The following is a 72,089-nucleotide window of genomic DNA, read 5'->3' on the forward strand; positions in this document are numbered from 1 at the left end:
AAAAATGTTAATATTATATATTAATACGAGTTTAGAATAATCGACCCAACTAGCTTGAAAATAATTTCTTAATATTCACAACGTTTCGACCATGTGGTTGTAGCCATGGTGAATAGCTCAGATGGTGAGAGCAGTCGCCCGGAAAGCGAAAGGTCTCGGGTTCGATTCCCGATTCAGCGACTTTCGGATCTATATTTTTTCTCGCCTACATTTCTTTAGGGGGGACAGAGGAGATCGTATATGTAAAATTTCAGTATATTCCTTCGAAAAAGGACCACAACCACATGGTCGAAACGTTGTGAATATTAAGAAATTATTTTCAAGCTAGTTGGGTCGATTATTCTAAACTCGTATTATTTATTTACTAGCGATTTGAATAATTAATCAAGATTATATATTAATTATAAATAATTATATTATATTTTATTATATAATTATATGGATGTATAATACATACCTGTCTCTTTGTTCTTATATGTTAATCTCTCTCTTCTATCTCTCTCTCTTCTCATTAACTTCTTTAATATCTCCTTTAATAACTCTCCGTAATTTTGAAGACTGATCTTCAAAATCAAAAATTGCGGTTAATTGTCAAACTGTCAACTATTAACCCTCGCGATGACAGCCGTTCAATGTTACGAATATAACGCACAACGCGAATCGAGACAGCCAATCAGCATCGCGGAAAAGAGGCTTCAAAACTTCGATAAAAACGAAATTCACCCAGGTAACACGCCTTTTTTCAAAAAGGATTGTAAAAGATTAAAATTTGCTTATACTCTACATCAATTATAAATATACACATTAATTAGCTTGTAATACTCAAATTTTTGTGTATAAAAATTATTCAATAAAATTATAATCAATTATTCAACAAATTCAATCTTTTTATATAAATTATTGTAAATTTTTAAATATATTTTTCCATTTTCGAGAGTTTTCCATTAATTTTCATTTATTTCTTCTGTATTTCTATTTTCTGCTTTATTTAACTCTAAACAAAGAAACAAGTTTCGACAAAACAACTGTTTAAATGTAAATGATTTTATATAAAATATATAAATATATGTGAAAACAATTTTATGATTAGCGCAGAATATATATAGAAAAAAGTTATTTCCATTGATATTACATAAAGTTAACATAGAGTATATAGACCGTATTGTGAGATACGACAAATCAGAGAAAAGTATGACTAAAAAAATTTGAATTTTTAAATCTAAATTTTCCAAAGAATTTAAAATGTGTTCTATATAAGACTCGTATCAATGTTCTTTACTTTCTAAAAAATGAAATTAATAGAAAACATAAATTTATTGACTCAAGATTAACATATAATACATTTGTAATACAAGTATATAAAACGCAATATATATAAAAAATTTTTCATAAAAATTTACAACTATTTAAATAGATTGTATATTCTTCTAAATTGCTGCAATTTTTTTATATGTTTATCTTTTCTCGGACAGGTGTCGACAATTTTGCATTTTCCTTATATTTATTTGTTGTTTATATATTTTTGTTTTATATCCACTCTTAACTAAAATATGTATTTACAGATATTTGAAGCAAAAGCTGACATGATGTTCTTAAAATTGTCATTAAATATTTTATTATACATCGTTGTTACGGCAATGGCTTTTTCGCTGCATTGTCTGACACCGCTTCATTATAATTTGAACTTAAATATGATATCAACAAACGTGTTAAGGTGCCAGTGTAATGCCACAGTTTATAATAATTGTGCAACACAAAACATAACTTTACATGTATCAACTCATATAAATGTATGGAATATGTATATGAAGTCGGTTACCAGTACAGAAATCTATACACCAGATCGTTTTAAAACGTTTCCAAATAATGGAACTGTAGTTTTTAATTTCGCCGAGCAACTTGGGGCAAATACTAACTTAGAACATGGATTTTATATTTTATACATAGAATTTGACAACCTTATATCTTTTCGATATGCCCCAAAGACGTTTCGTACTTATTGGTACGAACATAAAGAGGAAGAGTGAGTAAATATAAAAATATATTTAAAATAATCAATAAATAAATAGAAATAATTTAAAAATATATAAGTCATATAATATGTATAAATATATTTTATACATATATTGTTTATATATTTTATAATTATATATTATAAATTATATAATTATATATATAGTTATATATATAGTTATATATTATACATTATATACATATTTATATTATACATATAGTTATACATATTCCATTTTGTAAACATTATTTATTATTATATTTTACAAATTATTTATATTACCATCAAAAATTATAATATACCTTAATTTTTGTTCTAAGATGGTTTATAAAAAATATGTTGTTGACAATGTTGCAAATAAAACTTTATTATATCTGAGTATGATTATACTTTATATAATATATATTAATATATCAAACACTTGATAAATAATTACATTAATCGCATCTTTTTTTTATAAATTATAAATTAAAAGACATCATAGAAAATATATGTAAATATAAATAAATAGCATTAAGGGAAAATATCATTTTTTAAAATATTATTTATATATTGCACTGGTACATTCTATAATGCTTTCTTAAGGCTCTTGGTTTCTCGCCGACCGTGTTGGAATTGTGACGTCAGAGGCTAAAAAGCACACGTTGAAAATTATTACGTGCCATTTTTAGATAAAAAGATATTTCGATGAAACAGCATTTTAGGTGGCTTTAGCACACTCTTAAAATACCTCAAAAACTATCCTTTTTTCTTTATAATCAATCAGTAGCTGTAAAATATGATTGTAATATAAGGCCCAGTCTGGTCTTTGCACATGCGCATCATTCAATCCGCATGACAAAGTCTGATATTACGATCATATTTTACGGTTGTTGATTGACTGTCAAGAAAAAAGAACAGTTTTCGAGGTATTTTAAAAGTGTGCTAAAGACATTTGAAATATCTTTTTATTAAAAATGAACAATAAGAATTTTCAGCATGTGTTTTTTCGCCTCTGACGTCACATCCAACATGGCCGCGGCGAGGATCCAGGAGCCTTAATAATTGTTGTACCAGTAATTGCTAAAAAGTTGTCATTCTTTAAAGCATGTCATTAAAATATGCTAGGTGGATGATCGCGATATTAAACGAGCCGCGAACAGCCCGAGAATTATTTCTATGTTTGGACGAGCCGGAATTAAGTGCTACCTTTAACATTTCTGTACACCATACCTTAACATACAGATCTATATCGAATTCACGGGTACGAGACCAAGAAGAAATATATGAGAAGGGGATGATGATTACACATTTCAACACGACACCTGAAATGTCTCCGAATGACGTAGTAATTATAATATATAAATATAACGCATGGGATCCGATTATCAGTACCGCTGATTACTTACAACCAAGGACGACAATCAAGTCAGTGTTGTACAAACGGCGCATGACACCCCACATGGAAGTCGCGCAATATGTTATTGATAATATAATTACGCATTTATTACTTACCAAATGGAAGTTCTTCAAAATTATTCCAAAACTGGATTATGTCGCCGTTCCGAATTTCAAGAACAAAATTTGGCAGACCTCTGGACTGATTATTTACAAGTAATACATAATATATATTCTAGAAATAATCGTAAACATATGCATAAATTATTAAAATAATATATTATTATTTTAAAATTTTTAAATTCGAAGATATGCACTTTTCCACTTTTATTGTTACATCTGATAGCTTAAATAGAGACTTATAACGCCGTATTTATCCAATTATTTATTTATTTTAACTATATAGAAAGTAGTATTTGATAGAATTCGGAAATGTATGCTTTTATCGATGCTCAAGTAATTTTTATAACTATATAGTTATAATTAATGACGCGATAAAACACATGTATAATAAATATAATACAATTACCGAATAACTTACATTTGTATCATGTAATAGACACTCAATGATTGAGAAATTTCGTTATTATATCAAACTAAGAATTCAAATATTATCAACGATTTGACACAATTTTGAGTTTTTATATTAAAGATATATGTTTCTGTTTTTATTGTTGAACTCACTGAATGAGTATAATTTCTATATTTTTCATGTATTAATCGAAAAATTGCTAAAAGATTTATTATGTCATTTTGAGAATTAAATATGGAGAAAAATATTGGAAAATAAAATTACCATACTTATTTCGATTTTGAGAAAGATAAAAAATTTAGTTCTATAAAATAATTACATATAATTAATACATATAATACATTGAATAAATTGTTACAAGAAATTGAAAATTTCTTTGTTTATCAAAGTTATTTAATTAATCTATTCTTATATATATTTATTAAAATTTTAATTATGTTTAACAATAAACTTGAATTGTGCTTTTCAAATATATGTATGTGAAACATATTTAATTTTTACATAAGCAAAATATGCAAGTTTATAACAAAATGTTTCGATATAATCATAATATTGACGAACAATTTTTAGTGAAACTGAAATTATCTACAACGAAGAATTACAACTTCCTGGGGATAAATTTAAAGTGATGTGCACAATGGCTCATGCTATAATATCTCAATGATATGGTTATCTCTTCGATCCGTCTTGTTGGTTTTACTGGTGGTTAAACGAGGGCTTCATTCTATATCTCGAAACGTATATCATCGGCCAGGTTGTTTTCTAACATTTCTAATGTTAATTATAAGAAAATTTTGGTTGATATATATTCTGACAAGATGTAAAAATTTGAAATTGTCTTCTTATTTGATAAGAATATAGAAAAAATGCCATTATATTATTTTTCTTCATTTTCTTACAATATCATTACTATTTGGAAAAGAAACAGAGCAGATAAAAAATATACTTAAAATTTGTTATTAGATTTTGGGAAGAACTTGCGTTTATATTTTTTAACCTATAATAATAATTTTCATCCAATCGTTAAATAATTATATACACATTTTACTAGAAAATTAAAAAATATTATAATTTAAATTAATATATAAAATAGCAACAGTTTCTTTAGAAATAAGCTAATGATTTTATACATTATTATGTATTATTAATATAATTTTCTTTTACTATTTTATATTTATTCGGATACATTAATTTGTCTGTAGGCTTTACCAGATTCCCAGATAATGGACTTGTTCGTAGTTCAGGCTAATTATGAGTATCGTTATCTAACAATAAACTCTGAATTTGATAGAAATAATTTTACAAAAGATGCAAGCGATACATTTAAAATTAATTCAATTATTCCTTTTTCTCCTATTAAAGGTATGTATGTACATTTGAAATATGAATTAAAATATTTATAAATATGTATATATATATATATATTTACATATACAGATATATATTTATATAAAAATTTGTAAGTAATATAATAATTAAACAATAATTACATTACCAACCATAAACATATATTAATAAGAACAAATTAATTAAATTAATTCAATTCAATTCTACATGTATTTCTTCTTCTTTGCTTTTACTCTTGTTATAAAAAATGTTTTTAATAATTAGTTCTTATTTAGTATTATTAGTTATGTTAACGAATTTATGAATATCATCGGTTAAAATTATTTATATTTTTATAGGAGCCATTATATGGCGGATGTTAGAAAGTGTAATTCCCGATTATATATTTTGGACATCTGTCAATACGTATAAAAAGTAAGTTACTTATATTGTAATATAATAATTATAAAAGTTTCTCTAAATATGGACTACCATAAGGTTTTTTCTAAAATAAATTTGTATTAAATATTTTTTAATCAGTCTCGTTTATTTTAATCAGTCTTATAATTTAAGTAACACACAAAAATATAAAATTTTCTTCACAAGGAAACAAAAACTAAACAAAAACATATTTCTTCTCAAATGTTATATAATACGAAATTTGAAAACAGATATTATAATATGGACTGTTTGGTTTTAATACAAATTAAAGTCTAACTCTGGCAATAATTATAATCTTAATTATAACAATTTTTAATATAAACTAATATAAAATAATACATAAATCATATTATGTATGTGTAAAGTTATTAACAGTAAGTTATTAACAATATTAACAATATTATTATCCATCGATCCATATTTGAGAAATTTTCTATATATGTATATAATCCATAATAAATATATACACAACATACAAAAAAATGTATATATGTATATATGTAAAAGCAAAAATGTATACCAAAAACTTTTCTAAAGAAAGTAGAAAAACATACGCTAAGTTTATAAAAGTGTATCCAATGATTATCCAAATTTGCATATGTAACAAACAGAAATTAAAAAAATAAAAAATTGGTAAATGCTGTTAAAAATTTAAATTTGTCAACAAAATAGTTTAGAAAACAGTTAAGAACTATTATAATAAAAATATATACAGACAAATACTCGGAGATAAAGTATACAATAATATATTTATATATTGCACTTTCTTAAATATAACAAAATTACTAATATATACTAATATATACTAATATATACTAATAAAATAATTAATTGAAAAAATAAAATTATAGTGGATATATTAGCATTATTTTATGCAATTTGCTGATTTAGACCTTATTTTGTAAGAAAATCGATCACTGCTTTAAATAAATTGACCTTGGTAACAGCCAACATTAATATCAAACTGAAAGTTATTCAAGTTGTATCCGTCAAAACGAATAATTATAATTTTATATTTTTCTAATTCGAATCAATTATATTATATAGCATTTATTGCCATAAGCATAATATGTTAAATTTTACAGTCTGGCTAATTTTAATTCGAAAACTCCCGATGATCTATGGAACTTTATGGAGACTGAGACAAAAAAATACGAAGTTTACGATGTATATTACCTTCAGAACTTGAAAGAAATGATGGATATTTGGACTACACAAAAATATTGTCCTGTGCTAAATGTGATACGAGATTATTCTAACGATCAAGTGATAATATCGAAAGAGTTTGACGAGAATTTCGGTGAAACACCATATTTTATACCCGTCTCCTATACTATAAATACAGACATCAATTTTAACATAAGTTGGCCAAATATTAATGATTGCTTAACAAACTCGAGACCGACGTTGGAAATACTCCTTGATAAAAAAGTGAAATGGATCATTGTCAACATACAACACACTGGTAAATATTGAATAAATTATAATATAAATTATAATATATTAATATCATCATTAAATATAATATTTCTTTATTATATATATTTATACTTATATACATTTTTATAAATTTTGGAATTATATTTCACATATTATAAACAATAATAATATTTTTTTTTTATATTTTGCAATATTACCATTAAACACGTTTAGGTAAATATTATTTTTTTAATTATAATTAATTTAAATTTATACAATTTTGCACGCCATTTATTTTTTCAGAGCTTTAATTTTTAATTTTATTATGGCATCTTTTTATTATAATATATGTACATGTACATATATATATGTTCAATTTCTATATAAAGTAGTTTATATGTTTAAAACAACATGCAAAAATAAAATTAATGTAATTTGAAATATTTTTTTATTTTATACATAATTTATAATTCAAAAAAATAATCGATAAAATTTATCTGTTTAATAACAGGATACTATCGCGTCAACTATGATTACGAGAATTGGCAAAGACTTGCACATTATTTAAAATTTGATATCTTCTATACTGATATACACGTTCTCAATCGAGCGCAATTAATCGATGACGCATTCTATTTTGCGATAAATGGAAAACTTGATTTCTCTGTATTCTGGGAACTCGCAAGCTATTTACCGAGAAGAGGGAAAAATTACGTAGCATGGTACCCTATGATCAAAGCTTTTGAATATACATCAATTATATTTGCATACCCAAATAATACAAGAGAATTTCCCAAGACGCTCCAGGTACTGTCAGTAATAATGTATCAATAAAATTGTGTTGGATATTAGATTAATGAATACAAAATTGTGTCATTAACAAAGTTCTATCATATAACAATTTTATATCATAATTCTGACTTTTGGTTAGGAAGTAATAAGATATATTAGCTAATTAACAATATAATAAACTTAATTATAAGATAATTATACGGAAATCTTATAATTATATGCTGTTTTTTTTTCAGAATCGATAAGTAACGCTTTATTATCTTTACAGATTTTATTCGGAAACATAGTAACAAAATTGTAACAAATTTGACATTATAGTAACAAATTCACTAACTTTACATTTTTTTTCAATAACACATTAAAACAAATTTTACAGTTATCTTTATCGTTACTTTTGAGTTTACCTGGCATATTTTCTAACATATTTGCAAACGCACACACTTAAAGCATTTAATTCTTTTAAAAATTTCGATACAATTTAAAAAGACTGTCTTTTAATCACCTTTTAATCACAATTGCAATAAAATTTTGTTTTTTTTTAAAAGCAGTTTATGTAATTTAAATTTGTTTTTATTTTGTTATATTTTTGTTTTTCTTATACAAATTCAGACATTAGAAACAAATTTAAAAATACAATTTAATTTATAATTTATAACATTTTATTAAAATTTTGAATTTGCACAAAGGTTAAAGTGTAAAAACAATAAGCAATTTTTTTCATATTTATATTTTATAATCTGTTAAAATATTAAACTAAAAAATTTATTTTTATGAGTTTACATACTTACTTTTCTAATTATGAAAAGAAATTTCTTTGCAATATTCTTAAAAAAAGAATTTTCTCCGATTAAGAAATATAAAGATTTACAATTCTAGCATTATTATGGACTTTATATATAGATATTGAAATTATATTGCTTTTCTTACATTTTCAAAGAAAAATATAATATTTAAAAAATTTTTGTGTTTTATGCATAGAACTTGACTTTAGTAGCATTAAGAAAAGAAAAACGAAAATTGTAGATATAACGCAAGTTATTTTACAATATTGACAACGAATGACAGTATAACGAGTTATTATTTTACAATCTATAATAAGGAACGATTAATGAATTATTTTTATAAAGTAATTTTCCAAACTTTATCTTTTTTCTTTTTACAGAAAGCCTAATTTTAAAAGACATTTAAATTTCAACGTGCAAGTAAAATACTAAAATTAGTGCGTCAGTTTCAAGAAAAAAATATATAATGCATGGGCATAAATTTTTTTTTATATACATATAACATATAATACATAACAAGAAATTAAATAAATTTCAATTTGAGATTTTATTTTTAAACGTGTCTAAATAAACATATATTAATATTACTTTATTAATTATTATATCACATTTCTCTTAGAAAATTAAATCTCAAATATATATTTTGAGATTGATTTTATAAAAAGATTATATAATTTATATCCAACTTTAGTAAAGAGTACAATAAATTAAGTAAACAATAAACAAATATACAAATTCTTTTATCATAAAATGTTATTAACACATATCAAAAATTGTTTATATATTTTACAAAAACTGAATTTTAGTTTCAAAAAAATATAATATGATACATGATAAGTCTTTTAATTGCATACATTTATTATATGTATATTTATAATATCTTTGTACAAATTAGAAATGTTTTACCTTGTATTTTTTCTGTTATGATCTAATATTAGAAAATTTTGAATCACGTAGAAAATAAACATAATGTATTTAAACAATATAAAAAATTATTCAAGAAATTAATTAATTTGGAGCATATTATTTTAATCACTTACGGAAATAAAGTAGTTTTATTTCTAAAAAAAAATGTATATTTTTTTGCATATACATACATACCTTCTGCTCAAAAAGTATCCGGAATTTGTAATTTAAACGGCGTGCGCTTGAGATACCTCGAAGATGTTTTTTTCTCAGATTGGTAGCACTTTTGACGGCTTGTATGTCAATGTTCAAATCAATCTGTCGATAAGTTTGTTTACTACAGTGTTTGAGTGGATCGATAATTAATACTGTCTGCGAATTTTAAAATGTCGAATTCAGTTGAGCAACGAATTTGCATCAAATTTTGTGTTTCCAACGAATTTTCTTGTTCCAATACGCTTAAAATGCTACAAAAAGCCTACGGGGAATCGTGTATGTCAAAAACACAGGCATATGAGTGGTACAAATCGTTTAAAGAGGGCCGTACCGAAGTTCAAGATTTGCCTCGTTCTGGACGGCCATCCACGTCAACTACCGACGAAAACGTAGAAAAAGTAAAGAAATTAGTGCTCGAAAATCGTCGTGTAAGTGAAAGAGAGATAGCTGCTGATCTTGCAGCGTTTGAGAGAGAATATTCGTCGCAAACGGCCAGATTTGTGGAAAGACAACTCGTGGATTTTGCATCATGATAACGCGCCGTCGCACACATCGCAGCTTGTACGCAATTATTTGACCAAACACTCGGTCCATATCATCGAACAAGCACCGTATTCTCCAGATTTGGCCTCGTGTGATTTTTTTTCTCTTTCCAAAACTCAAATTGCCGCTTCGTGGTAAACGTTTTGAGACGCAGTGAAAAAGAATTCGCAGAGGGAGCTGAAGGCCATCCCAAAATCGGCATATGAAAAGTGTTTTCAAGAATGGATTAACCGCTGGTATATGTGTGTAGCTCAGAATGGAGATTATTTTGAAGGAGACAAAATAAATATAGAAGAATAATTAACCATTTAATGTTTTATTTACAAATTCCGGATACTTTTTGAGCAGAAGGTATATACATATATGTGTATGTAAATAATTTTATGACTGAATAGAATAACTTATTTTTACAAATTGCAGAAGGTATTAGAGAACATAAGAAACCTGTTTGAACCTATAAAAGAGGATTTTTATAATCAAACGGTACCCACCAACAACAATCTTGATGCATCTTTAAAACAAGAAGTTACAAGAATCGTATGTATCATCAATAATCCTTTGTGCAATAGCGTAGCTGAACGTCAATTAGAATTATATATAACTCATATTAGAAAACAAAATACTAAATACGCTGAGTTCACGTAAGTGCCTTTCATTATTACATTGCTGTGTTTTTCTAAATCTTGCGCGCTTATATTTTGATATATTCATTACTGGAGAAAAAAACCACCCAAAATTAAATATAAATATATGTATATATTTATGTATGTATTGATGAATAAAATATGTCTCCATATGTCTACATATACATGTCATAATAGTAATGAAATTAAATATGTAGCGCATAATGTGGAAATACTGAGAAAAATCGAGAAAAAGAAAACGCATACCAACACGCATATATATAATTATATGTTTATATTCGATTAAATATGGACTTCATTTTTGGATATTTATTAATAAAGAGACTGTAAATAAAACATTTTTTTTCTGTTTGCCGCAGATTTCTACCTGGGTGGGAGAAGTGGACTTACTGTAATGGTTTAAAGTATGCGAATTTTACTACATGGTTCTATGCATGGGAGGAGGCGTTCAGAATATTCAAAGAAAGATTTGATTATAAAATGATGGAGGGCCTTATTTGTTCCGAGGATCCCCAAATAATCACTTATTTTCTATCGTTCCATTTAGCAAACTTGAAAAATAAAATGACAATTAATAAAAATAAAAAAATAGCAGAAATAGAGCGTAAAGTTGATCTTTTAACTGCTAATATTTATCTTTCTATTCTTTCGAGACATGCTAAGAACACTGCAACACTTAAACGCCTATTGGAACATTTTAAACTAATACATTTCAGGTGATAAAATTTTGTTAATAAAATTGTATTGTTTATTATTTTAAAGATTTATTATGTATGTATTATAATTATAAATCTATACTTACTATTTGTTCTTATAGTCATGTCAATATATATGCAACAGTAGTTGTGATGATTAATAATGCATATTCATCTGAACAACTTAACGAGGTAAATTTCTATTTATTTATAAAGTTTTCATTATAATATTTATTTTTTTTTAAATGTATTACATATATTATATTGTATATATTATATATTTAGAATATGTTATATTATTATGTATATAATGTACGTATTTTTCTCTTTCATATTGTTATCTTATGCTATCTTATGCAGGGTGTTTCATTTTAATTTTCTCCAGACAAATATCTCTGAAGTTAAACAAAATACGAAAAAAAATGTTTAAATAAAAGTTGTAAGATTTCGAGGGAGAAAGAAATTGACGCTACTGACTGATTTCTAAGAGGGCAATTTTAAAGGTCATTTGAAGATCTTTTTCTTAAAACTACCTTGATTTTTTTACATAAATCGATTTCTCGCAATATTTGGCGTAAAAAGTTATTAAGGTAGAATGACAGAAAGTGAATAGTTTACGAAATATTTTATATATTTTTTAATATATAACATAATTTTACATAAACTATCAAATATTTCGTAAAATATATATTTTTCAATGATGTTATCTCAAAACTTTTATGCACAAAATAATGAGAGAAATCAATTGGTGTAAAAAAACACATAGTTGTTTTGTAAGAAAAAATATGTAGCTGCTAATTGCAAATTGCATATTATACTTTTACAAGCGCCAACTTATTTCCCACTCAAAATCTTACAACTTTTATTTAAACATTTTCTTTTCGTATTTCGCTTAATTTTATATATTTGCCTGGGAAAATTAAAATAAAACACTCTATATGTCGATATAATTATATACTTATGCTGACTATTTAAGAAACTTGCATTTGTTTTTCATTATCATTAATTACGAAATTACTCATTGATATATAAAAAATTAAAATTAAAATAATATTTATTTCAGATACATAAATTCACGAATATATTATGGATATCAGTAACACAAGATAAGTATATTACAAGCACGATCAAACTACGTAGTATTAAGATGATAAAAAAGCTGATATACTTCCGAAATTTGTACGTAATAGGCTTAATTGAATTATTATAGATGCAACTACATCACATATATTATCAATTGCAATTGTAAAATACCCATTATTTATTAAATCTTTAATAATGTAGCATAAATATTTAAAATAATTGCTTACATATTTATAACGTTTTACATACTTATTATTTATTTGTATATATTACTTATGTCAATACTTATATATGTCAATTTGATTTTAATTATATTCTTTATTGTTCTAATTATATTTTATTACATTTTAAAAGTACTTAACGCAAATTAGCTATTATATTATTAGTTTTAATATTTATATAAACATTAATTATATTTACGTACTGTTTATTTTACATATATATATGTGTGTATATGATATTTTATATTATGTACATTGATTATATAACGCTTTATTAAATATTAATACTGATAGTGATGAGATATGTACTTAAATAAAGATAAGATATTAAATTTAATATACACACATATATATATAGGCTATAAACATTAACATTATGATGACTTATTATTAATATTTACTTACAATTAGTACATTTAATGTAATAGTTAATATTAATATATTAGCATTACTATTTTATATTAATTTGTATATTAATTTTTATTTAATGTAATAGTAAATAATTTTTATAAAAATTATAGTATTTGATTATTAATATATTTATAATATTATATATTAATTGTTTTTGATTGTTTGTAAAATAATAAAAATTTTAATAATGATATTTAATGTAATTACAATTCCAAAAAATATATAATTTTATATGTTTATTTCATATATCTTCTAAAATATCCTTCTATAATATCTTAAATATTTGTATAATATTGTGCAATAATATTAACGCAAATTTCTTTTTTACATTACAATTTTTTAACGGATAAGATAAATAAAATGATCAATCAAAATGTGTAAATGAGTTAGATATGTGTATATTAATGATTATTAAGTAATTTTCTCTTTTATCTTTATTATAAAGAAAAATAACACGATAAGATAAAAAAATTGGAACTTTAAACATATTATATTAAACATTTATATTATATTATACATTATTTTAAATTGTACGCATTTCACGCATTCGTCTTCGACGAATTCTTCGTGTATTTCGCGAATATAATTTATATAATTTATTTATTAATCCTTTTATAAGTTTTCAAAAATGATAGCATAATAATAAAAATAATAAAAAAATAAGAAAGAAAAAAAGCGAGAAAATATTGTTAGTCGTATTGCTCTAGATGTATAACCTACATAATTAAATGCAGATCTTGATTCTAGATATATTTGCTAAGTATAGTTATATAATTTGCAGTTTTGTAATAAAATATATAAAAAAATCTTGCAAGATATACAAAAATAAATATAAGATAAAGATAGAAAAAAATTATAATATGTTATACTTGTTTTGTACAAAATTTAGTAAATTATCACAATAAAATAATTTTGCATAAAAATCAGAGGAAAATATCTATAAAGAATATATCTTTTTTTACATTTTTATAATCGTACAATTTTCTGATTGAATTTTTTAAATGCTTTTCAAGAAAAATTATTTTTAATGTAAAAGCTAACGCGTATATTCTGGAGAACAGATTAATTGTATGTATTGATTTCCATCAACCTCGTAATGATCGAATAACACTCTTGTTACATATATCCTTGAGTAGCTATTTACATGACATTACTTCATATATTATCATACCGCAAACGTTAGTCATCAATTTTCGGTGGTCTTTCAAAGTGGTCAGATCGAAAGTGAAAAATACATTGTGGGTTAGTAATTGTAGGAATCGTGATTTAACAAACAAGGTAAGTCAAATACATACAGAACATTAAGATATTTTTTTTGAATATATATAAAAATAATGTGAAAGAAAATTACAGAATTTAAAATTTTTTAAATATATTTTATTCAGTCTTAAAGAAAACATTTACATGTTTTTTTCTAGTTCAATTATTATTATCTGCATATTAAAGTTAAGTATTTAGGTGAATTGTAGCATCACGATTTGATCATTTTAATATTATAACAAATTAAAAATTAAAAACACATTTTATATGCTTTGTTTTAATACATATTTTTCCGTGATAGATATCTTAAAGTTTTCTATGTTAAATTAAATATGTAATAAATGTAAAAAGGGAACAAAAAATGGATTTTTTTCATAGAAAAATGTGTACAAGGGTTGTCTGAAAAGTTTCCGACCTCAACATGAAGATGGCAGCACTCGTAAACAAAAGTTGGGGAATGTGTTTGCGCATGCTTTGAAAGGTACTCACCAAAATTTCAGCCATTTTGGACGCGCAGTTGTTGTTTGACAATCATTTGAGTGAATCGATGTGAGTGTTTTTGTGAAAATGGAAAAAATCGAGTATCGAGCTGTCATTAAATATTTGTTTTTAAAAGGCAATACGCCTACGCAAATCAAAGACGAGTTGGACGCTGTGTACGGGGACTCTGCACCATCATTTACCACCGTGAAATTTTGGGCTGCTGAATTTAAACGTGGCCGTACCAGCTTGGGTGACGATGAACGTTCGGGACGTCCAAAAACTGCAACCACTGACGATAATATCGCTCAAGTTCACCAAATGGTGCTAGACAACCGTCGAATTAAAGTTAGAGAGATAGCAGAGGCTATGAACATGTCCAAAAAACGTGTTTGTCACATATTGAATCAAGATTTAGGCATGAGAAAGCTGTCCGCGCGTTGGGTGCCGCGTTTGCTCACTTTGGACCAAAAACGTGTTCGAATAAACATTTCCAACGCTCTGTTGGCGCAGTTTAGGCGCAATAAATCAGAGTTTTGGCGCCGATTAATTACTGTAGATGAAACTTGGATACACCATTATACTCCAGAAACAAAAACACAGTCAAAACAGTGGATTGCGAAGGGGGAATCGGCTCCAAAAAAAGCAAAGGTTGTTCCTTCGGCTGGGAAAGTGATGGCAACTGTTTTCTGGGATAGTCATGGAGTTATCTTAATCGATTATCTTCAAAAAGGAAAAACCATTACAGGAGCATACTACGCATCAGTACTTGACAAGCTGAAGGCAGAAATTGCGGAAAAACGGCCACATTTGCAGAAAAAAAAATTTTGTTTCACCAAGACAATGCGCCGTCTCACACCTCAGCGGTTGCCATGGCGAAAATCCACGAATTACGGTTTGAACTGCTTGACCACCCTCCTTACTCACCAGATCTAGCCCCAAGCGACTTTTTTTGTTCCCTAAGCTAAAAGTTGCGCTCGGAGGACAGAGATTTTCGTCGAATGAGGAGGCCATCACCTTCGTAAACAACTATTTTGCAGAGAAAGACGCCGAGTACTATTTGGACGGGTTGAAGAGATGGGAGCATCGCTGGGAGAAGTGTATAGACTTACAAGGAGACTATGTAGAAAAATAAAAATTAATTTGAAGAAAAAATGTCTTGTATCTTTGTTAGGTCGGAAACTTTTCAGACAACCCTCGTATATATATATATAAGACAAAATCTTGTTATCGTTCACTTTTATCTATTTTACGCTTTTCTTTTGTTTTACTTTTATATATTTCACACATTTTTTCTGTTCATACTTTTAAATAATGTTGTTAAAATCTTATTGTTCACTTTTATTGCGTCTTTATTATATGAATTATATATAACTATATTTATTTTTGAACTATATATTTATTTATTATATTTATTTATTTATTATATTGAACGTAAAACGGGCACTCTTTATTATGCGAAGTGATTGCGAATTAATGCTTGACGTGCAGCTATGCCTTCAAGAGACTGTACGTGTACAGGTTCGTATAGAACAGGTTCATCCAACGGAAGTTCAATTCCATCATTTTCAGGTATTTCGTCATTTACTCGAAGACCTATATTGTGGAGTATCGCACAAGTAATAATAATATCGGAGACGGTCGTAGGACTATTCCCTAGACCTCTTTTTAAACATGGAAATCGTCTTTTCCAAATTCCAAATGCTCTTTCAACTATATTTCTGGCTCGTTTATGTGCTCTGTTATATCGTTCTTCTGCGTTTTGTAGATTAGTTATAGGTGTAAAAAGAAAACTCGTACAAGCATATGCAGCATCACCCAGTAAAGAACCATGAATTTCTCGATCTACGAGTTTCGTGTATACTCTAGATGCTCTGAATATAGTTGAGTCATGTGTACTTCCCGCATATCTTGCTACAATATCCAGAAATTCCATATTGGGTCCTACTATAGCCTATCAATTCATATTTATAGCTTAGAAAGCAAGTTTATAGTCATTTATAATTTCTATTTAAGAGGGGACACCATAGTAACGATTCAAAAATGCGTACTTGTACATTAATCGAAAAATAAGTTTTTCTATTACGGAAGGTTTCTGGATGTGGTGGTCTCCCGGGTATATTAACAATACGGATATGTGTTCCATCTATCGCGCCGATAATTCCAGGAATACCCTGAATACCGTTTACTGTTCCAAGTTGTTGAAATGCGGTTTTATATGCAAGTACACCAACTGCTGTTGTTGGAAATTTAATAAACTGTCTATGCTGCAAGGCGAACAATCTCGAAACGTATTTTATAATCCGGCTTACTGTTGGTTGTGATATGCGTTGTGATATGAGAGAGACGGAGGGGGGGAAGGAATAAAAAAGGGGGAGAGAGAGGAAAACAAGGGGGAGAGAGAGGGAGAGAGAGAGAGGGAGAAGGATAGAGAGAGAGAGAGAGAGAGAGAGAGAGAGAGAGAGAGAGAGAGAGAGAGAGAGAGAGAGAGAGGGAGAGAGAGGGAGAGAGAGGGAGAGAGAGGGAGAGAGAGGGAGAGAGAGGGAGAGAGAGGGAGAGAGAGGGAGAGAGAGGGAGAGAGAGGGAGAGAGAGGGAGAGAGAGGGAGAGAGAGGGAGAGAGAGGGAGAGAGAGGGAGAGAGAGGGAGAGAGAGGGAGAGAGAGGGAGAGAGAGGGAGAGAGAGGGAGAGAGAGGGAGAGAGAGGGAGAGAGAGGGAGAGAGAGGGAGAGAGAGGGAGAGAGAGGGAGAGAGAGGGAGAGAGAGGGAGAGAGAGGGAGAGAGAGGGAGAGAGAGGGAGAGAGAGGGAGAGAGAGGGAGAGAGAGGGAGAGAGAGGGAGAGAGAGGGAGAGAGAGGGAGAGGGAGGGAGAGAGAGGGAGAGAGAGAGGGAGAGAGGGAGAGAGAGAGAGAGAGAGAGAGAGAGAGAGAGAGAGAGAGAGAGAGAGAGAGAGAGAGAGAGAGAGAGAGGGAGAGAAATAAATTCCACACATTGTGTTTGACATTGACTTCGATAACAGGCTATGAGCCATTGTATGGCGCCTTATTAAATAGCATCAAACCGAATATCTTCTTCACTCGTGCGTCGGACGCGTCCACGTACGGTTGTGTGAACGGGTGATGGATGAATGTGTGAGGAAGAGTGAGCCCCCTTTCGGAAATTCCTCACTACTCTTCATTAGAGTCCACATTTGAGTACCTCATGACATATTATTTCACTTTGTCTATTTAGTGGGGTATCGATCGGGGGCTCACGGCTTTTAGCGCTGCGTGCGTCAGTATGTAGATTCCCCATTATAATTTATTGTACTAAATTTACTGAAGAAGGTCCAAAGAAAGGACCGAAACGTTTAGATTTAATAAATTTGTTATTTCAACAAGTTTGTGTTTAGTATTTGCGTACCTACACGCGTGGCTCCATATAGCCTCCTTCTGAATTTGTAATTTATCAATGCAGGGAGCCTATACTATTGACTTATTAGATTTTTGAATGCTGGAGAGATATCTTCCAAATTATATATCTCTCTGGAAAGTAGATTTCGCAAGTAGTGTGCTTTTTCACTGCCTCTAACGTAAATGTAACGCGTGTGCCTTATAATTTCACGTAAATGCAATGTAAAATCTTTTGGATTAGCCTCGCCGTCGAACCATTCAATCCCATGATAATTTCGTGTGAGCAGTTTTGTCGTCTTACTTTTTCGGGTAATTCAGTGAACGGATGCGGCGGCATCATAATCCAGTGATCGACGATCGACGCGTTAATCGCAACAACCGCGACTTCCTTGGGAAGAAACTTCTCGCTCGCATCGCGGAAGCCTTGTATGTCGATGACTATATCCATATTGCGAAGAAAAACTTATACGCTTTTGTTGGCGAGGTTTAACCTTTTCACGAACCGTCGACGAGAGCGTCTCGAAGGAAACTGATATTTCTTTTCGTTACATTATAAGTTTTTTTTCTCGTGAAACGCATCGGCGAATGAAAGTGGAGGAGGGTGGGGAAAAGAAAAATACGTAAAAATTTTTAATCGAGTATGTTGCAACGAGAGGCATGCAGTGATAAAAAATTTAACCGGAAAAATCGACAATGACTTGACGAGACGAGTCGAGTTCTATTACATTATCAAATTCTGCGTAAACAATACAGTTAATTGTCTCGGTGAGCGCCTTTTCGAAACGTACCTCTAATCGTAAACTACCGTGTCTCACGAGATTCCAATGACTGGCACAATTAGCGGACAAATCAGGTGTGAGATCAAAACCAAAAAGAGTGTATCCCTTAGAATAATCATCTCTACTTACAGAATTTCCCTCGTTCAAGAAATGGATGCCCGTTTCCGAAAAGAGTGTTTGATAAGCATCGACGTAAAGCGGTTCTTCCGGCGAGAAAATCGGCTGTAACGGCCTACTAGGAATTTGTGTACCGTCGACGTACAGAGAGAAGAAATTTATGCAGTAATTTTTAAAATTAAACGGATTTAATTTTTTATGTCCATTAAATGCTTTGTTATTAACGAAACCGACTATTATTCGTTTCGGCAGTTGTCCGAGTATTACGTTATCTAATGATTCCCCCACAACACCGCTGTAAATCGTAAATGATTTAACCTCGACTCTCGTAAGCGGATATTTAGCCGTAACTTTACTCAGCATTCTAGCATGTGCGAGTAACAATCCGGCACTTAGTTTCGCTCTTCTCACTAGCAAACTAGCATCGAGAATATGTATTTTCGACATGCTGTTGCTTTCCATGAGACAAAATGAATCTTTCGAGCGGACGAGTCTTAATCTTACTTCCACGCCGTTAATTAAGAATTTGTCTTGATTGAAAACGTCGCAATGCAGATGTCCTATAAGATCTATCGCTCGCCCGTTGCGAATGTAATGGGCGTGTCTCACGAGAGCGGTATTGCCTTTCGATTCCAGCGATTCGTCCATGCAACCCGGTGTGTCCGCGTCCCATAGACATGACGTTAGATGGAAAGTTTTTGCAGGTGAAGAATAATTTAACAATGCCTCGATGTACGCGCGGTACGCATAAACGTTGTTTGGAGGCGACACGAGCTTTTGATTGAAATACACGTCGACCTGATTGAAAATGAAATGAAGTAAATGATTTACGGTTCCTACGATGATCTCTGCGGCTGCGCCGGTTGTTCCTGAAGCTCGAGCCGTTGAATCGTCGCCCGATTTCGCGCGCACGCGAAGACTCAGCAGGGTATGCGTGAGATCTAGATATTCTTCTCCGTGACCAGGGACGACGAATTCTATCGGTCCGAGAGAGAGGTCACGGGTTTGTAATGAATCCATTGCGAGCTCTCGATACTAGTCTGCGTAGGCGGTAAAGAAAAGAGATCAAGTTCGCTCTTTAAACACTCGTTCGAATGCGTGTGAAGAAAAGACATACTTCACTGACAATTGTTTCGTCGTTGTTGTCTTCGTCATGGTTGAATGTGCGTGAATTAAAATGGCGTTGTTTAAGAAAATATATCAAATACGGTACGTTTTTTGCCAATTTTACGTCGTTTCGCAGTTGTGCTGAGTCTTTTTACCCTCGTACAGGTTTTCTTCCTCTCATTCTTCGATGATTTCGTTTTCTTTTTTGCCTTGATTTTCGATAAACTTTTCTTATTCGAGCGACGGCGTTTAACGATGCGCGTGTCAAGCCCGGCAAAGGGGAAATGAGCTACGTGTATTTTCGCATCCGATTTATATCCCGAACCTTTCATGAGGCTAGTTATTTTTTCTTTAGCCTGTGTTTTGAGATTGTTACGCGATTCTTTAAAACGATGTTTGGCCGCTACCTTGAACGGTGTATTATTTTCTACATCATCGATTATATTAACGCCCGCGCGTAAAGCCTCTTTACCCATTGCCCGCGCAGCAGTACCTAGATAAGGCAGCACGCGTCTGAATAAGCCTCCGAGAAAACTCCCGATAACGTGCCCGCATTGATAGGGCGATCCGGCGAAAACTCGTGGAATTTCACCACCGCGAGCTCCTTCGTTCTGTAATTCGTCGTAATACGTCGAATAATAATCCATCAGCAGAGAAAGAACGAACAAATTTTCTTTTCTTTTCCCTTTGCCGTTTTCTCCGTCATATACACCGAGTATTCTTACGATATCTAATCGATACGTCTAAAGTGCAATGTCACCGTCAGAGTCCCGAATTCGAATGGTATACTTTGACCCAGCTGATCTCTTATATCTATTCGATCGTACGGAAACACGTTTGACGCAACGTGATGTATTGAGCGGGCGAGAAATGTCTTATCTGAGTTGATGCGAATGCGTAATCATTTCGCGAGTCAGCGCGACTATTCGAAGAAGGGGAGATTGTACATCGCCGGTAATATAAGGTTCGCAAATGTCGCAATAGACAAAGAACTTGTCGGGAATACCTCGCGACAAACTACCTGGTTCGTCACCTATTAACATACGCGAATGCGTGAGCTCGTAAAATAGCAGAGAATGCAACTCTTCATCATAAACCCGTGATGATAAAACGTCGGGTATAACGGAACTACTTTCGATTTTAACGAGCTTTTCGCTGTTATTGTGCATTTTGATACCGATTTCATTATAAAACCATGTGGGCAGCGGAGATACAGCGGGCTCACTATCGAGTTGAACAAGATCTCTACGCTTGATGTGTATATCAAAGCCGAGTATGCGGCGAAGTTTGTCGGAAAAATTTACATAATACGTCATACTACAATTTTTTTCTTCGCAGTCAAGTTTTATGAAAATTTTACCTCCCATGAAGATGACGAAATGCCAAACGATATGCGAATCGACAGATTTAGCAGCGTGATTCTAACGCGATAATATCGCGCATACTTGAGTAAATGCCCGCGGGCATCTGAGATTCAGCCTCACCAGTGATGCAAGATTTCACGCGCGACAGCCACTTCGCGACAGCCATCTTGCAGTGGAGGGGGTAGGTCGGCAGCGCAGAGCGCACCGAAAAGATGAGAATCCTTGTCCTTCGAATACATATGTAGAAGAGGACAGGTATATATCTTTTGTCCTTTATTTTCTTTTGATAGAATAGAGCTACGAATTTCGAGCGAATCCGGAATACTGGCGATAGCGAGTAGGCGATGCGACCCAATATGCAATAAGAAAATATAAAATATAAAAAATATATTTAATACTATAAAATAATATTAATAAAATTAATATATTTTAAACATAAATTAAGTAACTTATATTTAAAATTTTAATTAAAAATAATTATTAATTAATAATAATTATAATTAATAATTATAAGTATATTTTATATATAAAAATCCACTCTTGGCCAATATATACGCCTTTCTATTAAAAAAGATTTTTTATCTTTAAAGAAATAATTGTAATAAAATAATATTTTAATTTATAAATATTGTTTAAGATTTTATTCTTTTTATTCCCTATTTATTTTGTACTAATGTACGACGTACATATTGTTGCTCAACGGAAATCGCGAGAAGGTGGTGGTTTCTTCCGTCAAAAAATTTAAAATATTGTATATTGGGAAATGTATTTCAATCATTAGATTCAGCTTCCCGACGAGCCGTGTTTACCTTTTTTGCGCGTGTTGATCGTTTTACTGCGCGTCTCGTCTTGTCAAGCAGCTCTCGAATTAGCTGTTTGACACAATAACAATCTAGCGACAGGTTTTTGACATTTATGTCTTCGAAATTCATCGAGTCAGCTGTAGACCGTTTTACTATAAACATCTCTCGTTTTCGAACAATTAGCTCTTGATCAGTATATATATTTCGCTTTAACAAATAGTATAAAGTAACGAAAAATGTGTGCTGAATTGACGAAGCCCCGAAAAGCTCGTAAGCGAAGTTTTGCAGAAGCTTGGCTTACAGACGACCGATACAAATCTTGGGTATGTAAAGTATCATCTGATAGTAGTCTTTATTATTGCAGTATATGCAATAAAATTTTTTCGTGCAATTCAACATACATATTAAGACATGCTGACTCCGCGTATCATCAAAATAATATTAAAATGAATACATTATCATCTGATAATAATAGTAATGATAATGTTGAGATACCAATAAAAAAATCGTGTAAATCAATATTTAAAAAATAATGGTTAGATATTGAAGAATTTAAACTTTGGTTGCGTGAAGTACCACATGACGAAAGTTTATTTTTTTGTTTGATTTGCGATAAATCTATCGCTAGTAGTTTATCGCAAATCCATCGTCATGCAGAATCCAAAACACACATAAATATATATAAAAAATATCTAGAAAAAAATCAATCAAATTTAGAAGATTTAAATATGCAAAATAAATCTCTTTTGCCATTTAATGAGCGTAAAAAATCCGCGGAAATCAGATATGCAGCATTAATTGCTGATAAAAACATTTCTCATCAAAATGCAACAGAGATTCTTACATTTTTTCAACAAATAGGAGAAGATCCTGACGTATTGAAAAGCATGAGCATGAGTCGAACGAAATGTAAAGGCATTATTACAAACGTTTTGTGTCCGATTGAGACGGATCGTGTCGTCAATAAAATTCAAAATACAAAGTTTTCAGTTTTTATTGACGAAACATCAGACATATCTAATAATAAATGAATGACTTTTTTTGTCCGATACGTTGATTCGGAGACATTAGATGTTCGCTCGCAATTAGTCAAATTAATCGATATTGATGCCAAAGATTCAAGCGCAGAAAAGTTGTTTCAGGCATTTAAATGTGAAATGTGGAAACTGCAGATACCATTTCCAAATATTGTCGCCTTATCGTGCGATAACGCATCTGTGATGACAGGGAAATATTTATCGTTCAAAAAAAAGTTGGAAGAACTATGTCCACGTTTACTAACTTTAACATGCCCTTGCCACTCCGCTGCATTAGCAGCGCATACTGCATGTAATAAAATACCTGCGTATTGCAATGAATTTATTAAAAAAATTTCTAATTATTTGAACAGCAGCCCAAAACGTACAGCAATTTTCAAAGAATTTTGTGAATGTTTCCAAGAAACAAATCGCAAAATATTAAAATTATGTGATACACGCTGGCTGTCTCATTATTTATGTGTCGAACGACTTCTTGAATCTTGGGATACAATTAAATATTTTCTTAGCGAAATGGTTGTAAGGGGAAAAAAAAATTCTGGAGAATATCTACTGTCTATGATGAACAACGTTGAACTAAAAGCTTATTTTCTTTTTTTAAAATATACTTTAAATTTCTTTAATGCATTTAATGCATTTTTTCAAGCATTAGAAACCAGAATTCATTTATTACAACCAAAATCCAAAAAATTTCTTTTCCAAATCTGCAAAAATTTTTTAAAAGAAGAGCATTTAGAACCATTTTCTGAAAATATTGCATTCTCTCTAAAGGAGAACCAAAAAGATCTTAATGAAGTTACTTTGGGTTCAGAATGTGAGGAATATCTTAACGAATTACTACTGGAAGGTCACGTAGACATTGTTAAAATTATTCGAGAAAATTGTTTAACATTTTATGTGACTGCTGCAGAAGAAATTCGTAAAAGATTACCAATAAATGACACATTTTTATCACAATTAATAGTTTTTCAACCATTTGTAAGCTTATTTTATAATAGAGAAACATCATTCAATAACGTTTCTTTCGTCATTAAAACTATTAGCGGTTTTGATGAAGATGCTTTAAAAAAAGAATGGATTGCATTAGCATCAGATTTTACAATGGAAGAAAAACAAAGCCTCACTAAATTAAATTTTGATAATGCTTGGAAAGTAATTTTACAACGTCGAGACACCAATAATAATGCTAAATATCCTAATTAAAAAAATGTTATAAATACTATTAGATCGCTTCCAAATTCTAATCCCGATCCGGAGAGAATGTTTTCTCTTTTAAATAATGTAAAAACAAAAAAACGTAATAAATTTTCGTCGGCTTCTGTTAATGCTATTTGTGTATTTAAATCTGCATTAAAGACGAGGGGAGAAACAGCTATAAACATGCAAGTTAATGAAAAACATTTGTTTCTTATGTCGGCGGACAAATTATATGCTACTGCTGTAAAAAAAATAAAAATATTTTAAAGCTACATGCTGCAGACGCTGATGTTGCCGACATACCTGGTCCCTCGTCTTATTAATAATACATTTTATTTAAAAGACGTCATGCTTAAAAGCATGTAAGAAAATTGTGTATATAAATATATATACACACACACACATACACATAATATATTTATATGTCGAAGTATATTGGGATGCAATTCACTTTTTATTAATTAATTATATATAATTGACTTTTTATTTCTTTTTTATTTATTTTATTAATTTTTTTTATTTTAAATACTTATTTATTTATTTTTATTATTTTATAATTTTAATATTTTTTTAATAATTACATTTCCCAATATACATTTTAAATTTTTTGACGGAAGAAACCACCACCTTCTCGCGGTTTCCGTTGAGCAACAATATGTACGTCGTACATTAGTACAAAATAAATAGGGAATAAAAAGAATAAAATCTTAAACAATATTTATAAATTAAAATATTATTTTATTACAATTATTTCTTTAAAGATAAAAAATCTTTTTTAATAGAAAGGCGTATATATTGGCCAAGAGTGGATTTTTATATATAAAATATACTTGTTCGTGAGCGGAGGAATATCCCGCACCGCGAGAATGCGAATGCGAACACCGGCACAAGCCTCGAGAGAGGCACGCGATCGGGAACGTTGCGCGATATGAATCGCTATCGGATAGGAAGAGGAGGCGAGAATGACGAGACACACAGTATCACAGGCACTGACAGAAGAATTTATTGCACAGACAGTTACATGAGGAGGCCGACGGGAATTGAAACTGACGGTACGCTGAGGCGTGACTCCGACGATTGACGGAGATCTTGACGCGCGAATGATGTTGCGACGTAATGTCCGGCTCGGTAACCGAGCGGTAACGCGAGAACGGAAATCTTGTCGGGGCGCGGGATGGCCAGCGCGAGCGCGGTTACGCACTTCAGACGCGAGTCTTCCCGTCGGTCTTCACAATAATATTGGCTCTTAATGGAGCGCGACACAGAGTCCCGAAGATAGAGACGCGCCCTGAGCCGCGAGCGCGGGGCAGGGCCGACGATATAAAGTCAAGCGCGGCGGCGGTGCACTCGGCACGATACAATCGCACGCACTTTTCGTTTGAGTTCTTTGACTGGGTGATCGAGCAATACACCCGGACCCGCGATGTCCCAGTTCGGTCGATCGTGGCGCGCGAGCGCACGCGAAGTGCTCCGCCAGCGAGCCTTCAGAAATTCACGATCGGTGAGAATGATGATGATATCGCGGTTGATTTGGTTTCCGCACTGGTGCAGGGCAAGCGATTCGTAATGTCGCTGCCGCTGGCGAAAGACGCGAAACTTGCGTTCGCGACACGGCTATTGAGATGCGATGTGTCGCGTGCGGCCTCCCAAGAGGAACTGAAAGGTAGATGATCCCGAATAGGATCGGCAACTACGAACTAAATTATAAAAACTGACATTCCTTCCGGTCACTCTCGTAGAGCATGATCACGCACTTAGCCGGAGAGCGACAGGAAGGAAAGAACGCGACAGGAAACATCCGAACCATACGAGAAAGAGAGCGAACGAAGACATACGAACACGCTAGGCTCTCTCTCTCTCTCTCGTCCTTCCGCGATACCGCGACAAGTAAACACGCAGGAATTTCACGGCCGTTTGACATGAGAACTAAAGCTAACGAATAACGCGACGCAAATACGTTCGATCTTGAACAATACTTATAATTATTAATTATAATTATTATTAATTAATAATTATTTTTAATTAAAATTTTAAATATAAGTTACTTAATTTATGTTTAAAATATATTAATTTTATTAATATTATTTTATAATATTAAATATATTTTTTATATTTTATATTTTCTTTTTGCATATTGGGTCGCATCGCCTACTCGCTATCGCCAGTATTCCGGATTCACTCGAAATTCGTAGCTCTATTCTATCAAAAGAAAATAAAGGACAAAAGATATATACCTGTCCTCTTCTACATATGTATTCGAAGAACAAGAGTTCTCATCTTTTCGGTGCGCTCTGCGCTGCCGACCTACCCCCTCCACAACAAGATGGCTGTCGCGAAGTGGCTGTCGCGCGTGAAATCTTGCATCACTGAGCCTTACCCGTCTTATCGCGTTCGTTAATATCGATGAATCTGATTAATCCTTCATTAACCTGTATATGTCAGAAACTACACGGAAACTGAATCTCCGTGAGCGCCACTTTCCAACGTCCGTGTAATTCTATACGCTGAGATAATTCGGTAGTGAAACACGTGGTTGTATTTTCCGGAAAGTAACGCATGCTATTATTGCTCGGAAGAATCATGTAAAATTCTTCTCCCCTCATTTTGATTCAAAGATCTTAAACTCGATGCGGGAATGCAAGAGTCGAATTTAGAGAGATAACCTTGCCAACTAACTAATATTTGTTTATTGTTACCGCGTCCTCTGCTCTTTATTACCCGATCGACGATAAATTCCTCCTCTTGTAAATCTTTATTGACCGGAGTTAATTCTTGTTCGTAAAAAATTCCGTCTATATCCTCGCCTGTTAAATCGCTAGTTCGTATACGCGGGGTTTTCTCCATTCGAGAACGCGGTGAATTCGAAATATTTCTTCGCTCCGCTTTGCCTCGTATCCTTTCTCAAACACTATTTTTGCCCTACTGACACGCACGAGTTCACCCACGTTATATTTAGCCTTCTGTTTAGCGTCGCAATTCTTTTTCTTCTTCTCATTGTTCCTTCCATCGACGATTTATATTTTCACACGCGATACGAGCATTTTCCCGCGTAACGGCTGCGGGTTGCATTTTAATAGAGGTATGACGAGTATGGTTGTAAGCGCGAACGATATCCTGTAAAACATCGATGTAGCGTCGCGTATTTTTATGTGTAAAATAACGCCACATCCGTTCCTTGAGCGTTCTATTAAATCGCTCCACTACAGCTGCTTTAACATCGGGATTACGGGCTACGCGAAAACGAATGTCTTTTTCTTTTAAAAATTTCTGTACAGGCTGGGCTATTCTTTACCCTTATCCGTCTGCAGGTAAACAGGTTGACGTTTTTTGTTTCTCAAAAGTACACGTTGAAAGGCTTTTGTCACACAGGTAGCTGTTTTGTCGCGTAATGGTTCTACCCAAACGAATTTACTAAGGACATCGATAATTATCAATAAATAAGAATATCCGTCATTATAGCTCTTGAGATTACGAAGATCGATCAAATCTGCTTCCCATAAATCGTCGATATTTGTCACGTTATAATGTAAACGTGGAAATTTTCTACGTACTGGCCGATACAGCGTATACGCATCTTGCGATTTAAGCCATTCAGTGACATCGTTACGCGTAAAATTTGGTTTAGCAGCTCGAGATAAATTCTCCGTCGCGGAATAGCCGGCGTAATGCGAGGGTACGTAATAAAATTTTTTGAGTTCCATTATTCGAGTTTGCTCCACTGAAATAAACCCTTCTTTTTCTTAGGCGAAGAATCCGGCACTAATGTTTTATTATCGTCGCTGTCGTCAGTGGCGGATAAAAACACCGTGTCTCCTTCGGTTTCGTTTAACTCCCGACCGTATGACTTTGAACGCGACAGTGAAGTTTTCGGGGTGAAGGTTCCACGTGGCAGGGTTTTTTTAATACGCAGAGATCTACGAGTGATCGTAGTCAATAAATCGCGATTCCCTATAAGACTGGAGGGAGTACCTATGTCTTGCAGTAATTGAGCAAACTGAATTCTCCCGATAGCTTTCACCGTTTTTCTCTCACGTATCGCGTCGTTTATAAGGTCGCTAATATTCGACCTCGCTACAACAACACCGTCTATAGTCACGAGCAGTGTTGTGCAGTACTTAGGTACAAGTACCTAGGTACTGTAACTAGGTACAAATTTACGTACCTAGTTACTGTACCGAGGTACTTTTTTTCTCTGGTACCTATACCTAGATACAATATTTTGTGTATCGGTACCTATATTTATAGATACATTTTAGTTACTTTTTGAATATTTTTCTACACTAAATGCACGTTCAAACCGGCACGGGGCACGGAGCTCGGTAAAAGTGTATTACATTTCATATAAATTTTTTTATAATTAGATATTTATTGGATATATGGTATGGTACATTTTAACACAATTCTTTTGAATTTGGACATTCGGACATTGCGAGCTATTTCAATTTAAATTATCATCGATAGAATAACAGGTTACATCCATAAAGTATATTTGTCTCTTTATAATTTATTGCACTTAATTCAACGAAACGCACATCACTGGTGCCAGTTTCGGATCGCGCAACACGCCAAGTAGTAGCTTGCCGAGCTCGCACGTACGCGGCGACCCCTATCATACCTCCACCCTTCACCACTACGATTTGGCGTGTTGCGCGACTTGCGCGACCCGAAACTGGTACCAGTAACCTAACCTAGTGATGTGCGATCGTATGATAAAAATCGATTTCTGAATCGATTTTGAATCGCACATGATCGATTCTCATAAAAATCGGAGTACAAAAAATCGATCTCGTGAAAATCGATTTTTTTACGTTATTTAGCATAAAAGAAGAAATATGCCGAAACATAAAGAAATTAACTAAACTGTACTTTTTTATCTAAAAAATTGTAGTAGACCTTCGGGAGTTCAAGCTGGTTGAGCTAATCCTAAAGAGAGCCGAGATCCCCTTTGCGAGTCGATAATTTTCTAGTCGAATGTAAAATTGAATTCTAGCTAAAGCCGCAAACCTTGGAGGACCAACGATTACTAGTTTAGGAGTTAGGTAGGTTCTGAAAGGTGTAAGATAAGAGTAAAAAGTACTTTAAATAACGCATTAATCTTTTTCAATTTTTTTAATTAATCGTTGAGCCAGTCTTTAAATGAGAGCGACGAAAGAAACAGCAATTGCTGTAAATGTGTTGATGAAAGTCTGTTTCGACGTTCGGTTACGATATTACCTGCCTTAGAAAATAAGCGTTCCGACGGGACAGACGTTGCCACTACAGATAAATAACGATGTGATACCTTACTTAATATCGGATACATATTATTATTATGCCAGTACTTCAAAGGGTCATCATTCAATTTAGATGTCGATTGATTCAGGTAATGCTTTAGATCTGCCGGTATTTCACTTCCCTAAGAGGTTTCTTCTTTATTAACTGCCTGATATTTACTGAGGAGGCTCTCGTGGTAAGACCAGAGACTATCATCGTTGGGGAGCTCTTTTTCTGGAGCAAAGTTTTCTTTATTTTGAACATCTGGTGATTCTTTAGAAATCAATTTCATTCCTTTTATAATCTTTTGCATCGCTTGTGAGTATGCGAGTGGACTATTAAAATACAATTTTTTGAACTTTGGGTCCAGGATCGTCGAAACAGCGAGAAGAGTAATGTATTCGACTTTTCCGAAACTTTTCTCAAAACTGGCCAAAAGTAGGACTCTCAACTTAATTCCTTCGCTTGTGGTCAAATTTGTCTCCAACGTATCAATTTTATTTTTCAGAAAGTTTATTAAAGGAATGACTCTGCTGGCCGTTACATAAATCATCGTCCAGAGGAGACTCCTCGAACCCATTGTCGTCGCCGGGGACTTCAACGCCAAATCGGCGCATTGGGGTTCCCGGCGTACAGACCACAGAGGCAGGGTCTTGGAGGATTGGGCAGCGGTTCTCGGCCTCTGCATTGTTAATCGGGGGTCGAGAAGCACCCTCGTCAGGCCGCAGGGGGAGTCCATCATCGATCTGACATGGGCATCTCCCTCTGCTGTCAACAGAATCGAGGGATGGCGGGTGATGGACGAGGAGACCCTATCCGACCACATGTATATAAAGATGGGGGTCGACGTCACCCGCCAGGGGGTGCACAACCGCGCCCAAGGGGGGGATCCACCTAAAAGGTGGGCTCTAAGGAAGCTAGACTCTGACAAGATGGTGGCAGCCATGCTCTCGGCCACCTGGCCAGGCACAAACGTGCCATAAGGAATGGAGGATCAGGTGGCATGGCTCGGGGAAACCGTCAGCAGCGCTTGCGACGTCGCAATGCCTCGAGCCAAGCCGAGGCCGCAGAGAGCGGCGTACTGGTGGACGGAGGAGATCGCCGGCCTTAGGCGCAACTCCGTCCAAGCCAGGCGCCGCTTCAAAAGACTGAGGAGGAGCGGTCTCGGCGACGACGACGAGAGCGTGGTTGAGGCGCTCGAGTGTTACAGATCAGCGCGTAACACTCTGAGCGCCGCCATCCGAGAGGCCAAGGCGAGGGCCTGGGACGAGCAACTCCAGGCCCTAAACCCCAGGACCCTTGGGGGCGTCCATACATGATAGTCATGAAGAGACTAAAACACTGGAGGCCCCCGCGACGGAGATGCTGGACACCGACGTACTCGACGATGTACTGTCGACCCTCTTTCCACAGAGAGACAGGGTTCCCGAACTTTACGTAAAGGAACCCTTCGAGTGGAAGGAGGAATGTCCAGCACGGAGATGGCCGGGATTGCCAAAAGGCTCAGAACACGGGGCAATAAGGCCCCCGGGCCTGATGGCATTCCCGGGAGGGTCTGGGCGATCGCTTTGGCACACCTGTCGGAGCCCATTCGACGGCTCTTTGAGGACTGCCTTCGGGCAGGCGAATTCCCCCCAGCGTGGAAGAGGGCCAACCTGGTCCTCATTCCCAAAGGGGGCAGAACGGATGGAGGGCTTTCCGCGTACAGGCCCATCTGTCTGCTGGACGAGATCGGAAAGCTATTCGAACGAATAATAGCCAACCGTCTCATCCGGCAGCTCAGAGAAGTAGGGCCTGACCTCCACGAGGAGCAGTACGGATTCCGCGAGAACAGATCCACAACGGACGCGATATTACGCGTCCGTTCTCTCACGGAATCCGAAGTTTGCAAGGGCAGGGTGGTTGTCGCTGTCGCGTTAGACATAACGAACGCGTTCAACACCCTGCCCTGGGGAAAGGTGAGGGACGCCCTCCGACATCACGGAGTCTCTCAGTACCTCGTGGAGGTCATAAAGGCCTACTTTAGGGCCAGGAGGCTGGAGTACCGGGACAAGTCCGGTACTCAACGCGGAAGGGCAATGTACTGCGGGGTCCCGCAGGGGTCGGTTTTGGACCCGTTGCTGTGGGACATCGCATACGATTGCGTACTCCGTTCTGCCCTCCCTCCCGGCTGTAGTGTTGTCTGCTACGCAGACGACACGATAGTTCTCGCCGGGGGGAACGACTGGGGGGAAGCGAGAGGAACCGCGGACATCGCGGTGGCCTGCGTGGTGCGCGCGATCAAGGGGCTGGGCCTTAGGGTGGCTCCCCACAAGACCGAGGCCATCTTTTTCCACGATGGCTCTCGGGGGAAGCCACCGAGGGTCCAGGTTACAGTGGACGGCATCCCCGTCCAGCTGGGGCAAAACATGAAATACTTGGGGCTCTGGCTGGACGAAACTTGGCGATTTCGCGATCACTTTGATCGTCTGGTAGAAAAGGTCGACAGGATAGTGGCGGGATTTAGCCGTCTGCTGCCCAATCTCGGCGGGCCAGACGATCGAGTGAGAAAGCTGTATGCGGGCACGGTTAATTCGGTGGCCCTTTACGGGGCGCCGGTCTGGGCGGACGAGGCGGTGGCTACGAAGCGCATCCGGGATATACTCCAGAGGGTGCAAAGGAGGGTGGCCATCCGCGTCGTCCGCGGTTACCGAACCGTGGCGCATGCGGCTGCCTCGGCCCTGGCAGGACTCCCTCCCATGGAGCTCGTGGCGTGCACCCACAAAAGGGTGTACGAAAGAGTAAAGGACCTCCGTGGGATGGGTCATAACGTGACGGATAGGGTCAGAGGCATCATCAGATCCCAAGCCCGGCGACGAATGATGGAAGAGTTGGGGGAGTATCTAGACAACATTCCCCCCACAAATTCGGGTAGAAGGGTCGTCGGGGCCGTGAGGCCTGTGCTCGAAGAGTGGGTAGACAGGTCTCACGGCAGGATGTCGTTCCACCTTACACAGGTATTCGTTGGGCACGGTTGCTTCGGCGAGTACTTGTGTAAAATAGGGAAAGAGCGCACCACGCAGTGCCACCATTGCGATGAGGAGGAGGACACGGCGCAGCACACGCTGGAACATTGCCAGTATCCTCACCGATGTAGTTGGAGAAGATCTATCGCTTCCGGCCATTGCCGTTAAAATGGCCAGGAGCAAGGAAGCATGGGAGGCGATGGTCTCCTTCTGCATCAGAATCATGACGCAGAAGGAGACCGCTGAAAAAGAGCGGGAGAGTCAGAGAAGACGCGCCCTCACCCCCGAATCTAGAGAAGAGAGGGATGACCCTTCCTGGTTGCCTGGGAGAGGGGGCCCTCGCCGAGGCGGAAACCGGGGAAGGGTCAGACCCCATAGATAGGGGGGAGAGGAGTGGTGGTCCGGGGAGACCTGGGCCACCGTTCCGCCCACCGGGGGGAATAAATAAATCCCCCCCCCCGGCCCGCGATGAAGAGGACGATGGTGACGGTGCTCCAAGGAGAGGCAGACGGAGGAGGCCCCGTCGTCGCCAACAACAGCAACAACAATGACATTAAAGGGGGGAACTAAGGTTCCCCCCCAACGATGCCAAGGGAAGAAGCTGCCGCTCGCGGGGCAGCTAAAATAAAAATAAATAAAATAAAAGGGAAGCTCATCCTCCCCTCTAGCAGTGAGGGGGGAGTGGGACGGAGATCCAAGCGGGAGACTTGGGTCTTCGTCCCGCCCACCGGGGGAAGTCCAGCTTCCCTCCCGGGAGGGCGCGACGTAGGGGTGTAGCCCCTCTGCGCCGCAAATCGAAGAACGGCCCTCTCCCCCCAACACACACGGTGGAGGAACGCGGAGTCAATATTACGACCCCGCGGGAAGGACAGGCGGGAGGACCTCCGGAAGTTATGCAATCGCTCGTTCCCGAAGGTTCTCCAATCACCGCCAGGGCCCGGCCACCATGTGGGTTTTAGCGGGTAGGCCTCCCGTCCCAGCGGGAGGAGAGCCCCACATAACCCTTGCCTCCCTCCCCGGGGAGCAAGGGTACACTTAAGATGTTTCCCACATGTAAAAAAAAATTTAAAAAAAAAATGGCCGTTACATAAGTTTGTCCACACGCTTCTCGCGATGCACTTTCGACAGGCTTCAATATCTGGACCGTCTCTCTTGCAAGTTGCAATTCACTTGCTGATAACATTGTAGGCGATTTTGGAAACTTGAGCAATACTGCGCTGACGCTTTCTGATATTTCGATAAATCGATCGAGCATAAAATACGTCGAATTCCATCTGGTGGGAACACTTTGAATCAGCTTTTTATCGGTGTATTTTCTGAGCTCATCCGCCGCTGCTACAGATTGCTTAAAAAACGTGACAAGTGCTTTTACTTTCTCACACAAAGCGTGAATCATTGGTTCTCCATCGATGACCTTGGATGCAACGAGATTCAAAGTGTGAGCGAAGCATGATAGGTGTTTGTGTTTTCCGAAACTGTCAGTGACAGCCTTCAGTATATTTGCGCCGTTATCTGTTACAACAGCGACAACTTTCTCTGTCGCGATTCTCCATTGGGTACAAGTATGCAGCAATCATTCGCTTAAATAATCCGCTGTATGTCGTTCTTCGAGTGAAGTCACGCCTAGCATAACGGATTCTAGTTTATCTTCCGATATGAAGTGTGCAATCATTCCTAAATAACTTCGTGTATTCAAAGTATCCGTCCAGACGTCTGATGTTAACGTTATTGCATCCGCAGCCGAAAGCTTCGATTTGATAATCATGGATAATAATTCGTATTTTTCTTCCATCAGACGTGTGATCGATTTTCGGCTAGGAACCTTATACAGAGGAATTGCTGTTTTAACGAAATGTTGAAATCCTTCGTCTTCCACTATTTGAAAAGGCTGATTATCTTTCGCTATCATAAATAAAATAGCGTTTGTGATTTGACCAGCTTTGAAACCTCCTTCTGAAAAAATAAATAACATTTATTATTATATTATATATATTTATTATATTTACATTTATTATTATGTATATATTATATTTATTATATATATGTATATATTATATTATATTATATTCTGTTTTGATATAAAGAAGGTACGAAATTACTCAAAAAACAAGAAGGTACAAGAAAAAAAAATAATTTAAATTTTTACCTCGAAAGGATTGTACATCTTGAAATGTACTGTCAATCTTCGGTTGTTTAGATTTTGACTGAAATGGTGATGAAGCATCAGAGTAGTGATATTAGACGGGTTCTAACCCATGGGGCAATGAGGGGGGGCGAGGGAAACCCATGGCGCGGGGGAATGACGTCACGCGGGGAGGGGGAAGCGTCCGCGATTTAGGTGACGGGTCCGCGAGGGGGCCGCGGGAAGGGGGAAGCGTCTGCGATTTAGGTGACGGGTCCGCGAGGGGTCCGCGGGGAGGGGGAGGCGTTCGCGAGGTTAGGGTCCACGAGGGGTCCGCGGGAGGGGGAAGTGTCCGCGATTTAGGTGACGGGTCCGCGAGGGGTTCGCGGGGAGGGGGAGGCGTCCGCGAAAGACCGCATGAAGCTTTGTAGGTGAGGGGTCCGCGGGGAGAGAGGAACGCGAAGGAGAGCGCGAGGCGAACGTGAGAGAGAGAGAGAGAGAGAGAGAGAAAGCTATATTTATTGAGCGCTCTGGGATAAATCCCCTCAAGCGCATAAAAACAATACATAAATTTAAATTCTCGCCGATTAGTCGTGTGACAATTTCTTATATGTGAATGCATTGAAGCATGTTAACATGTATGTATTACGCATGTAAGTGTATGTACATGAGGTGATATATGTGTGTGTGTGTTTGAGTATGAGTAAGTGAGAGTATAGAAATGACGCGTCCGCGAGCGCCCGCGCAAGCAGTAATTGATTATAAGAAACGAATAGAAATATTTACATATATACAGCCGGTAGAGAAGTGACAGAATAGTATAGGTATGTCAGAGAGAAAAAGAAAGCCTCGGCATGTATATCCCCTTCAACTAATCACAGACCCCCCAACAAGCGTGCATAGAAACCACGCCTAAATTCCGATAGTGTGTCCACATTACGAATACTAGGAGGAAGCTCATTCCATAACCTGATTGACGTGAGCCGGAACGATCGTTTGAACAGCTCAGTTCTACAGTGCGGTAGAACTAGCGTGTCACTCGGTGCTCTGGTAGCCCTATCCGATGTCAGAACCCTACGCTCAAAATTTGAATAGAGAAGACACGGTTTCTTTTTCTTCAAGATACCAAATAGTAGACATCCAACCAGATAGTGTCTGCGCATATCGACCTTAAGCCAGCGGAGCCTTTGGTAGTATGGTGTTATATGTTCATCCCTTTTTGCATTGAAAATGAACCTTATGCACGAATTTAGAGCTCTATGAATTCTCAAGTTCTGTTCAGCTGTCATATCCGTGAATGCTGCACAGCAGTAGTCGATGTGAGGATGGATAAGTGTGATTACCAATTTAGCCTTGAGGGCTTCTGGGAAGAGTTGTCGACAGAGTTTTAGTTGGTATAAAACCGTGTGGATCTTCTTTGTTATGCCAGTAACTTGTCTCTCCCAAGACAAAGTGTTGGTGATAATTACTCCGAGATACTTAACAGATGTTGAGTATTCGATCTCGATTCCATCAACCCTAATACTGGGTATAGTGGTCAGGTCGATAACCTTAACGTATCTCTGGGTACCCATGATGATGGCCTGAGTCTTATCAGCGTTTAAGACGAGATTGTTCTCCGTGGTCCAGTCCAGGATGGCTTCAACATCGTTATTGATCTCTCGGACGGTCTGCGCCAAATTTCGGGGCTCACAATGCATGTATACCTGAAGGTCGTCGGCATATAAGTTGTATTTGCAATGCTTTAGAACCTGTCTAAAATCCGACAGATAGAGCGTAAATAATATCGGCCCCAGGACTGAGCCCTGAGGTACTCCTGAGCCGACCAGAGACAGAGATGAGATAGTGCCTTCTATATTGTCCTTAACTGCCTGGCTTCGTCCCACAAGATAAGAATGCATCCACTTCAAAACACTATCCGAAAAATTTAATTTCTTTAACTTCCTGATCAGCCTTAAATGATCTACCCTATCAAAGGCCTTCGAGAAATCAAAAAATGCTGAGATGGTGACCATTCTTCGGTCCCCCGCTTGTCTGATCTCATCCAGCATCCGTATCATGCATGTCTGTGTTGAGTGGTCGCCCCGATAGGCGGCCTGACAAGGATCATACAAGCCACAATCCTCCAAATACTGGCGTATCTGCTCGCTGGCAATCCGCTCAAGAGCCTTCGACAGCGCCGGAAGAATCGAAATCGGGCGATAATGTAGTACCGAAGTAGGATGCTTAGTTTTCGGCATCGGACAGATGAGAGCTGACTTCCACTGCGCAGGGTAGGCTCCAGTCATGAGAGAGAAGTTGAATAGGTGCTCCAAGATCGGCATTAGACAATTCATTGTGAGCTTCAAAAGTTTCATGGAAATGCCGTCCAGTCCCTCCGCATTAGATTTGGTTCTGACAATCATTTTCCCAACCATCAATGGTGTTACATAGCTCCAATGGAAACTTTCGTCGTTATAGGTCCCTTCAAGTATATCTTCAAGCGTTCCTCCATCATTAGAATGCTCTTCACTACGACTGAAAAACTCATTCAGCTCGTCAACCCCATGCGATAGACGAACTCCGGTGCCTCTTGCCTTGATCAGTCCCAAATTTCTCAGTCTGCTCCACACCTCATCGGCGCTGCCGGCGCGGCCGAAAGCCTCGATGTAATAAGCACGTTTCGCGGAGCGCACAAGATTCTGTACACTGTTGCGCAGGACCTTGAAACGGTTGTAGTCTGCCTCACGCCTGTGTTTGCGCCAAATTCTTCTAGCACGATCTCTGGCTCGCATCGCCGAGCGTATAACATCCGTGAGCCAGGGAGCAGGCAGACTTCTGAAGTACCGTCTCTTCAAAGGTACATGTAAGTCAAAAACTTGCAGTAATTTTGTATTGAAAACGGTGATCTTGTCGTCCATGTCATCGGAAACCAGCAGATCAGTCCAGTCAATACCGCCAACATCGTCACTAAAGGAAGCTGCATTAAAGTTGCTCCAGTCCCTGCAGACAACCAATCTTCCCCGGCGACGCTGCAGTTTGATCGCGTATTTCACAGATATAAGGTCATGCGCTGACAAAAATGCCACTTCATGCTGTTCATATCCTTTAAGCTTGTCTACATCGTCGATAATACATAGGTCAAGCAGCGTGCTGGAATTTCTGAGATGATGAGTTGGCCGGTACGGAACCAGATATAGGCTTGAAGACGAAATGAAAGTGGTCAACTGTTGACTATCGAAGGTAGTCAGATTCATATCGGCATTAAAATCGCCGAGAATGACCGAGTGTCTGTAGTTCACCTGATGCTCTAAGAACATATGAAAAAACTCGTTCAGATATCCCGTGTTCGGCGGCCGGTAAACCACCGCCAGCAGAAGCTTAGATAAGTCCTTGAAAATGACTTCAGCTATCATGAACTCCGGTCTAGGAGCCAGAGGCATAGCAGTGACGTCAAGGATTGACGCACGAAGATAGTCCGCCAGATTGAATGCCACTCCGCCGCCATGCCTGCTGACCCTGTCCCACCTAAAAAGGGAGAAACCCGGCAACCTGACCATATCGTCCGAGATCTCCGGTCGCAGCCACGTTTCCGACATGCATATAATGTGAAAATCCGCTTTGCTAAAGAAATGCCGAAACTCATCGAAGTGCGCGACGAGGGACTGGCAGTTTACATGGCATATATTAAGATCCTCAAGGTCATTTGACGAATCAATCATAATTAATGTTTAAAATTCTGTCCTTAATTTTCCTGCCAAGAATCGGACACTTAGCCGCATCCATGGCCGTATGCTTTTGATTTTTAATTGATCCGTGCAAACGCTCGCAGTTATAACATTTAGGGGGTTGATCCTTGTTCTTACAATCTTTCATATCATGCAGTCCAGCGCAGTGACCACACGCAGGCTCCCCATTGCAATCCTTAGCTATGTGCCCGAACTTAAGGCATCTATAGCATTGTATGACCCTCACGTAATCAGCAAAATGGCAGACAGTAAAGCGCAAGTAAATCTTCCCATATCTCAGCAAGGTCTTCCGCACTTCAGGTGATACCTCAAGGATGCAACTCGTGGTGCTTCTATTTAGTTTTGGCTTAAATAAATAAACGACCTTAAGATTGCCATCTACTTCATCCTTCAAATTCTGTGCTATGAGCTCATCCCTTATTTCTACCGCTGACATTCCTGCAGGAATCCCATGCACAATCAATCTAGGATTCAATTTCACATTATCACACACTGTGAGTCCTGCTCCCGTGAGGCCCGGATGTGCCCTAATTCTCTCAATGTCTGGAGAGAACGCCTCGATCCTGACGCCGTTGTCTCGCGCGTATGTCACCCTCTTCACTCTGAGACCGCATTCAGCAGGTTTGAGGACCTTGTACAAGGTCTCCTTAGTTCTACTGGAAGATCCGAATTCATCCATTCTGCTCTTCTCCGGCAGTACCAGGAAGCTAGAGGTGCCCGACAATTCAATGGTGGGTCCACCCGAAACCCGAACCTCTGATCCTGAAGAGCCAGCCACCGACGCGCCACCATGCAACGCTCCCGCTCTGCAGACGCCCCCGCCCCCCGAAGTTTCGTCGCGATTTACGAAAACATCCAACGCCTCCTCCACCATCCTTTTCATGTTTCCCGCCGACAGTTCCGTACATGCCGACTTTTCATCTAAAAGGTTTATAAGAACCACCGATACCTCCGTAAAAGCATCTCTACACGCCCGAAACGCGGTCTCGATAGTCGCACGCCTCTCCAGCGTCTCCTTTCCGCCAAGCAAAATCTTGGACACACTATCGCTATGCCTATTTATCATTGCCCTAAGCGCATTTACTCTAGAGGCATTTATCACATCCAAATTTCTCTCTGACATACCTGATAAGTTCATAGATGCGGCGGATGACTGCCTTGAAAGCCCCTTTCCTCCTACGCCACTGTCGGCATGCCCGCCGGCGCCCACGCCAGAATCCATCTCAAACGACCTTATTTTGATTCCCAGTAAACAATGCCTCGATCGATTACAAGATGTACAAGGAGCGAGTCGATAATCCTTCCACAAGTCCGGAAATTCGCAAGCAGCCGAGACTGACCAAAGCAGGGGTGAGACAAGTATCGAAAATCAAGTAAAAGAGCCCTTGACACACTGTCCTATAAGAAAGAAAAAGGCTCCGGAGGGCACGAAACAGCAGAAAAATCGGTAATAGCCGCGGAGCGAAATAAAACACGTCTGTTTACGACTACTCACCGAGAGAGAGAGGTCGCGAGAGAGACGTTCGCGAAAGAGAGATAGCGGTAGCCAGATGATGCGGCGATGGAGAGCGCGAGGTGTTGCAGCGAGGCGTATATGCAAGAGCGAGAGAGATAGCGCGAGATGACGAGAGGTAGCGAGATGACGCGAAGGAGAGCGCGAGAGCTGATGCAGCGAAGGAGAGCGCGAGGCGCACGCGAGAGAGATGACGCAAGCGAGGCGTATATGCAAGAGCGAGAGAGAGATGTTGTGAGATGATGCGGCGATGGAGAGCGCGAGAGCTGATGCAGCGAAGGAGAGCGCGAGAGGCGGACGCGAGAGAGACTTTTTTTATAATATTTATAGTAATTTTAATTAATAAGATTTTAATAGGAGGAAAGGAGAGAGGACCTATTTTAAAATAAACTATATTTTTAATATTTAAAATAATTTTTATTTTGGAATTAAGCGGGCTAATTAAGAGCCGATCGCGGATGTTTATGCGTGAGATAGCGAAATTTTTAATTTTTTTCGCTATGACAAATAATTGTGCACGAGGCACTACATTTGCTTGGTACTTTGCCAAGACTTTTTAATTAGGAATGAATCTCAAATTCGAGATTTTTATTCCTATGTTCCCCTCTGACCCCCCTAAAGAATTGTAGGCGAGAAAAATATAGATCCGAAAGTCGCTGAATCGGGAATCGAACCCGAGACCTTTCGCTTGCCGGGCGACTGCTCTTCCTCTGAGCTATTCAGACCCTTCGACTCTATACTTCTCTCTTGCCTTATAAATAATACTGTTTGTGTAATTTTTATTTATAACTGTGTGTGTGTATGTATGTATTTTACAAAATGTTTGTGTGTGTGTGTAACTTTAAAAAATTTAAAATATATAATATAAAATAAAATGTAATATAAAATATATAATCAAAAATAAAAGTATATAAAATATAAAATATAAAATATGAACTTTAAGTGGCTGGATAATGGTTGAGCGGCCGAATGCGAGATGCTGCGAGAAGCGGCGGCGACTGCTGGGCGGGGACTCCTGCATAACAGAAAATTTTTTATTAAATATATTATTATTTATTTTATTAATCATTTTATTATTTTAATAATTTATAATTGAAAAGAAATACTTACATGTATTGCACACTGGACACATATTCCGTGTGAACATTTGGTCCAGCGGGCTATTGCACTCGCTGCACCATCTCCCTAAAAGTTGTTCAAATCTCCCGGTCCTGTGAATGCGGACGACGTCAATCTCCACATACAGATCTCGCAATCTAATGAAACACCTTGTACACAACATGAGTCCATCCCATGGACAATAATAAATATGTATCGCACACATTCTAGTACTATCATCCATGGCGATGATGTCCGCTGTGCACAAGCTGTGCACTCTTGTATCGCGAGTAACGTCGTCGCACTCACTATCATAATCGGAATCGTTCGCGGGCTCAATTTCAACGTCCGAGCCCATTTCAACGTCTGATATATCATCAACGTCTGATATATCATCAATCACTATCATCTCATCATCATTCACCACATCATCATCATCCACCACATCTTCTCTATCCATCACAACTTCTCTACCCATTTTACATTCAAGACTATCAGAAACTTTATGATGGGACACATATTATAATGTTGCTCCCCTCTTGATTTTAATTCTACATCTCTCTTGTTCTAACTGGAGTATCATGTCTCAGCTAGCTCATCACTTTTTAAATCTCCAGAGAACGAAGAAATAGTTGTTAGCTATATCTTATTGAGAAAGAAATAATTAAACATAGATTAACAATAAAAAATATTTTATTTGTTACAAACATCGTGAAGAATATCATTTACAGCACATGTTAATATTTCACAATCTATGAGTGATTCACTATCGTACGCATCACTTTCGCGTATCGCTTTTACAGCATCACATACATTAGTAATATTATTGCGTTGTAAAATAGTTACAAATTGTTTACATTTTTCATTCACAAGATGAGTATTTTCACATAGCCAGAAATACACATGATCTATACATTTTTCAAACTCAAATAAATGTAATAGAGTCGATGGCTTCATATATAAAAAATTATTGGATAATGTTAATTTTACAATTTTTGAATCCGATATTTTAACAATTTCTATTGTTAGATCTCGAATCCGTAATGGAGTTTGAGATGATTGTAAAAATCGTTCAATGTCCGCACGTTTCCGCATTAGTGATATCCATGTTTCAATAGGCAATATTATGTGGTTGCCTCGATTATCACCAAGAGCTAATTCCACATATGACACAGCTCCAACGCTGATTCCTATTTCCAAATATTTATAGGATGTTGCGGTTAGAGCATATCTTCGCCCAAGTATACGAGTCGCACGCTGAATGTTATAAAAATAATTAGAACAATATTTCAAAAATTATTTAAAAATCATTATTTAAAAATCTTTATTTTGACAAAAAAAGAATCGAAACATACTTGTCACTTGTATTCTTAGACATTTCTTGTATTGGAACGTAATAATTCATGCTGGCGGAGTACATTTTTAAAAGAACCTTTCACATAAGTGATTGATACAATACTAAATCATTATTACAAGTTTTTATTGATACAAAGCAATGGGGTGGGGATTATTGCTGACACAAAATTATTTTTAACCAATCATCAAAGCGCCGATGCACGGCTGCTATGACATCATCCTCAATGAAATATTAAATGTAAAATAATGCAACATATCCAAAATTTCAAGCGTCAATGTACGACTGCTATGACATCATTCTCAATGAAATATTAAATGTAAAATAATGCAACATATTCAAAATTTCAAGCGTCAATGTACAGCTGCTATGATATCATCCCCAGGTGTTCAAAACGTACGTAACAAAATCACAAGAAAATGCAACATAATTAAAATTTTCGAGCGCCAATGTACGACTGCTATGACATCATCCTCAATGAAATATTAAATGTAAAATAATGCAACATATTCAAAATTTCAAGCGTCAATGTACGGCTGCTATGATATCATCCCCAGGTGTTCAAAACGTATGTAACAAATCACAAGAAAATGCAACATAATTAAAATTTTCGAGCGCCAATGTACAACCGCTCTCATCTTGAGATGAATCTCGCGAAATGTACAAAAATGTATCAATTTCAAGCGCCAATATACGGCTGCTATGATATCATCCCCAGGTGTTCAAAACGTATGTAACAAAATCACAAGAAAATGCTACATAATTAAAATTTTCGAGCGCCAATGTACGGCCGCTCTCATCTTGAGATGAATCTCGCGAAATGTGTAAAAATGTATCAATTTCAAGGTCGATACATCATTCGTACGTAACAAAATCACAAAGTGCAACATACTCGAATGCCAATGATCTCTACGATTAAATAAAAAGGATGGTAAAGAGGCATACTATGTTAGTATCATTGTCAGAGGTTCAGCAAGAGCATCTCAAAAATGGCACAATTGGAAGCAAGTTTGTTGGAGCAAGCCGCAAGGGTGAATTCGGTGGAAGAATATATTGTGTGGGAGCAGCAATGTGACGAATACATCGAATCACTGGAAGAACAAAGTCGAATAAAACGTCCACGATTACCGATCGGAGTTCGACAATCGCTTGTCTCCCAAATCGCACGTCTCGAAGGGTTGAAGAATTCGGTACGCAGACGTTTTGTACATGCAGGTACCGGAAGCAGTTCGCGAGACATCGGACTCATATGGCGAGAGATTGATACGGCGTTCGAGAGCCGCATCTTGACTGGTGCGGTGATAAACAGCAATCACATCGAACCTCGTCAATTTCTAGAGGATCCCAAAGACATTGTGATCGAACACGTGCAAAAAGTGTTGCAAAAACACACTAGTGTAAAAGTGAACACTATATTTAATGGTGAGTTTGTGTCAGGCAATAAGCGCGCTAATAAAAGTGTCAACACTAAAAACTTTGAAATCTTTCGCACCTCCGATTTACATGATTGGTACAAACGCCGCGTTATCGAGCCCACACTAGCATCGCTAGAAGAATTTCAAGAACGTGATAGTGGTTGGGCATTGTCGCGAATAATCAATTTGAATATAAATATAAACAAGTATAATCCAATGCGTGCGGGATGTCACATTAAATTGCCGCGAGAAATAATGATGAAGAGAGCAGTGGTTAATGTGCAATCTAAAGACAATGCATGTTTTGCATGGGCAGTTGTCGCTGCTCTGCATCCAGTTGCAAAATATAGTGAGAGAACGTCGTCATATCCACACTATACGACGGAGTTGAAACTCCAGGACATTGAGTTTCCAGTGACTGTGAATCAAATCAAAAAGTTTGAACTATCAAACAACATTTCGATAAATGTGTACAGCATCGAAGAAAAGAACATTCTCTCGATACGTCTCAGTGAGCAGAAGAAAGACAGACACGTCAACTTGCTGTACGTGGAAGACAGCAACAACATTGGACATTTCGCATGGATCAAGAATCTCTCCCGGCTCGTGAGCTCACAACTGAGCAAAGACAAATGTAGAAAATATATCTATGATCGGTATGTATATTTATTGCAAATTATATATTAAATAATCATAAAATAATTATAAAGTGTTTATAATTGCTATTATCTTTTACAGATGCTTACACTATTTCCATTCGGAAGACAAGTTGCAGTCACATACAGTAGACTGCGGAAAGATGAATGACTGCGCTATCCGATTACCGAGCGATAAGGACAAGTGGCTCGCGTTCAACAACTTTAATCGCAAAGAGCGATTTCCTTTTGTCGTATACGCAGACCTCGAATGTGTGCTGACAAAGACAAATAAGAAGGAAGAAGAAAAGAATTTATATCAACATCACCAAGTATTTAGTATAGCATATTATGTACATTGCTCATATGACGATTCATTATCCGAATATTATTCTCGTTGTAGTGTAGATTGCGTTTCGTGGTTTTCCGAACAACTACAAAATTTGGCGCAACGCGTAAAGAATATTTTAGCAACTAACGTCCCCATGGTAAATTTAACATCAGACGAGCGGGAAAAATTTCATAGTGCAACGCATTGTCATATATGTGAGAAACCATTCATGCAAGATGACGATACACGCGTACGCGATCATTGCCATCTGACCGGGCGGTACAGAGGTCCCGCGCACTCAAATTGTAATCTAAATTATAAAAAAATTTTTGTATTCCAATCGTATTTCACAATTTATCCGGTTATGACTCACATTTCATAATTAAGGAAATAGCTACAGCGTTCGAAGGGGGAATCGAATTACTTCCAATAACTAAAGAAAAATATATATCATTTACAAAAAATGTTCAATTTGCAGAAGACAAATCCAGAAATATTAAATTACGTTTTATCGATTCATATAAATTTCTCACAACAAGTCTCGACAAATTGGCATCTTTTTTGAATAAAGATAAACTCAAAAATTTAAAATCAAAATTTCAAAATTTATCCACCGAAAATTTCGAATTATTAACACGGAAAGGTGTCTTTCCATACGAATACATTGACTGTTTTGAAAGGTTACATGATACATGTCTACCACCGCGCGAATTATTTTATAGTTCCTTAACCGGCAACACTGTATCCGAGAACGATTACGCGCACGCCGAAAACGTATGGGTGCGGTTCTCCATTCGAACGCTGGGCGAATATAGCGATCTGTATTTAAAAACTGACGTCTTGTTATTAGCTGACATTTTTGAAAATTTCCGGGATAAATGTATCGAGAGTTACGGGCTCGACCCCGCGTATTACTATACTCTCCCCGGGTATACGTGGGATGCCATGTTAAAACATACAAATATTACGTTCGAATTGCTTACCGATATCGACATGGTTATGTTTATAGAACGGGGTATACGCGGCGGTCTAAGTCAATGTTCAAACAGATATGCACACGCTAATAACAAGTACATGCAGTCGTACGATTCATCGAAACCATCTTCGTATCTAATGTATTTCGATGTAAATAATTTGTATGGATGGGCAATGTGTCAACCGTTGCCATATGCAGATTTTCGATGGGTCGATGACATGTCTAGTTTCAATTTATCATCTATCGCGCTCGATTCGCCTACAGGCTACATCCTTGAAGTAGATTTAGAATATCCACAATGTCTTCACGATGCGCACACTGACCTACCGTTTTGCCCGACACGCGACAAGCCACCAGGCAAGCGGGAAGATAAGCTGCTCGCGACATTATATGATAAAAAGCGTTACGTGATACACTACCGCAACCTGCAGCAATGTATGCGTCACGGTCTTCAAGTTACAAAAATACATCGCATATTACAATTCGCACAATCTCCATGGCTTCGAAATTATATCGAACTTAATACACAATTTAAAATGCAAGCGAAAAATGATTTCGAAAAAAATTTATATAAATTGATGAATAATGCAGTATTCGGCAAACGATGGAAAATGTGCGTAATCGTGTTGATGTAAAACTCATCACACAATGGGAAGGGAGATACGGTGCAGAGGCAATGATTGCGAAACCAAATTTTCACAGTAGAAGCATCTTTTCGGAAAATTTAATTGCCATAGAATTACGTAAACTCGAAGTAAAATTATATAAACCAATCTATGTCGATATGTGCATACTCGAAATTTCGAAGACATGTTTATACGAATTTCATCATGAATACATGTCACCACTGTATCGAAATAAATGTCGGGTAATGTACACCGACACAGACAGCCTAATATACCACATCGAATGCGAAGACGTATATGAGAATATAAAGCGCGACGTAAGCAAATTTGATACGAGCGATTACACTGCGGACAATGCGTACGGTATACCGCTTGTGAATAAAAATGTGCCAGGTCTAATGAAAGATGAAAATAACGGTACGATAATGACTGAATTTGTAGGACTTAGAGCAAAAATGTATGCATTACGAGTGGATGGTAAGAAAGATACCAAAAAAGTAAAAGGTGTCAAGAGTAACGTTGTCGCGAGAACGATAACGTTTGATGATTACACGCGGTGTTTGAATGAAGAGATTGAAATGACACGTAGTCAGTCATGTATAAGATCGAAATTGTATGAAGTATACACCATTCGCGAGACGAAAATTGCTCTAAGTCCTCACGATGACAAGCGGTATATCATACCTGAAACCACTGATACATTGCCATGGGGACATTATAAAATACCTTTGTAAATAATATTTGTTGTAATATATTTTGTATAAATATGTATATTATATGTATATTTGTATTTATAAAATTATTAGATAAATATATTGTAAAATAAACAGTGTACAAATATTTTAAATAAATGTTTATAATAAATTATTTTTATGAATCCATGAGTTGTGAGATTTATCCAGTCCCAACCATTTCACATAAACATCATCGCCTTTTTTCCGCAAAACCTTTTCCACGAGATATACATCGGGATTTGCAACATGATGTAACTCGTACTCGTAGAATCCTCCGGCGACGGAATTTCCGCGCAAATCTTCAAGTATATATGTCGCAGGATTAGTTTTCAGCATTTTGATAATTTTAAATATTTCAGTAGTCCAATTTGGTGTAAAACCTTTTTCGAAGACGGTCTTGAATTTACTCACGCGTACCTGACAGCCTACTTTGAATCTTGCCGGAGCAGCAATTTTTATGTTACTGTATACCGTATTTAAAAGTTTTTCGGCAATCTCCGGAGTAACATCGATAGGTTTCATACCGATAGTGCGATGTTTTCGCGCATTGTACTCTGCAACGAGTCGGGACAGCGCGTCGATCCACTTGTAATTACCATTAAGTGTAAACATTTTCCACATATTGTTCTTTAAAGTACGATTAAATCGTTCCACTACTGAGGCTTTCATAACAGAATACGTCGAGTAATGATTGGTGTTGTGTTTTTTTACGAGTTTCTGCACATTTGCATTGTAAAATTCTTTTCCTCTATCGGTTTGTATGTTTCTCGGACATCTCTTGCTATCTCGAATTATCTCAGCGATAGCGTCAGCTGTTTCGCGTCCGCTCTTATTCTTGAGCGGCAGGGCCCATGCATACTTGCTCAACACATCGATGACGGTGAGTATGTAATTGTATCCTTTGTTGACTCTTGCATAAGGACGCATCTCGACCACGTCAGCTTGCCACAGGTCGTCGTATCCATGTACTATGACACGTCTACGCGGAAAATTTCTTCTCGCTGGAGCGTGCAATTCCTCCACGAGTAGCTGCTTTTCAGAGGTGTTTGATCGAGGCATATTTGTAATAATGTGATATAATTTTCACGTACAGTTCTTTATGTATCTTTTGATGTAGTCTGCGTTACAACCATTTTATCCAGCGTTAATAATAGCGCCTGCATATTCCTTTCAAGCCTGATTATTTTTTTCTCAATTTCTTTCTGTTGATCTCTCAAAAGCTTGACACTCGCTTCGACATATCGTTTGTTGGCTGCATCATTATCATCTTCCGGTTGCGGTACACGTCGTATCTTGCGCGACCTTGCGTCATAGCCGGAGGTTGTTAGACACAGAGTATTATCGCGCACGTAATTTCTTAGTAATCCATCCCATTGATAATATGAATTATTATTCGACGTTCCAAGTGATAATCCAAATTTATTAATCGACATTTCGATACCACTAATATTGACAGACTGACTCGTATCGTGGATGTATAACTTATTTTATAATAATACCAGCTTCGTAAAGTTCCTCGATAATCGATAATATTTCATTGCTGTGGGCGTTGTTGTGTGTGTGCCGGCTTGACGTGAAGCTTCGAGCAATCGCAGACGATCTACCAACTCGTTGGGATCATTCCAATGCACGTAATCAATCTTATTATTGTTTAAGATCATAGCACGCGGTATACCTTTTCCAGATTTTTTATCAGAGAATAATGGTGCGATTATATATTTATATTTGTATCCCTTGTTACCTAATACAGGCTGATTCACATTAACATTTCGTCTGTGCGCATTTGTTCTTATTAATATACTTTTGTAGTTTTGCAAGTCATTCGCAGTATATATTTCATCGTCGGGAATTCTCTTGAAAACCAACTCGTAAAGACCTGCTGTTCCAACGTATTTTGATCCATCGATAATTATATTATCATTTTTATCCACATCGAAATTTTTATTACCGAGTGTCATTCCTTTGTCGATAAATTTAACACCGTATACGTAATCCATCTTGGAATTTTTATCTTGACTCAATATAGCTGCCACATATTTTTGAGCAAGTGGACCCAGGTGATTTCGCAATGAATTTTGACCATCGGATGTTTGTAATGAATGTTGAATTGATGTCACAAGCGATTCAGGTGAAGTCTCGAAAATTTCCTCGATAGATGTCTTATCATGCAATAATTGCCTTGGCTGTACATCTTGTATCGGAATAGAAGTAGTTGCATCCAATAATTGTTGCATTCGCCTGCTTTTGATTCGTTTTGGAGTAGAAGTTATACCGCTCAATGATATATTTGATCGCTTTGTTTTAAACTCTTTTTTCTCTCCGAGCATACTCAATGGTTCAATCTTTTCTTCACCAGACTCAACACCGACTGTGTTTTCAACAAGCTGTTTCAGAGATTGGTTTAAAATGCCTCTCCAATGCATCGTCCTCCTCCATTTTACCAGTTTTCAAGAAACGATATTTTTTACGGATTGAATCGCTCGTTTTCGCAATCTCTATCACAATCTTTACACGATCGTTATTCATCATGTTGCAATTTAGACGTTGCTCGATCAATGCATCGAAAGCGACTAAGTGCTTTGCGGTATTGCAAATTCATTAAATCTTTTTCTGTATCGTCCATTAGTCAGCGGACTGTCCTTGTCAATCGCTGCGAATCCATATTTATGTTGCCAACATTTCTGACAAAATGCACGAAAATTATTGTAAGACATATCTGTATTTACGTGATCGTTGTACACATGTTTCAAGTTTGTCCCATCTTGTTTAAATAAAATTAATAAGTTTGCATTGTCACGTACAAGATGCTTGGGTATCTTGGCATACGTTTGACAAAGATAGAAACAGTCGACGCTCGAGTGTCGCTCCATTGCAAAGTACTCTTTTATCATATCTTGCTTGTCACATGCCACGTCATCAAAGATAAAAATGGAATTCGGAAGCGCCTCACTCGGTGGAATGACATCGCTATTATTAGAGAATGTAAAATAACCAATTTCTTCTATCGGTGATAGCAAATTTTCCAAATATTGATATTTCAGTTGTTGAAGCGATTTCGAGTATACGTACACGTTCTCGAAACAAACGCCGTGCGGGCTTTCTATCAAACTAATCAACGCGTTAGTTTTACCACAATTCGAAGGACCGCAAATGATTCCGCGTATAGTATTCGGCAGTATGTTTCCATGTCTGCGTATTTCTTTATCCGACATCAACCGTGTTTTATCGTCGAAATTTGTAACTTTGATTATCGTCGATTGCTGAACGAACCGCATGTTTTCTCTCGAATGAATGAATGAGTCATGGAGAGCCTATTTATAGCTGCGCGAAACCATGAATCACTCAGTATCGAAAAAATGTTTGTTCTGCTAACAAGTGCTTCCGATATTCACGGTTTAAGCGCCGAACAGCTGCAATTTGTACCAAAAGCATTTTTATTGCGATATGAAAATCACATCCACTACGTGTGGGACAAGCTTCCGGAACACATAAAGGCTGATCCAGAGATTCAGACCTGTCGTCGATGTTTCAAACATTACAATCGACCGTGGCAGCAAACGCACATCGACGGTCCAGCGCCGATGATAAAGGATTGCAGCGAATGTCAACGAAAATAGGTAGTGGTCTCTTTAATCGCGCGATAAACGCGCTTCCGATCGAATTACATATTCCCGGCTATCAGTTTTGCGATCCGGGGACTCATTTGGAAAAGCGATTGGCTAGAGGTGATCGAGGTATTAATCCATTGGATGCCGCGTGTCGCGAGCACGACATTGCATATTCTCAAAGCAACGCCCTCAGAGAACGACACGTTGCTGATAATATACTCGCTGCGAAAGCGCGAAAACTTATTACTGCGAGAGATTCAACTCTTGGTGAAAGAGCAGCCGCTACGACTGTTTGGGCAGCTATGAAAGCAAAGACAAAATTCGGTATGGGGATGAATGTGCAAAAATCTTTGAAAAAGAAGAAGAAACGAATACTACCTGTGGCGAAGCGTGGTGGTATCTTGCCAATTTTACCATTGTTGGGAGTTCTCGGTTCGTTGGCCGGTGGAGCAGCGGGAGTCGCAAAGGCTGTGAATGATAGCAAGGCTGCGCAACGTCAGCTTGAAGAAATGCAACGTTATAATCGCGCTATGGAAGGTCGTGGAGTTTATCTCGCTCCATACAAGCGTGGACAGGGATTCTCAACTAAGAAAAAAAAAACGTCAAAAAAAAACTAAAAATGCCTGTGGGTGTAACAACTAATGTACAATTAGAACAACTGGCAAGACGTATGCATATACCATTCTTTACAGGTGTTTTCATGCGCAATAATTTATCGATAAACGGTGTGCGACAAAATGAGAGCGGTATCGTCAATTTGGACGACGTTGATGGTCCCGGTACTCATTGGGTAGCATATGTAAAGAGGGGAAATCGATCAATATATTTCGATAGTTTTGGTAATCTACGACCACCCAAAGAATTGATGCAATATTTAAATGTTACGAAAATAGAATACAATCACACATCCTATCAAAATTATAATCAGAATAATTGTGGACAATTGTGTTTACGATTTCTTCAAACGGTTGATATAAAGTCTGTCAATCCATCATCACGATTCAGTTTGACAACATGTCGCTAACACTAACGTTGACTGGCAAAAGTAGCGTTCTCGCTGTAAGCTACTTTTATCGCCAGCTATAGATTTATCGAATGGTGATTATGAGCTCGGTTTAACAGATATTGAAACTTATCATACGATTCCGAATGTAAATTCTAAGAATAATAAATTTTACTTTGATAACGATGACAAGGAAATTACAATACCCGAAGGATCATACGAAATACAAGCTATAGATGAGTATCTGAGACGTGCAATTTCACAATATCCTTCCAATAAAGAGCAGAATGAAGATGCAATAGCGCTTCGCGCCAATCATAATACTCTAAAGAGCGAAATCAAATGCATCTATAGAATAAACTTTAATAAACCATACAATATAGGATCGTTGTTAGGATTCTCGTCGAATCGTATATTGCAACCTCACAAATGGCATGATTCGGATTTACCTATAAATATTATTAGCGTTAATATTATCCGTATAGAATGTAGCGTCACCACTGGTGCGTACAGTAATGACAAGCGCGTACACACGATACATGAATTTTCACCGAGCGTGCCGCCAGGATATAAGATATCGGAAACGCCTGCACAGATCATTTATCTCCCGATCGTCGTACGGAGCATTACTGATCTAACGATACGCATTGTTGATCAAGAAGGACGATTGTTGGATTTTCGAGGAGAGGAAGTTACTGTAAGATTGCACGTACGGCGTCGACAAAATTAGCGTGTGATGCTCGTGCTAAATGATACGGAGCACGTGAGAGATAATAATTTTACGAGGGACATTACGAGGGACAATACTTTTGCGAGAGCAGCTGCGGTAGTGAGCGACAATAATCAGAGATCTCGTTACACTAAAAAGAAACTCAGCGGATTGAATCGCGAATTTTTAAAATCATTGGGATTCATCGTACGAAAAGATGATTGATATTTTGAATATTGGTGGTGAACCAGTCTTTGATGATCGTATCGTCAAGGTTGAGACACATACATACAATCCATATGCTAACACATCGCTTGGACATAGCGACGAGATACGGATACCTATACACCACCAGGATTTGTACACGTTGCCGTGCGAAAGCTTTTTGTATGTCGAGGGAAAGTTGATGACATCTAAAATAGATGCAAATGAAACGATGATATTAACAAATAATTGTGTTGCGTTCATGTTTGATGAAATTCGATATGAACTCAATGGTGTGGAGATTGATCGCAACAGAAACGTTGGAATAACTTCAACGATGAAAAATTATGTTTCTTTAACAACCGAGAGAAGTAAAATCTTGAAGAATGCTGGATGGGATATGACACATAATGGGTCATGTAACGAAATTTGTATGTTCAACTTTTGCGTGCCGCTCAACATGCTATTGAGATTTTGCGAAGATTACAAGCGTGTTGTGATTAATGCTCGCCACGAATTAATTTTGATACGTTCGCGCAACGACAACAATTGTCTGTATGGACCTGCTGAAGCTGCTATTGAATTGATCAAGATACAATGGCGTATGTACTATTGAATGAGGTTAATAAACTGTCCTTGCTACGAGCATTGGAAAGCGGGCAATTCTTAAACATGAGTTTTCGCGCTTGGGATCTATACGAATTTCCTCTGCTACATAGTACAACCAAGCATTCATGGACTGTGAAAACTGCTTCTCAGCTGGAAAAGCCGCGATATGTGATCTTTGCACTGCAGACTGGTAGAAAAAATATTATGACAAAAGATGTTACTGTATTCGATCATTGTAAATTAGCCAACGTAAAGCTCTATCTAAACTCGGAATCTTATCCCTACGATGATTTAAATTTAGATTTTGAAAAAAATAGATTCGCCCTCTTGTTTGATATGTACTCTCGTTTTCGCAAATCTTATTACGGATGTGATATTGAGAATGTACTAACTATCGCGAAATTTCTACATTGCGGTCCTCTCGCAGTTATTGATTGTTCGCGACAAAATGATTCTGTCAAAAATTCTACCGTGGACGTGAGAATAGAGTTTGAATGTAAGGAAGATGTACCGGCAAATACTACAGCCTATTGTCTCATCTTGCATGATCGTGTTGTCGAATATTGTCCGTTGTCCAACGTAGTTCGTAAAATTACATAATCAGCAATTATCCCCTCCTCCGATGTAATATAAATGATTGAGATTTTTAACAATCGACATCAGTCGTCCAACATTCTTGCAACAAAATGGTTGTACCGACGTTTGTGGATCTGCAAGGATTTATTCTCAATAAACGATTTATCGTGAAGGAAGCGGCGATTCTGAGAAGAGGATTCATTGTTTCACATTATTTTTTCGCATGCCCCGTACCATGGGGTGTGCTCATAAAATCGGAGAGACGTCAAGCCTCATGGTTGACTCGAAATCATCATGGATATGTCCACACATGCTCGTATTAATTTCAGCATGTGACAGCATTCTTATGTTATAATTTTTTAAATGTAGTCGATTGAGGTTTGAATGTGGTTGATTGATGTTCGATCGAGGTACGAACATGGTTCGAAAGTGGTTCGAAGGTGGTTGATCGATGTATGTGCGTGGTTCGATTGATGTTCGATCGAGGTTGATTGATGTTCGATCGAGGTTCGAAAGTGGTTGATTGATGTTCGATCGAGGTTCGAAGGTGGTTCGAAGGTGATTGATTGATGTTCGATCGAGGTTCGAAGGTGGTTTGAAGGTGGTTTGCATATTATAATTCGTTTTATGAACAGACGTTGACTTTAATTTTTATGCTAACTTTTGTCTTTTTATCAAAAGTAACTTTATATTTTATCCTATGTAACATTATATTTTATCTCCTACTTTTCCTACCGAGAGCGGGTCTGTCTCCGCGATGTTCGTCATAAAGTTTTTAGCGTTTGTGCTGTTAAGTATAGTAAAAAAGAGTGAAAAAAAAAAAAAAAATGACTGGAGGTTTTCTGCGCCGTACGCTCCCCGAAATAGTAAGTTGTACAATTTATTTAAAACTATTGTACAGAATGTTGCAATATGTTTAGATATATATTAAATATTCATATTTTTCAGATGATCTATAACATTGTGCAAAATTTACGGCCGCAACACATGGTGGAACAAGGTTTAACTGAACGAGAGTGGGTGAGAATGCTGAGGTGGGAACATCGACAAATGTTTGCAGAAATGTGGTGCGAAACTGCCGAGGCGCGGGAAATGGATGCCAATAACAATGGGCTATGGGAGAACATGTATGCTCTTCGGGAACTGTTTGGCCTAGAGTCATATCCACCAGAACCTGTGGTGGAAAATTGGAACTAGTAAGTATTTCTTTTTAATTATAAATTATTAAATTAATTAATAACAAATTTCTGTTATGCAGGAGTCCCCGCCCAGCCGTCGCCTCCGCTTCGCGCAGCATCTAACATTCGGCCGCCTCAATATATCCAGACACTCTCGTTCAGACAGGCATTGCTCAACCATGTGTTGCTGTCGTAAATATTATATTTTTATATTATTGCATTATATTTTAGATTTTATATTAATTTATATTTTATATTACATTTTATTTTATATTATATATTTTAAATTTTTTAAATTTACACACACACACACATTTTGTAAAATACACACACACAGTTATAAATAAAAATTATTTTAAATATTAAAAATATAGTTTATTTTAGAATAGGTCCTCTCTCCTTTCCTCCTATTAAAATCTTATTAATTAAAATTAATATAAATATTATAAAAAAAGTCTCTCTCGCGTCCGCCTCTCGCGCTCTCCTTCGCTGCATCAGCTCTCGCGCTCTCCATCGCCGCATCATCTCGCAACATCTCTCTCTCGCTCTTGCATATACGCCTCGCTTGCGTCATTTCTCTCGCGTGCGCCTCGCGCTCTCCTTCGCTGTATCAGCTCTCGCGCTCTCCTTCGCGTCATCTCGCTACCTCTCGTCATCTCGCGCTATCTCTCTCGCTCTTGCATATACGCCTCGCTGCAACACCTCGCGCTCTCCATCGCCGCATCATCTGGCTACCGCTATCTCTCTTTCGCGAACGTCTCTCTCGCGACATCTCTCTCTCACGTTCGCCTCGCGCTCTCCTTCGCGTTCCTCTCTCCCCGCGGACCCCTCACCTACAAAGCTTCATGCGGTCTTTCGCGGACGCCTCCCCCTCCCCGCGGACCCCTCGCGGACCCGTCACCTAAATCGCGGACGCTTCCCCCTCCCGCGGACCCCTCGCGGACGCCTCCCCTCCCCGCGGACCCCTCGCGGACCCGTCACCTAAATCGCAGACGCTTCCCCCTCCCCACGTGACGTCATTCCCCCGCGCCATGGGTTCCCCTCGCCCCCCCCCCCTCATTGCCACATGGGTTAGAACCCGTCTAGTATCACTACTCATCAGATCTAGATGCAGGCCTGAATGTGGTTGGGACATTTGACGAATCTGACAGTAGTGCGGTAATCTCACTATATTCTACCTCTTTAGTTTGTACCCTGTTAGGATTATCAGCATCACTTTGTCCGGTCTGTATTAGAATATAGAGAATATGAAAGAGAATATATATATTTAAAAAACCAATTAGTATTTTCACTACTTTCAGTTTTCAAATAATTAACTGTTTATAAAAATATATAACAGAATGAGTCATATCATACATTAGATTCTGAGTTCAGATGCATTTTCTTGATTGACAGGCTCTGTTTCGATGACTTCGACATGATTTCGTTTAAGGTGATTCATCAAATTCGTCGTGTTGCCGCTTGTTTTAACGTTAACATGACAAATTTTGCATTTAGCACTGCCATCACCACTTATAACAAATTTCCACGTAGAACTCTTCTTTGACTTAAGTACAGACACTACAAAGTGCAAAAACAATCATATTTAAAACAATAAAAAGAACGTTACTTTGAAAGATAATTTCTCATGCAGATTAGTGCACTAAGCTAAGCAATGTTGAGTATTATGTTGAGTATTTTTTTTTATATGTAAAAAAAATTATTTGAGTAATGTTGAGTAAGTCATGCTATTTGACATTACTTGAAATAGACATGTTTCTTTGCTTACTGCTTACTCTGGTCAGAAACAAACCAATGAAAGCCCAGAGAATCCACTGAAAGTTAATCAAAATTCCTTCTGGAAATAAAATTCAGAGTTCCGTACACATGCACACACAACATATCATTAGCTAGAACCTATCAGCTCACAACAATCTGCTATATTAATACAAAAAATAGGGTAAAGCGCTATGTTAAGGATAGTAAATTTGAGGTTAACGGCATGCATTCAAACTTTATTATCTATTTAAAACTTAGTACCCACTATTTAAAACTTAATACTCACCGACATCAGTATCAGTAGAATGTCAGAACAACGATGACAAATAACGAATAAAACTTGATGTACATATCATTAACGAAAATCCATCAGTCTACGACGATCTGCTATATTAATATTACGTCTTACGGAAAACGGAAAGTGTGAAGTGTGTGACGCGTGACGCGCTCAGTGACGCGTGACGCGCTCAGTATATACAGTAGCGCAACTCTGGCAATTTCTGCGTGGACGAAAATGAACTGCACATGCGCGAGCGAGGTACGTAACCAATCACGGTAGTTTTTATCTTATTGTACATACACTATATCGGGTATCGGGTAAAGCAACTGACATATACTATACTTGAAACATATACTGTACTTATTCATTTATATATATATATATATATATATATATATATATATATAGTGTATATAATAAGATAAAGAGAGAGAAAGTTATAATAAAGAAGAGTAAGTGAGACAGAAGAGCATGCCATGATTGGTTACATACCTCGCTCACGCATGTGCAGTTAATTTTCGTCCACGCTAACATCAAAGGTGCCGACAGAGAGTTGAGCTACTCACCGCTACTGTATATACTGTGCTAACGGCATGGCAATTCAAACTTCATTATTTATTTAAAACGTAGTACTCACCGATATCAGTATAATGTCAGAAACAGCACAAAAAAGAATCGATTCTAGCTTTAAAAAAATCGATTCTCTCGAAAATCGTATACTATGGAATCGATACAAAAAATCGATTTTTCTCGTCGAGAAAATCGATTTTCATGAAGATCGATTCAGAATCGCACATCACTAACCTAATCTAACCTAACCAGTGACGCACACTTGATAAACAGATAAGTGAACAAAATAACTAGTTGCTTGACGTAAACACGTTGATTATTTGTTGAGAATAAAATATAAAGTGTAACGTGCAACATGTCTAATCATGATACAATCGATACAGATGACCCATCTGTATCAAATAAAATGCTTTTAGGTAATAACAATAATATCGACGCTGATTCAACTGTGAATATAATTGGTCGTTTACCAACTTACTTGTCTCATTATTTTAAAATTAAGGAAGTCAAAGAAACTTCGTTAATCGTGGAATCCACACAATGCATTCGCACAAAAACACTTTCAACGCCCTTAAACAGCACTGGAAATCTTTACAAACATTTAAGAATGAGTATTTTTATATGTTATTTGAGGTTATGTGAAAGCCTTTTTCTCTTTATCTCTTGACAACTATTCTTTGGCCATCAACTATTATTTATTCAAATACTTCTAATAATTATTAATTTATATATTTACAGCGACTACATCCATCTATCCAAAAATCAATAAAACAAATAAAAGACAAATTCTTGAGCGAAAGTAATTCACAACCAGATAGTAACAAGAAAAAGCAAAAATCTCTATGGACTGCAAATATAAAAAATGAAGAAAAAAATAAAAGAAAAGAAAAGGTTTTCTTACTATTTATATGTATTTATAATTTATATAGATAAATATATATATATATATATAGTCTGTATAATGAAATATAAAATTAAAATTCTAATTCATATAGTCCACACGTATAATTAGAATTTTCGACTTTTATGGACCACTAATATTATTGATTTTCAGGCGAACAAACTAATTGAACAATTTATTGTGAAAAAGATGCAACCCATATCTTTGGTAGAAAACTCATATTTTATAGAATTAATTGAAGGATTATCCGGTATAAAACCAATGTCAAGACATACCTTCCAAAATTATTTGTTGGACAAGATGATGTCTATAAAATCTGACATGATAGCAGTTTTCGAAAAACAACCTTGGGCTTGTACTATAGCAGATATTTGGAGCGCCAATAATAAATCCTACATGGGTGTTACCTGTCATTTTATCGATGAGAATTATCAAAGAAAATCATACATGTTAGCTTATAAGCGAATTATGTTTGCGCATACTCATTTTGTGATTGCGAATGCTCTGTATGAAATACACAAAGAATTTAATTTGAGATCAAAAGTTGTTGGTACCATAACTGACAATGCAGCTAATTTCGCAAAAGCTTTTAAAGTATTTCAAACAGAACAATCGATATCACTGCTGGATGAATTAGACGATCCTGAAGCAGATATCTTGACAATCAATTTTGAAAGCGATCTAAGTGATGAATCTGAATCTGAAGTCGATCTTCCTAAACAATTTCGGTGTATTGCTCATACATTAAATTTACTTGCATCTCATGATTCATTAAAAGCTCAAAATGATCAATCGTATTGTAGAATATATACGTCAACTTTTCGAAAGGCAGCCGATATTTGGAATTTAGTTAGTCGGTCGACAAAAGCAGCCGATATATTTTACGACATTTGTAAATGTCGCTTAAAAATACCTTGCAAAACGAGATGGAACAGTTATTATGATAGCATTAAAGCTTTATTAAATGTAAAAGATAAATTAGAAGATGTTTGTGGAAAACTAGAAAAACCCAAGTTTACAAATTGTCAATTCTCTTTTATGGAAGAATATATAAAGGTCATGGAACCTATTGCTTCTGCGCTTGACTTTCTGCAAGGTGATAAGCATTTTTGTTTTGGTCATGTGTTACCTGTTCTCCTCCAAATGAAACACCAATTACAAAAATTAGAACATTTACATTTTTGTAAAATTTTACGCGACACTTTATTGACAGCTCTGGACAAAAGGTTTGAAAATATAATTGATTTGATGAATACGAACAGTCAATATTATATACTAGCAACTGTTACCATCCCAAAATTTAAATTAAAATGGCTTACAATGTCCGATTATCCAAACTCAAAAGAATTGTGTGAAAATGTATTATTAAAAGAAGTACACTCTGTTCTTTGTAAAGACGTAAATAATGTGGAAAAGTCTTCATCAGAATCAGAGGAGGACACTTTCTTGTCTTTTCTACACAATAAAAATGTAAATATAGATAATATTGATACAATTACCTCAGGTGCTATCAAACCACTGGACGTAAAAGTACAGTGCTTAACATATTTATCTGATAAATCAAAAGACTTGAATACTTTGGATAAATATCCAATTATAAAAAAAATTTATATAAAATATAATACACTTTTACCGAGCTCCGCGCCTGTTGAACGTGCATTTAGTGCAGGACAACAAATTTTAACGCCGTGACGAAATAATTTATCCGATAAAAATTTCGAATGTTTAATATTTTTGAAACATAATACATGATGCATAAATGTTAATTATTTGAATAAAATAAAACTAATAGTGTAATAAAACTTTATAAGTGTTACTTTATTTTATTATCCCATCTCCCATCCAACATGTTAAACTTGCATAGAATATTTCTGTATGTACATATAAAATACGTATACGTAAATATTTTGTGTGGAGTGTGGATATATGAAATTATAAATCTATTCTGAAACTTTTTGTTAATAAATGAAAGTACCTGTACCTAAGTATATTTAAGGTACACTCAAGATACCTGTACCTAGGTATTTTGTTTCTCTAATACCTGTACCTATACCTCGGTACATTTTTTCCAGAGTACCTGTACCTGTACCTAGATACTGAAAATAAAGTACCTTACACAACACTGGTCACGAGTCCGCGTCTATTCCAGCTAATCTTCGATGACTGAATATTTAGCAAAAATTTTAATAACGCGTTTGCTATAAAACGATAAGTTTGCGGCACATTGCTGAGTATTTCTTTGATCTTTTCCGCAGATTGAGCGCGTTTTTTCCCGAAACTACTCTCGCTAACGGTACCATCTCTGCTGATTGAAGTATTTCTATGAGTTTGTATTTCCATAAGGTCGTCATCACCGGACAAATCGATATCTTTATTCTGATCACATTCGCCTCCGTTGCTGCCAACATTACTTGCGTCGTCGACGTTACCACGTGTATCCTCGCGCGAGTCATTGCGTAAGCGTCTTTTCGCTACCCGAACAAAGTGAAGATAACGCTGAAGTACTTCCTTATACAATTTCCATCTTTCGTTTTCGTCGGTAGGAGTCGCGTGATTGAGAATACGCCACATCTCCGTGTCGAGACGCGATAAAGGAGTTCCAGGTATCCGTACGGAGTTATCATTAACATTATTCCCATCTGATATCTCTATATTTTTATCTTTCGAAGCAATAGATGATATTTCCGGTTGTTGACGATGATGCATTTGTTGCATTCTTTCGAGATTTTCCGTAGAAATCAAAACCTTTTCCATTATTCGGTATGATCGTACAAGTTATTCCTCTCTCTTTTATTTTCCTTTATAATTATTACTTTCTTCCGGAGAAAAAATATATGAAGGTGTATTTTTCTTTTTTATCACTCACCGATAATCCACGATAATATAGCACCGAGTATAGGACCGATTAGATACGGCAAGAATCCACCCCGTTGTATCAATAGCTTTCTTTTAGTCTTTAAATTACCGTGTTTTACGGCGACACGACGTAGGATTGCTTTATGTTTTGTCAAACGTTTCTTTTCTTTACTCCCGAGCGGTACGTTACTCTTGAGCGTGTTAAAAACGCACTCTTGAATACACTTAATGAGATTATTGTCGGCGGTATGTAAAAATGATGCTCTTTGATTTTTATTCAAGTAACACAAAGTTTTTAAAAGACAAGCGTTTCTCTCGATGGAACGTCTTGCGATCTTTATTGCGCTGTCGGAAGGATTCTTTGACGTCATCGACATCTCATTGATATTCTTTCTTTTCGTGTTACCATTATGACAAAATTGCGCGACTGACAAGTTGAGTGTGCAATTACCGCCTTTATATCCCCCCACCTCTACTTCTCGTTCTACGCGGGATGTAGGTATAAACTTATCATCGGGAAAGATGCACGTGCGAAATCGATATTCGTCTGGAATCGATTGTTTCAGATCGAGCAATAAATATCCGTGGGGTCGCGAGGTAGCATCGTAGTATGCTTGTTCCAGAAATTTCGGATCGTCGGGATATACTTGACGCGAGAGGTGACGAATTTGAGCACGATCACGCAGATTTTTAAAAACTACAATGTAATTCGCGTTGAGAGATATGTCACGTTGTCCGCGTCCCTGATGAAAGAGATTTTGCGAAATAAGTATAACACTGAGATTCTTATGATGACTTCCTTTGGTAAACAGATCTACGATAGCATCGCATGATGATTCTCTCATAAGATCGTCGATTATTACCAATTTTGGAGTCAGTGGATCATTGGAATAATCTTCCGGACGCGGTAACCCCTCGTGAAATTCAATTATATTTTTCTTCGTTTTTAGTAAAGTATTACCGTATTCGTTCTTACGTGTTCCGTTTTTTTCTTCTTCTTTACTTTCACTCGTTTCGCGTTGTAGTCGCTGATACGCATCTTGCCAGTCGGCGTAATAAAATAAAATTCTTTCGAATCGAACATCGGCCATGTCGGATAAATACCTAAGAAAAGTTTTCACGAAAATCGTTTTTCCAAAGGCTGTAGGTCCGCAGACGATCGACGTCCACGGATGTTTCCACCGTACGTCCATTTCACGAAATGATTAATTTAGGTACTACTCACGACTTCATAAATGAAAAAGTTAACGTATACAACTTAGTAACAATTACGTGAAAGTGTATATGTATGTGCGCGCGCGTGTGTATGTGAGTGTGTAAAAATATACACGCGTGACGCATAACTGTTTTAAAAATATTAAAGTGTTGGTTCAACTTAGTTATAAGCTTATTCCCGCGTTTCGGGGGCCCATCCGCGGCGGTCGCATGCTCCTACACGCGTACGAGCGAAGAGCACCGCGGCTCGTTCAGCCGATTCGTTGCCGCGGATGCGATGCGAGTAAGCGTTTCCGCTGAGGTGTGCTCGCACCAGCGTTTTTCCGGAGCACCGCTGCTGATGAGCTTATATACGCGGTGCTCTCGTTTGCTTTGTAACCGGAAATGATAAGTTTGAGAGTCAAACTATAATCTACGATGTAATGTTCTACATTTGCAGTAAGTACAGGAGTAGTGAGAGTACAGAGTGGGTAAAAGTAAATGTTTTGATTAAAGTAAGAAAAATTTTATTTATTATTGATAATAATTTTTGTTTTATAAAATTAATTTGTACGTTTTAACAGAATTATACGGACAATTTCATTAAATCGAAGACAAAGTAATTCTACAAATACAATGTTAAAGTATACATCTAAAAACGTCAAGTTATTTATTTGCAATTGTACATTTTGTTCAATTTCCTGATAATTACCTTTGACGGTAAGTTTTATATAATTTCCCGATCTATAAAAAACGAAGGAAGTTTCAATTCTATTTCGTTGATTAAATATCTCGCAGTTTCATTAACAGCGTCAACTATAGAAACTAACTGCGTTAAATGCGCATCTACGCATTTTAGAATTTTTTCCAGTCCGAGAAAAGTAGCTTTCTGCATCACGATTGCTACGCTGTACGTTTTTCGTTTCTTCGTCGCAGGTTGCGGCTCTTCTTCTTCAATCTCGCCATTCTTCGTAGAATGTCCCTCGTTTTCCTTGTACGTTACCAGTATAGCTCTCGCTCCATAAGCACTGGTGAAGTTGATACAAATATTGCCGATAGCGATGGCACTTGGTCTTACTTTTGATTTTCACACAAGTATACTTTCATCTCCTCCATATTGGCTTGAAACTGACTCCATGTATCGAAATCGAAGCAAATTCCATCGGCATAATTTCCCGTTAATTTAACAATCCGAATGAAACAGCCCTCGCTCGTCGCTTGTAATCCCACATGTAACTTCTTTGTGTAGGAAGAATTAAGTCCATACATAAATCCATACATAATTAGTAATTTGAATATACATAAAAGTATATGGTATGTATATACATATGTGTACATAATTGTGGCAATACATTAAGGTACATACTATGTATATACTACGTATATGCATAATTTGGATATACCTTAAAATACACATCATGCATATACATATGTGTACATAATTTTGAATATACATGAAAGAACATACAGTGTATATACACAATTTGGATATACATTAAAGTACATACTATGCATATACATATGTGTACGTAATTTTGAATATACATGAAAGAACATGCAGTGTATGTACCATGGACGTAAGAATACCTGGACGGAACGTAAAGTACCCTTTTAGACGCGGGGAGTAGTTCCTGAGGGGTGAGAGGTCTACGGTTGTGTCCATTTTAGATGCCTCAGATTTAGCGTCTATTTTCACGTCGCACGACGTTAATCGAGACACACATATTTGTATAGACATCTGTGTTGAAACATTATACACATTCCCAACGATAACATTCCGTGAAATTATCCGCCGCCGCCATCTTAGATGCCTCATATCCGTGCAATAGACATTTCATTCCCTTCACCCTTTGTGCTTCACCCCCGCAGTATTGCGTTCCGTCCAGGTATTCTTACGTCCATGGTATGTACACAATTTGGATATACATTAAAGTACATACCATGCATATATATATGTGTACGTAATTTTCGATGTACATTAAAGTATAATACCATGTATATGCATAATTTGGATATACATTAAAGTACATACCATGCATATACATATGTGTACGTAATTTTCGATGTACAATAAAGTATATACCATGTATATGCATAATTTGGATATACATTAAAGTACATAGTAATATTTCCCTAAAGAGTAGAAAGGCTAAAGAGTAGAGTGGCCAATTTTACAACTACGGATGTTATTAAATTCGATTAAAGGTGCTGTGTAAGGCCCTGCGCACAATAAAAAAATATTAGGAATAAATATTAAATATTAAGATTTTAAAATAATAAAATCGAAAAAACTTATATAAAAAAAATTTGGGTATAAAGGGTTCTTATTAGTTTATTAACCCTTACTAGTCCTTTATATCCGAATTTGTATTTTTATATCAGTGTTTATACGATTTTATTATTTTAAAATCTTAATATTTAATATTTATTCTTAATATTTTCTCTATTGTGCGTAGGGCCTAATTGTACTCAATACTCAACATAATGTAATGCGTTACACAAGTTTGTACAGTGGCCCTAACGCATTACAAAAAAGCTTGTGCGGTGGTCCTAAGGGCCAGTTTCACCAACGTCGGTTAATTTGATTCTCCTATTAAATTATATCTTTGTCTCTTTCTAATGAACGTATCTGAAAGAGACAAAGATATAGTTTAATCGGAGAATCAAGTTAACCGACGTTGGTGAAACTGGCCCTAAGAATATGATTTCCGAATACACCCTATACATATATATGATTTCTCACACATGCGCGGTCGCAAAAGTGACGCAAGTAGACCATGCGGACAATTGATCATCGCGTTATCGCGCATGACACGTGGGATCAAGATCTAGTTTATTTTGCATCCATGTGGCAGTGTGGCCATTGTTGGCTGCTATAGCCAGAAGCCGAAACGCAATACGCAATGGCCAACAATGACCACACAATAATGCTACTTCTAAGTGCCTCCAAGTGCTTCATATAAGGAACTGGCTGAAACCCTGAGCGGTTAGTCTATTGGTGAGTTGCCTTTATTTTATCTATGAATTGCAATGTTTTGTTATTTATAAAACTACGAGTTTCTAAAGAGCCTGCAACGCAACGTGGTTTTTATATAGATGTTCGCGAGTGGTTCATGAGTCAATTCATATTTTTAATATTTGTTACGGAAAACAAAAAGTTAGGTTAGGTTAGGTTGTGACCGGACAGAGGTTCTTGACGTTACGGGAAGAGACTTACCGGTCGGCAGGCTGCGAAACGTTCGCCTTCTTTTGCGGTCGCCAGGTATTTTAACCCTAATAAATGCCAAGGTTAGGTTAGGTTTTCAAAATAATCCTTTATTTAAATCCGGAATGGATGCTGTTCTCCGCTGGTCACGTCGTCATAGGCTGGGTGATGAAACGTCCGTTGGGATGGATGCGCGTCACAATGGACCAAGATGGCCGCCTCGACATGCACGGACACGTTGTATGACTCAACACTAGGTGAGTGTCGTTTCTTCGTCAATATCTCGTCTTTAGGATTACTAACTGTTGTTTTTCTATTTCAGGTCACCGTGGGATCACGTTCACTCAATCGTGGGATCGCTTAGGACACTGAATAAGCTATTTGGATACGCGTGTTACAGGTAAGTATATATTGGTACACTAATTCCACTCAAATAATATTTAATTACTTTTTACAGGAATCTCACAGTCGGTTCGCTCAATGCTACGACTCGTTAAACAATGTGATCCTGTTGAGCACTCGTTATTACGACTATTTCGTCGTTTACACTTAATATCCCGCACGTACGATTACAGTCTTACGGATTGATCGGCTTCGCGTATTATCGACGACTTTAGTTGTTAAACGCGGCCGCCCGCTATGCGTATCACCGCAACTGTCGGTTCGCGTATGTGTTACCAAATGCTTTGTTATCGCGGACTTGTCGCGACATGAGCTCTTGAGATCTCGGGATGTGAGCTCTCCGACGTATCGGATGGTAGTAAGCTCGAGATGTCTCTCGGTTGCGTCTTTTATAGGTACGGTCGCTGAGCGCGCCACACCATCGCGTCTCCGGCCAATCACGTTCGCGCCGCTCCACCGCGCACTCGCCGGCCTATCAGCGCATTGCGCCGTCGGGTCTCGCCGCTCGCGCGTCGCTCGGTCGTCTTGCGATGTTTTAGGTGTGTTGATGTTAATTATCCCAACTAAGACATTCCAATTAACAAATAGCATGCAAATTGCGGGCTCTGGTACATTTTCCCATCATAACAGTTAATATAATACGTAGCACTTATATTTACGTTTACATACGTACAATCTTTTCAATTTGCGTTTGTTGAATCGGTCTCGCGATGCTCGTAGCGTCTCGCTTCGTTCGCTGGTCTATTTGCCGTTCTCGTTTTCGCTCGATCTCTTGAGATTTAGCTAGACTCGTCGGTTGTTCGGTTTTTCGGTCAACTTTCGTTTGTCGGCACGGGATTCGCTCTCCCTTACTTTCGTTCGGATAGATTTCGCGTTTCTTGCCCTTCATTCACGACAGCTGATAATTCGCGGTACGCTATCTCGTTGCTAATCGCTCGCTCTCGTTCGACTTTCGATTCTAGTTGGTATTCAAACGTAAATTGAGTGTCGCGTGATTTGCATCGCGAAAACAAAAAGTTTATCCAAGCAACTTTAATTGAATTAATTGAGATGACAGCTTTATCATTCAATTCGAGCTTATTATAGTTACTCGAATGTAGATTGAGTATCGTATACTTTGTTAGAGCAAAATTTTAAATAATGTTTTTTTGCCGTCAAATTATAATTTGTTATAATTAATAAAATAAAATATATTATACTCAATTTCCGCATATCTTACTTAATTAAATGCATATTGAGACTTACTTAGATTAAAATAAAGAAAATGAAACTTTAGCCTCTACTGGCTTCTATAAGATTTTCGTAGGATAACTAAAACTTAATTATTAGTTTCTATTTACTTGTTTTAACTTAACTTAAACGTAAATACGTAGAATTCGCTCACTTCTACTTTTAGCTTTTTGAATTAACTAATCTATGTGTTTGAGCGAATTTTATAAAATGAATAGAACTTAATTTCTAACGCTTAACTTTAATTCTAATTTAACTATAAATGTATTTCTTTATTTGGTTTTATATTTTATTTCTTTTTTTTTATTTTTTATTTATACTGAGGTTATGTCTATAATATACCTTATTCTAATTACGTTTAAAAATATTATTTACATTTGTGCGGAAGTTCCGGGCTGTTGCTGCTCCGCTAACTCCTGCTGCTCGGGTTCTTCTAACTGGCTGCGATCTGTCTGCAGGCTGCTATCTGCAACCGGTCGCATTCCCCCTTCTTCGGCGCGTCTGGTCTCCTTGGTGATCAGACTCGACGATTCCTTCGGACTGAGAGAAGGATCCGCTGCATCGGTTGATTTGGCTTTGAGAGTCTTTTTGGCTGTTGTTTGACTCTTATGTTTGCGTCTGCTGGCGCTCTTGAATCGGCAAGCTTTGTCGTCGGAAGAATCAGATGATTCTTCTTTGTACGATTGCTTCCTTTTGCTTCTGCTGTTTTGTTTGGTTTTTGTTGGTAAGTTTTTTACAACTTGTATTAGTACTTTTAATTCTCGAGGAACTTTTTCGATACTTTTCACAACAGGTTTCTCTGTTTGTCGTGAAGCTGTATTTGTGTTCTCTGTTATTTGAGAATTTTTAGATATAAGTGTGTTGGTTGATTGTATTTTGTCTGTTATTCGTGTGTTTTCGGATGTGTGTATTTGTGTGAGTTCGGTTTGCACGTGGTTGTCGTCTCCATCGCTGCTTCCTTCCGTTTCTGAACATGCATTCGGGTCAAAGTGTTCGTTATCCTGAGCTTGTTCTGGTTCTTGGGAAGTGGATGGTGTATTTTCCTTCGGAGGTATATTTGAACTCGTTATGTCGAAAATCACGATTTCTCGTCCTTGTTGTTCTCCTTCTAATACGAATCTTGACATTTTTGTCGCCCATTCTGCGTTTATTAACTTCCGGTTCATATGACCTGTTACGTTTTCGGTTATTTGAATCGGTTTCTGGCGCATAATGTCTTCACTTTTATTTGACTGTATCGTTGTTGTCGTTGTAATGACAATTTTCGTGTCATCGTTATTGTCATATAACGCGAATTTATGCGATATTGGAATTGCATTTCCCATTGCATTGTGAACTTTATGCATGAGAGTTGTCATTTTTACACCGTCACTATCACTTTCCACAATCGGTGTATTTCTCATTATCTCGATTGTTTCTTCGAGTTTTTGTATCCTTTTACGTTTTTTGGATAATTTCTGGAAAGTCTTGGCACGTGATTTGAAAAGATCTTGTATCTCGGTGCGTAATTCATTTTCTCTAACTTCGAGTTCGCGTAGCTCTTGGTCCATTTTCGCGTCTCGCCACGATGTGTCTACTACTGTGTATAGGTGTATAGGTATAGGTTCGTACTGGTGGACTTGTCGCTGCGTGTTTCTTCTTTATAATCTTCGCGTGTCGTTTGGATGTAGGTGGCCTCCTCTCTGGACGAGAACGCTACGTCACTGTCGTCTGCTACTTCGCTATCGACTATATCGGTAAATTTTTGGGTTTTAATATTTATTTTCCCCGGTATATTATTTATTGTCGTTAGCCTTTCGTCGCTTCTGAATAGTGTACAGGGTTCTTCGTGTAGGTGAATTTTATTTTTTAAGACTTTGTTATTTCTTCGCTTCAATTTACGTATATTTTGTGTTTTCACACGTAAATTGGGCAATTTTTTCTTATTAATTTTTTCTTTTTTCAGGTTGACTTGCGTGCTATCCCCCTTTTGGTATGGATTATGTTTTCCGTCTTCAGGTTGGTATTCCTTGACGATCTTACTAATCTTTTTTATTTTTTCAGGTTCTTCGTTGGTTTGCTGTGAGTATCTGATGATGTTGTCTTCCGTTTGGCTGTCTCGATGTAAGTAGATGCCCCCTTCTAAATCTTGATTATTAATGTTTATTTTTGTTTCAGGTTTGCGTTGTTCACTAATTTGGCTGTTGGGTAAGTGACTTTTTGGAATTTCATCTTTTTCATTAATGCCCTCTTCTAATTCCTTGATATTAGTATTGTGTTTAATTTCAGGTATTTGCTGTTTAGATAACTTATTGTTCGAAAATTTAATTGAATTTTGATTGTCAGAAGGTAATTATCTCGATTTGATATTTTTCGAGTTGCCCCCTTCTATTTTCTTGATATTAGTAATATTTTCAATTTCAAGTATTTGCTTTTCGGATATCTTGTATCTTGTAGATTGATTTGAATTTTGGGTTTCGGATGACAGGTATCTCGATTGGTTGTTTGCCGAGTTACTTTTTTGTGATCTTTTGTAATTCTGCGTTTCTTCTTTCGGTTTGCTTTTTTGTTTGAGCTTTTCCAATGGAATCACGGATATTACATTGATGTTACCCCTTTCTTGTGTGTGGTTTATTTCTTCATCTTCGTCCGTCTCGTTTATTGAATGTGCGTCCTCTCGGTCTTCGGTTTCCGAATCTTCTTGTAGTTCGTTATCTTCTTGTCGGATTTCTTGCTTTTTCAATAACGGATCTCTGTGTGGACGAATTTGTCGTGTATTATAGGTTCCTATTATCGTTCCGTCAAGATGTTCAATTAAATACGCATTTCTGCGTATTACTTGTTGAATCTTGTAAGGTCCTTGGTACACCAGATGTATTTTTTTTTTGTTCTACGGCTCGCGTCGGATCTCCTGTGGAGTTTGATCCATATTTTGTCTCCGACTTGGTACTCCTTAGCCGTTTCTCTTTTTTCTGCTTGAATTCTTCGGTCGTTGGCCTTCCTCGTGAGGTGTTGTCTGACCTTGGTTATTTGATCTTGTCTATCGATTTCCTCTGGTTCTTCTGGTTTGATTCGAGGATCGATTTGTAAATTGGGCCTCATTTGTGGATAAAGTTCGATCGGTGTTTCTCCCGTACTAAAGTGCTGTGTACAGTTGATTGTATCTTCGAATCTTTGTATTATCCTGTCCCACTGAGAGTGTTTATCATGGAAGTAGGCTCTAATAACGCGTCCTAGCTCTCTCATGACTCGCTCTACAAGGTTAGATTGAGGGTTATAAGGTGATGTTCGCCTTACGTTAAAACCTGCTCTTTCCGCGTAACAGGACCATCTGTCGGTGAGGAATTGTCCACCGTTTTCGGTCACGATTGTGCCGGGTTTAGTCATTGTCGCGAGATATTTGTTCTCTATCGCGTCTATTATCGTTTCGATTTTTTGGTTTGTAACCGGGAAACATTTGACGAATTTACTGAACTGATCCATCGTAACAATGACGTATCTATTACTATCCCTAGTTCTCGGAAGAGGTCCAAAGATATCTAACGATATTGTCATATCTTTGTCGTTTGGTAATTCGTAGTATTGTGGTCCGCATATTGGTCGCGTATAGTATTTAGTTGCAATACACGTTGGGCATGATGCTACCACGTCTCGCGCTATACGGTTTAGGTTTTTTATCTTAAAAAATTTTTTTGCGAAATCTACTACTTTATCGGTTCCAAAATGTATTAAAAATTTGTGTACAGAGTCTAATAACTCTCATGCGATTTCGTTTGGAATTATTATTCTTTCGTTTGACTTTTCTCCCGCGCGTATTAACTCTTCGCATATTTTAATTTCGGGATCGTCATTTTCAATCGATTGTTGTAATTCACGGTTGTTTCGTTGAGCTATCTTAATTATTTCGATCCATTTTTGAGAATTTTCCGTACTCTCTTGTTCAAAAATATGGCAAATGTTGTATTCGTTTTCTACCGAAGCTTTATTCGTATTACTCGCGAATTGTCTGGACAAAGTGTCTGCGGTTTCGTTTTGTTTACCCGGGATATGATTTATCTCCAAGTCGAACTCTTGCATGAACGATATCTACCTGGCTATGCGTT

General features: G+C 36.9%; 2 protein-coding genes and 1 long non-coding RNA gene across 3 annotated transcripts; 1 reads left to right on the forward strand and 2 right to left on the reverse strand.

Moving 5' to 3' along the window:
* The first annotated feature begins 11,615 nt into the window (after positions 1 to 11,615).
* LOC145945256 (uncharacterized) lies at positions 11,616 to 12,832 on the forward strand. The gene is made up of 3 exons (XR_014426810.1): positions 11,616 to 11,708; positions 11,810 to 11,879; positions 12,751 to 12,832. It is a non-coding gene; the product is annotated as an uncharacterized LOC145945256 (long non-coding RNA).
* Positions 12,833 to 19,204: 6,372 nt separating this feature from the next.
* LOC145945133 (uncharacterized protein F54H12.2-like) lies at positions 19,205 to 20,446 on the reverse strand. Its single transcript, XM_083053961.1, has one exon. It carries the CDS (start codon positions 20,444 to 20,446, stop codon positions 19,205 to 19,207), a length of 1,242 nt encoding a protein of 413 aa, XP_082910087.1.
* Positions 20,447 to 34,116: 13,670 nt separating this feature from the next.
* On the reverse strand, positions 34,117 to 38,892 carry LOC145945134 (uncharacterized). Its single transcript, XM_083053962.1, has 4 exons — positions 36,198 to 38,892; positions 34,816 to 35,145; positions 34,312 to 34,704; positions 34,117 to 34,226 (listed from the first exon to the last, which is right to left on the reverse strand). Exons 1-4 carry the CDS (start codon positions 38,890 to 38,892, stop codon positions 34,117 to 34,119), a joined length of 3,528 nt encoding a protein of 1,175 aa, XP_082910088.1.
* Between the last annotated feature and the right edge of the window lie 33,197 nt (positions 38,893 to 72,089).

The sequence above is a fragment of the Prenolepis imparis genome, unplaced genomic scaffold (genome assembly GCF_030444845.1).
Source record: "Prenolepis imparis isolate NDT839.2.m4 unplaced genomic scaffold, iyPreImpa1.0 SCAF_14, whole genome shotgun sequence".
NCBI lineage: Eukaryota > Metazoa > Arthropoda > Insecta > Hymenoptera > Formicidae > Prenolepis > Prenolepis imparis.

Bases quoted from the DNA above. Each gene is read 5' to 3' on its own strand.
- LOC145945133 (XM_083053961.1), bottom strand. From the start codon at position 20,446: ATGGATTCATTACAAACCCGTGACCTCTCTCTCGGACCGATAGAATTC.
- LOC145945134 (XM_083053962.1), bottom strand. From the start codon at position 38,892: ATGTCGGAAACGTGGCTGCGACCGGAGATCTCGGACGATATGGTCAGG. The intron at 34,705-34,815 runs GCGTGACTTCAC...CTGTTGTAACAG, and splicing joins ACTAGAATCCGTTATGCTAG to ATAACGGCGCAAATATACTG. The intron at 34,227-34,311 runs GTGCATCGCGAG...AAACATCTTAAG, and splicing joins GATATTGAAGCCTGTCGAAA to TGTACCCTTGCTCCCCGGGG.